The 72,089-nt window shown below is 40.1% G+C and overlaps 1 protein-coding gene across 5 annotated transcripts; it reads right to left on the reverse strand.

Moving 5' to 3' along the window:
• Positions 1 to 3,312: 3,312 nt before the first annotated feature.
• On the reverse strand, positions 3,313 to 54,519 carry fancl (FA complementation group L). Of its 5 annotated transcripts, XM_051647659.1 has the most exons (14): positions 54,210 to 54,519; positions 54,023 to 54,081; positions 53,842 to 53,902; positions 53,478 to 53,534; positions 53,206 to 53,303; positions 39,621 to 39,717; positions 19,442 to 19,510; positions 14,274 to 14,424; positions 14,010 to 14,093; positions 8,501 to 8,546; positions 8,019 to 8,100; positions 6,946 to 7,062; positions 4,332 to 4,403; positions 3,313 to 3,974 (listed from the first exon to the last, which is right to left on the reverse strand). In XM_051647659.1, exons 1-14 carry the CDS (start codon positions 54,297 to 54,299, stop codon positions 3,939 to 3,941), a joined length of 1,119 nt encoding a protein of 372 aa, XP_051503619.1. In that variant the 5' UTR covers positions 54,300 to 54,519; the 3' UTR covers positions 3,313 to 3,938. The 5 variants fall into 5 exon arrangements, with proteins under 5 accessions (XP_051503619.1, XP_051503620.1, XP_051503621.1 ...); XM_051647660.1 differs by lacking the exon at positions 53,478 to 53,534; XM_051647661.1 differs by lacking the exon at positions 19,442 to 19,510.
• Between the last annotated feature and the right edge of the window lie 17,570 nt (positions 54,520 to 72,089).

The following is a 72,089-nucleotide window of genomic DNA, read 5'->3' on the forward strand; positions in this document are numbered from 1 at the left end:
ATATATATATATATATATATATACACACACACACACACACATTCCAAGGGAACAAAAACACATCTCCCTAACAAATGGACAGTGGCAGGAGCACAATGTAGAAGGACCTCTCCTTTCATACAGCTGCACTGTTTTTCAATATATATATATATATATATATTGAAAAACAGTGCAGCTGAACGCAAAAATGCATTTGATGTGAACTGCCCCTTAGGAAGTTCTTTACAACGAGGCTCTCAGAAAAGTGCCCTACTCAACATGATTATGCAGTCAGGTTTTCTATACGTTGTCAAGTTTTGCGATGCTGTTTTGATTCCTTTATCCACAGATATCTCTCTTTTTGGTTCATCATTATGTGAGATTGCGAGGTTCCTGCTTAGTGTGAAAGGCCTGGCCTACAATCAAAAGCCAGACTGCTGGGCCCTAAGGAAGGTTCTGTCAGAGGCCGGGCTGCAGGGCCCACTGGACCTCTTTAGGCCGAAAACATTGGAGATGGCCAGGTCAGCCACACAAAGGGTGAGTGAGAGATGCTTTGGCACAGCAGCACAGTAGTCTTAATGGAGACCATATGAGCTAGGGCTGGAGCAAGAGCAGCTTGTGGGCTGCGTTGGATTTATCTGTCTGGGAGATAGGAGATGCTCAGATTTTGGAATCCTCCTTTGACCCTTTCCCAGCTACACTGACTCCCACTTTTGCTCTGAGCCATTAGGCTGGCCTATTGGCTGCATTGGAGTTGGAGTGAAGTTGTGCAAACACAAAAAGAGGAAGATTTACACAGTGGTGACAGACTCAGAGTTACTGAAGGACTTCAGCTTGGGGCAACAGCTCAATTCAGTGTCAAAACTGCACAAAAGTGCTATTAATTAAAGCTCCTTTATTTATTGCAATCATATGCATGCTTGTATTTCAATGGCTCGATGTGCATTTTCAGCATTGAACAGACTGCTGAATTTCTACACTCTATCCCTGTCACACTGAGCTGCAGATGATTCAAGAGATGAGCCTGGCACTTTTCCTCTATAAGCGTAATGAGCTGATGTATCTTGACCGTGGTGTCGTAGGTTAACCTTTGCTGACCTTGCCAAAGAGCTTATTGGCTCTCAAGAGGGCTGAAGTGGAGAGGCATCAATTCCACTGGAATCACTTCACAGTTGATCACTGCTAACTTGAACTGCTGAACTATATGAAAGCCCAAGCAACCCAATTTAGGGCTGTTGAATACACACATTTTGCTAAGGCCAAAAGTTCGCCAGTTAGAATTGCTCTCATTTTTATGTGGAGCTGTCCAGCAGTTTGATTTGTGGTTAAATAGAGAGGGCGCTGTTTTGAGGATTTTGAGAAGGGTAGTAAATACAGTCAGTGTTTAGGGTATCATGTGCTATCTCACTGTGTCCTTATATTGAAGCCACTCTGACAATAACTAATACAGTGGACCTTCTGCAGAACATGTCTCAGTTCTGCATTTATAGACCGATCTTTGCATTTTCAAGCATTTTGAAAATGAAGCATGTACAAATGCTGATTTGACTAATGCAGGTCTATTTTCAGAAACTGTTTTTTCTAGTTTCAAATAAACAAATGTTGCCAAGAGTTTGACTAGGAATGAGCTGCCCTGGAATGCATTAGGCTATGCAGTCTTTCTCAAGAGACAAAGGAAAAAGTATGTTGGTGTAGCTTAGGCTAGATTATGCTGCAAGTTCGAAGTTCAGAAGAACCTAAAAATTGATCTTCTACAGTCCCACAATAGATTGTTTCTTCAGTGAGCACAATGATGTTCGTTTTGATCCTCCGGTAGTTTGGGTGACCATTACAGCATCAGTGTTTATTGAAGAATGTCTGGAGGATCCTTACAAAGCAATGTACAAAGCATACTGTCTTTTTCTTACTAACCTTGACCATACATTTTACACAGATGGAAAACATCAGTGTCAACACCAAGGGCATTAGGATTTGAATCCCCTCCTTTGTAGTCATATTTTTCCTCTGTGGTTCAGTTCATCTCCTTCTAGATGACCTAGCTGCTGTTCCTTTCGATAAAAGTTAAAACAACACCATCAATGTCCCCCTTGTGTCTTAGCTCTCCTGAAACCACATCAGGCAGTGTGATGCGAGCAGCTCCTTGAGTCACTCCAACACTCCTGGAGCTTATTTTGCCTACAGCTGACCTCTGTGGTGATCTGTGGCCAAATTTAATTTGGACGGCTGCCACCTTAGGGAGGGCAGTTAATGTCATAAATCAGGACAGGTCCTCTCCTCTCAGGATCCAGGTCAGGGAGAGAGCATTGTGCATTCACTAGAGAAAGAAAGCTCAGAGACAAAAGCAAGTGAATTCCTCTCTTTTAATTTAACATGCACTTCTTCACTCAATTTTCTCCAACAGGCCGCAAGCCAACACAAGCCTACTTGCAAAAAAAAAACAAAACATCCAGATCAAAGCCTGTGTGACAGCAAGGGAAGGCGTTGATGAAGAGTTTTTTGGGTCAACTTCAAATGAACGGGTATAATTCTAAAAACAATATACGAGTAACTGTTCAGGTTGTTCTAATTTTTTTTCTTATACACATACAAAACAGATGGTGCTATCACACTGTGGTTTAATACAGTGGTTGTCAACTGGTTTAGCTTCAGAACCCAGTTAAATTGGAAATCAAGTGGCGACGCAACCCAGTTCCAAACTTGTATTTATTTTTTCCTTGGGTATTTTTGAGGGCATGTCACAACCTGTGCATTTTGGCGTCGCCTAATTTGACTAGTTTCTTCCAAGTGAACAATGACAGTGAAGGAATTTGCACCAAAATGCCATAGAGTTTAATTGGATGCAAAGCCTTTGATGTCAACAACAAAAGATATCAGAAGTATTTGAGATGCTTATAAGCCAAATTATTTTACAATACTAACTATGCTTATGCATAACTAAGCACTGTTTTTTCACTGGTGACCGTTATCAGAACAGACCTGAAACTCATTTTTGTATCACGACCCACCAGAAAATCACTGGTTTAATACACTCACCTTTAAATTATGCTTTGGTGTCATCTTAACAGAGAACATACAAAGCTAATGTAGCTGCTAAAGGAAGTTCCAGACAAAGGCCTATGCTCCGAGAGAGATGTGTACTGCAGAGATGAGGAGGAGACCCAGCCTCCACAAGTTCATCCCAGAAGAAGAGCAGGGGCATGGCAGAGACAGGCACTCAAACAAGTAATGCCAGCAGCATAACACAAATAAAATGCCCACAATCAATAATTAACTTTTCCTAGTCAACAAAACTGATCAATATTTGTTAAAGCATCAGGAATTACAGAAAAGAAGATGGTTTGCAATGTTTATTTCTTAAGTGCTCTATTAATAATAACGCCTTCTCATTTACATTTGTAATATTGTGAAAACATAAAAATTGCTACAACTAAATAGGAAAGGAGGAATGTGGACTTTCATGAGGGTGAGGCCTGTATGACCATGAGGGGAGGACAGGATAACCATCACTGTGAGCATCGGCAAACATATACCACAACACTTAATGACAACCATGCAGTACCTAGCAGTGAAGACGACTACTGGAGGAACTACAGTACAAAACACAGTTGGAATCAAAACCGTTGGGAGGAATCTAACTATGGTGAAGAATGCTGGGGAAGTGCTGTTGGTGGATGGGAAGATGAATCGACTAAGTACAATCACAGAGAGGGGGGTGACTTCAGGGAATTAGAAATCCACAATCAGTCAAAATGGAATATCAGGACAAGCAAAGACAAACTAATCTTAATCCTCATCGTTATCATTATATTGATTGTCGTTGGTACTGTCCTTCGACTTGGACTGTCCCGATAACTCAAAAGTGTATTCAGTATTTGCAGATGCAAAAGAACCAAGTTTAATAATCATGACACTGGAGCTGTAATGCCACATGAGCATTGCTCTGAATGAAAAAATAGTAGTTATGGGTTTCGTGTGATCACTTTCACAGTGATGGGCTGAAAGAAATGAGAAATCAGCATTAATTATTTTTAGACAATTTTTGGCACTAATGAGCTTTGCTCTATTAAAAAAAACTTAAGTATTTTATTGTCCATATACAGTGGTGGCCAAAAATATTGGCACCCTTGGTAAATGTGGGCAAAGAAGGCTGTGAAAATATAAAATCTTTTGATATTTCATTAAAAAAAAAAAAATCTAACCTTTAATTGAAGTAAAACAATTGAAAGAGGGGAAATATCTCATTATTAAACCAAGGGTGCCTATATTTTTGGCCACAACTGTAAATAAAGTGATTTTCTTTTTGCTGTGGTGTTGTGAGCTGTACTGGAATCGGTCATGGAGTAGAATATTACCTTGCTGCAATAAGGACATTCTCCAAATACAATACTGAAGCTTTGTCGACTGGTGGGCAGACCTCTCAGCCACTGCAGTAACAAATAAATCAGAAAAGGATTTAAATGTGATACAAAGATTAAATAAATAGTTCACCCAAAAATGAAAATTCTGACATAATTTACACACTATAATGTTGTTAAAAACACTTGACTTTTTCTTCTTATTCGGAACACACACACACACACACTGGGTTTTGAGAACTCTCCATAGACATAATGGTTTTTATACTGTACAAACTTTATATTCAATCCCCTAACCCTACCCCTAAACCTAACACTCACAGAAAACTTTCTGCATTTTTACCTTAAAAAAAAAAAAAAAAAAAAAAAAACATCATTTAATATGATTTATAAGCTCATGGGGACCGACTGATTGTCCCCACAAAGTAAAAAATTTCAGGTTTTACGTATGGAATACACGCTCACACACACACACACACACACACACACACACACACACACACGTTGTAATAAACATTGCGGACCATCTATTCAATATAATAGCAGTGGATGGTGCCTTACTTTACAGCTTAAAAAAGGACCCAAATGTATTATAAAAGTAGTACATGCGTCTCCTGCGTTATATTTCATGTATTCTGAAGGCATACATTTTTTTACTTTAATAAAAAAAAGAGAAAGTAACTTTTCAGTTAAAACTGTGTTGTCTGTTCCTTGTTCATGTTTAGCGCTTAACACTAGTTCTCATGTAAACATACCACAGTGAACTATCCTCCCTCATAGTGCTAATGAACGCGCAATGTACGTCAAGGTTTTAACTGAAAAATGACTGATTTCTGGATTTCTCATCAAAACCTATTGTATGCCTTCAGAAGACTCTGTATATAATAATAATAATAATAATAATAATAATAATAATTCCTTACATTTATATAGAGCTTTTCTAGGCACTCAAAGCGCTTTATGTAGTTACAGGGGAATCTCCACAACCACCACCAGTGGTCAGCATCTACCTGGATGATGCGACGGCACCCATAGTGTGCCAGAACACCCACCACACACCAGCTATTGGTGGCTATATGATGCAGGAGACGGATGGACTACATTTATGATGCTCTGCTTTAACCCTTAAATGCATACATTGCGTCTTTAGTAACCCAGGACCTCATTCCAACCCCTGTACCTCATCAATTTTTTTGGAGTTGTGCCCACACCTAGTATTCTTCAATCTTTCTCTTATAAATAGTGAAAAAAAAAATTAAAATAAATAATAATAATATTAATAATAATAATAATTATAATGACTTATGTACCAAAGGTTTGGAGTCTGTTTTTTTTTTGCACTTCCATAAATCATAAAATTCCATTGCCTGCCCAGTAGCGGTGAGCAGTGAGCAGTGAGATGGCAAGTAGAGAGAGCAGGTCAGTCAAGAGCAGAGAGCCAATCATAACAGTGGGCGTTTACTGTCAAGTCTAAAATGAGAAGCAGCACCAATACCAAGGGTCAGGATAAGGGTGGAAAATGTTTTCATGTTTTACAAAAATTCACTAATATTATAAATGAACTTCAAGGAAAATTAAAATAATAAAAAAGGCAAGTGAGATAATATCCACTGCCATTGTATTGAATAGACAGCCTGTGACATACATTAAACCATTTCTTTGTTTTCCTCATAAGACAGAAAGTCATATGGGTTTGGAATGACATAACAGTATTCCATTATTTATTATTATTTTTAATATTTCATTATTTTCAGAATGTTTCAGAAAAACAAGTTGCCATTGTAAGGTATTTCAGAAAATGCATAGTGTAAAAAATCCGTCTTTGTATGGTTATCTATGATTGTTTTTTGTTAAAAATCATGTAAAGAGCTTTGTATCAGTCAAGGGTAGGCTTGGGCGATAAAACAATCTCGATATTTATAGAAAACAAAATCCTCAATATTGATGATAAACTTTTGAGTAATTTTCTAAATTTAGCCTGTGTTCTACATCCAGATGATCAGGTGCGTGATGCTAAAAACGGAAGCAGTTTGGCAAAGTTATACACACCTAGCTAACTGAATCCAGTCATAAAATCAGCCAGTTAGGAAGTATTAGCTGGTTAGCAGCTACCTAGCCCTGCTGTCATGTAAACCAGTAATGAGACTAGGTAGCCACTAGATACAGTAGCTATCCGGTTATAATATTGTTGTGTACCGAACAAGACAGCAACTCTGGCATCAACACCATTTCTGTTTTTTATGTACTATGTACCATTTATGTTTTTTATGATCCACAGAGCTGTCATGTCTGCTCATTTTTTGACACAGGCAAGAAAGTGTTTCAGTGGACGTAATGACTTTTAGGCTATAGTAATTACATCATGTATGGGTTTACGTAGCTGACACGCATAGGGCCAAAACCAGGAAGAACATTATATGATTGAGAAGGGTCCAACATCCACTGAAGATGATGAAATTGTGGCAAAAAGAGGTCACACACCTTATGTAGTGTTAAATCCTAAACTAAGTATACTTCTTGAAGGAATGCATTTCCTTCCCCAATGATGGCCATACCGCCCAGCCCTATTCAAGGGTCAGTGTTTCTGATTGCCAAGTCTTAAAGCTCTTACCTCATAAAGGCAGACCTGATGAAAAGGCTGGCCACAGCGTGGGTCATTGCAGACCTGATCTGGAATGGCTGACTCAAGCCGATAAGAGTAGCAGATGCCACACTCAACACTGAAATTCTTGAGTACATATAAAAAAAAAAAAAAAAAATTAAATTTAAAAAAAAGAGGGGTAGTTCACTCAAAAATGAACATTTTGTCATCATATACTGACCCTCAGTATGAATTAAAGTGAATGGTGACTGAGGCTAACATTCTGCTTAACATCTCCTTTTGTGGATGAAAGTCATACTGGTTTGTAACAACATGAGGGTGAGTAAAATATTTTTAAGTTAACTTTCCCTTTAACTTACAATAAAACGGGTGAATCATTATTTCATTTATTATTTCTTCTGATATAAAATTCTGCATTTGTAATTCACTCTCCTAGCTTTTTGAGGGTCTGTAGTGTGTGGTGGCTCATGTTTGTTTCAGGTGGACTTATGAACCCTATATGTGCTTGACCTCCACTTCATAGAATCCTCTGTCTTAGCAAGAAGCCTCAGCCAGGCTGGAGAATTGTTACACATCCCCCATTCTTACTTTTCTGCTCTCCTCTCCTCCACTGTATGTTTACATATTGCTGTTCAGATAATTAGAGGCTTATTTTCCCTGAGCAATCCATTAAAATGATTGAAGATAACATTTCAACATCTGGTCAAGTAAACTTTTCTCGCTTCAGAATGTTAATGATGGTCAAGCATTAATCTGCAGTACAGACTGTGAATAAACACTGTGCCCTTTCAACCTGAAAGAGAGAAAGCATTTTTTTTTTTTAAATGCAGACAGGAAAAAAAAAAAGATAAATGGTGGAGCCATGATTAAACAGCTCTTGATAGTGCTGAAGATTCTGCCACCTTTGTTATTGTAATGATCTTATCTGTAAACAACCCAATTAAAGGAAATTCATACCCACCTCTCCCGATGAAACAAATATAAATAGAAAAGCAGAAAAAAACACTTGCAAGCTTTAAATGTGATGGTGCTGTTGAACTAATTGTAAGTGGCAGCATATGAGATGAAAATTTGCAACGTACAGATTTTTCGTGGGTGGTAGGCGATGGAAATTCTATCTCCAACACATCCTTCAAATTCTGTAGGACACTGCAGTCAGGGTTCCTATGAGGAGGGGAGTAAATCAAACCTCCATACCTTAATTAAACGCATACAATGAAGCCGTGATGGTATAATGAATACAGTTCAACAATTACTGTCCAAAAAAATCCATCATATCACTGCATGAATCAACGTTCTGGGCCAATGACATCCCCACTGTGTGGTTTAAGGACTTCTGTTTGATTTTACACTATATTAAAGATATCCATTAAAAAAAAAAAAAGAATAATAAATACCTATGGCATGCATAGGAAAGAGCAAATTTGCAATAAATCAAATAAAAACAGTAGTTGCTAGGACAAAAATTCCTAGCAACTACTATTTTGAAGGTGGTCAATGAGAAGCCAATATCTTTATAATGTTTTATGATGGGAAAACAGAAATCTGAAATCAGTATCCTTACCATAAGTGCATATTGCCATTCAACTTGTTCCTTAGGGGAGTGACCACTGCAAAACACAAGCAACTGTAGAATTATTAAGACCTTTTTTACAGATGAATTTCCATTACTTTTCAAATACTATTCCATCCAGTTGTTTGTGATTTCTGGATACAGTAATAATAATAATACCAAAAAACAAAAAAACAAAAAAATCCAATTCCGATCCATTGGCTAATGAACCATTAAGGGAATAAATAGTTCACCCAAAAATTATAATTCTCTCATCATCTACTCACCCTTCTGCCATCTCAAACTCTTATGACTTTCTTTCTTATGCAGAGTACAGACAAAGAAACTTATTTTTCACTATAAATCTTGATATTTATTAGAGCCACCTCCACTATTGATACTTTTAAAGCTTGTTTAAAGATTAATTTCCTTTCTTTGGCCTTTCATTAAGATGGCTGGGTGTGATGTGTTTTAAGTGTACATTGTTTTATGTTGATTCCTGTATATATCTTAACTCTGACTGTTCAGCACTTTGGTCTAAATGTGTAGTTGGAAAGTACTTTATAAATAAATAAAAATGAATGAAAAATGAAAATTTGCAGTCTCCTTTGGGTAATCATGATTTGAAGCTGGAATGCACTACCTTGTGCTTGACACATACACAGACCACATATACATGCACACCACAGTTTTAGGCCCATATCCCATACATTTGTTTTCTTAAAAGTTCTAGCACTAGAGATAAATATGGGATAGGCTCCCTTTTTCTTAAAACTTATAAAGAATCAATTATATGTCCTTATATATATATATATATGTATATTAACTTGTCCATAAAACAGGGAGTTTTTCCCACTGAATGGAAATATTCAATAATTACACCAATTCATAAATCAGGGAGTTTTAAAGACATCAACAACTACAGACCAATACGTATTCTACCAGTTATGTCTAAAGCTGCTGAAAAATGGGTAGCAGAACAGTTAGTTACACATCTTAATAATAGTCCAGTTTCTCTTCCTCATATGCAGTATGGCTTTAGAAACAATTATCCACTGAAACTGCCAACTATTTCTTTTTGAAAAATATAAAGACAAAAATGGACCGATGGAGTGTTGTTGGTGCAGTATTTCTTGATTTAAAAAAAAGTCTACTGACACTGTAAATCATGATATTTTACTTGCTAGGCTATCTTATTTAAATTTTTCTTCTAGTACCATTGGGTGGTTTAAATCTTATCTAGAACTTTAGAACATAGAAAACAGTGTGTAAGAGTAGGAACTCAACATCTGAATACTTAGATTATGAGGTTGGAGTTCCACAAGGATCCATTTTGGGACCATTATTGTTTAGTTTGTATGTAAACGATCTCCCCGATGTCTGTCCTCCTGGTGTCTCTTGTCAAATGTATGCGGATGATGCTGCTATCGATGTACATTAAAAAAATATGCAAGAAGCTGCACAGAAATTAGCATCTGCAATGGTTCATGTTTCACAGTGGTTGGTTGAATTTTGTCTACATCTAAATGTAACAAACTCTCTGTATGTTCTTTACAAAAAGGGCAGATTGTGACACTGAACCAGAAGTATGTGTCCTTGGCAATAAGTTAAATGTTGTACAGGAATTTAAATATTTGGGAATCGTTATTGACTCAACTTTCTTTAAAAAAAAAAAAAAAAAAATGAAGTTGAAAAGTGAACATTTAATTTGGCAAATTTTAGATTCATTAGAAATAATCTGACCACAGAGGCAGCAGTTTTATTTATGAATGTTATGATTCTTCCTCATATTACATATTGTATGACTACCTGGAGTTAGACATGTAAATCTGTTCTAAAGCCAGTTGAAACCATGCACAAGCAGGCTGTTAAGGTACTAGACAAAAAAAAAATCAAATGGGTGTCGTATTTTAATGAAGTATAACTTCTTGAGTTGGGAAAATTTGATTACATTTGTAGGTCTATTGTTGACTTTTAACATTCTAAATGGCCTTGACCCACCCATATTTAAACAGTACATTTATAAAATTACAGGAAATGTAACTAGGGCTGGCATTAGGGGTGATTGTAAACTACCATTAAGAAAGAGTGCTTTTTGGTCAGTTATCTTTTGCTTTTAGAGCAACCCATGACTGTAATGGACTTCCAGCTGATTTGAAAGCTCTTACAATTCATGGTGTTATTTCTAAAAATTAAAAGTGTGGTTACTGTCAAACCAGAAACGCCAACATGGTATTTAGTGTTAGTATTGTCTTAGGGACTTTTTATAGCCTATTGTGTATTTGAGTTTCATGTTTTTTAAAACATTGTCATTTTTTAATTTTGTATAATGTGTAATTTTCTGTATTCAAAATTATGTATTTTTAGTGTCATTTTGTGCTTTGACATCAACCTGCCCAGGGACAGCAGATGAAAATTAGCCATTGGTTAAATCTGAAAAATTAACATAAGTGAGATGTTTTATTAATGTATGTTGTCCATGACAAATAAATAAATAAATAAATAAATAATAATAATAATAATAATAATAATTAGTGCCCGACCGATATATCGGTCGGCCGATATTAGCCTTTTGCCGATATATCGGTATCGACGTGTATTTTACCGATATGCGCCGATATGAAAACGTTTTTTCAGAACATATAATGCAGAAAACAATGCTTTAGAATTGGTGTCATAGCGTAGTTTGTCCAGCAGAGCGCACTCCGATTCCATTGTTTACAGCTGACTCTGAACTGATGGTGGCTCTGCAGACAGGGCAGAGTTCAGTGGTGTCATCACGGAAAGTTGTTAGCTAGTTTGTTAAATACAACTGGAAACTTAATAAACAATGACCCCATCATTTTCCCTTTTCAATATAACTAATAAAACATTAACCATGTCCCTGACAACCATGTCACTCATGTCTGTTTGCTATGTTAGCCAGCTATAGTTTGTCAGTGCAGTCAGTAATGCAGCAGATTGAAAGGTAAACATCAGAGCATCTTTTTGCAGCTCAGCAGACAACGGTGCAGTGGTGGATTGTGCTTGTTCAGTGTTGATTTCACGCTATGTTATTACCTAGTTGGTGAGACACAATGCTGGAAATTAAAATAAACAATGTCCGTCTTTTACTCTCCGTGACAACGAGCTTATAGCTAACTAGCTTATCACTTTGCTACTTTAATTGTTGCCAGCTGAGTGGAAGCTAATGAGTAAACATGTATTCACCAAACTGTTTTGTTTAGGATTCACAGTTTGGTACTCCCTTCAACCGAACAATTCCAGTCATTTATAAAATGGAATATTTAAAAGTCTGGTTTTCCACCATTGAAAGTTTCCCCTGAACTTGTATAGCAGAATACAGTGTAACACCGCTGTCGCTGTTTATCTTGGCTCGGCAGTATTAATATAGTCAGCATCTGACTGATACTAAACAGTAATACTGATGTTTATTTAGCTATTTATTTTATTTTTATTTATTCTTTATTTTAATGGTCAGCATTTGATTGATACTAAACAGTACTGATGTTTATTTAACTATTAATTGTATTTTATTTATACTTTATTTTAATGGTCAGCATTTGACTGATACTAAACATACAGTACTGATGTTTATTTAGCTATTTATTGTATTTTTATTTATTCTTTATTTAAATGGTCAGCAGTTGACTTATACTAAACATACAGTACTAATGTTTATTAAGCTATTTATTGTATTTTTATTTATTTTTTATTTTCTCAGTGTTCATTTCTGGAATTTGTTGACAATGTATAATAATAATGTCAAATATTCTTTGATAAAAATATTTGTTTAAGAAAGCAGCCTTCTGAGTACCTTTGCATAGTTATATAGGTGAAAAATCCACATTGAAAAGTCTGTTTTCATTCCAGCTCAAAAATTAAATATATCGGCCACCATGTTGGTAATTGGTAATTTTCCCTCTCTAACATCGATATGAAAAATCCCATATTGGTCGGGCTCTAATAATAATAATAAAAAAAATTTAAAAAAACAATTGTATCGCTTCAGAAGACATGGAGTCATATGATGTCGTATTATTTACCACTATGCTGCCATTCTGTCTTTTTTTTTAGCTTGAAAGTTTTGGACCCCATTGACTTGCAATTAATGGACAAACATACAGGTACATCAAATATCCTTAAAAAAGTCTTTGTTTGTGTTCCACAGAAGAAAGTCAAACGAGTCTGAGATGGAATAAGGGTGAGTAAATGAGAAAATGATAATTTTTGGGTGAACTATCCCTTCAAGACCAACTTGTGAACCGGTTAAACAGATTCATTGAAAAGAACCGAATCAAAAGAACAATTATTCTTTTGACCAATGTTTAGCCGGCAAAACATTTCAGAGAAGAGCTTAAGTTGAAATTTTTTTTATTCATTATTTAAATTTCCATGACTTTTAAAACTATTGATTTCGATGACTTTCCCAGGCCTAAAAAACACATTTTAAAATTTCCTGATTTTTCAAGGTTTTCCTGTGCCAACACAATATCGGTTAAGCCAAAATATATATAAATAGAGCGTATATATATATATATATATATATATATATATATATATATATATATATATATATATATATATATATTTGTAGTAGCAATACACACTGGACTTCATAATCTTTGCAAACCAATGGGGGACAAAAAATGCCATCAACATAAACCATACCAATCAATCTGCATGGCAAAAACAAGCCTGAGGGAGAGTTCTATATGAAGGCAAGAACAGTGCTCACCCCCCCTAATGTATCCAAGCAGTTTCAATTAACTCTATCTCATCTCTCATTCAGTGTTCCTAACCTGATCGCAGAGACCTGACAGACAATGCACCGCTGCGTCATTTCTTACCCCTAATCTCTATTCTCTCTAAGAAATGCCACAGCAGAGCGGCGAAAGAGCCGGGCATTTCCTACTGTGACAAACAGTCTGACAGAAAGGGAAATATTCAAATAATTCAAATAAATCGTGCTCATCATGGCTGTTCCACCCGAGAGATCAATCTGGCATGAACGTGATAGCCGCACTCTCTGTTTGTCATTTGTAAATGCAAAAAGCAATATTTCTGTCTCACCCCACGCTTGGAGGGTCCGTGACTGCCACAGTCTTGACTATTGAAGTGTGGATTTAATATCAATGAATAACATTGCTAGGCAACCGACAATGTGTTCTGTGTACCACTGTCAGCCAAGCATGACCTTGGATTTAAAGAAACAATCACGGCGGCTTAAATAGTGCAAACTGACCTCCATTCCGGCACCATCTCGCTCTAAATCTAAAAGCACATTGTGTCGCAAACATATTGTGGGCTGTCAACTCAGCCGGTCCTGCTGTAGCAGTCCTGTCTAAATGCAGTAAAGCATTTACAACATGCACGTTTATGTACGGAGGTAATTGAAAAACAAGAGCATGTGAGGGAGGTGTGAGTTTCTTACATCTAAGCTGCCTCTCAGATATAGAAAGCAGTATTATAAGCTGTATGAAGATATACAGAGAGATTTGCAGATATGAAAAATGCCTACCATGTTCAGCCCCAAGCAAGCAACACTCCGGCAGCATTTTCGGGTGTCTGGGATCAATTTGTACCTTTATTGAGACATTGTTTCCTGGGGAAGAACAGTGACATGCCAGCTAAGTTGCCTTAATATCATGGAAAATTATTGCAGATAGGCGTAGTTTGATAGGATGGCAGGAAAATGGGGTGATTGCAAATAATGAGATTTAAATGTCGTAATATGAATGTAATGCAACAGGAGTTAACAAGAAGAATGGCTCAATCCAGTTACCGATAGCTATCCTCCTCATGGAGTCTGCTTTAGTGGCTTTTTCTGGTTCCAACACCCACGTCTGCTCATCTATCTCATCCAAAACCATCCAGAACTCGGACAAAGCCTCCACATTTAACAGGAACTGACTGTGGACATGAGCCAAGGTGCTCTGGATGTAGAAGAAAGAACAATTAATCAGTCATAGTAAATCATACAATAAATCGGTAATTTCCTGCTTTTGTGCTTTTGTATGTGAGTTTGATCATTTGTAAATATGAAGAAAGGTTTCAAACACTGAAAAATGTACCAAAACATTCAATAGTTTAGCACTAAATGAAAATATGCAATACTCACTTCCCCATGTTGTATATACAATATTCACAACATTGTGAGCATTCAGACCAAGACTCCTATTTTCAAAGCTTTGTTGCAGCACTGATTGACATGGTTACAGAGTGAAAAATTCCACATTTTCTACAATCAACGAGCACTAGAATGGATCGGGAAACTTTTAGCTTTTTTTTCAGGACCATCCAAGTGTTTGAAAAAGGAAGTCAAAAATTTTAGATTTAAATACAGGAAAATACGTAGAAATGGTAAAACTATAGAAGCTCTTTGATAGAAAAAAACATTTGTTGACTCTCAAAAGGCATCTACACTCACTGATCACTTTATTAGGAACACATGTACACCTACTTATTCATACATTTATCTAATCAGCCAATCGTGTGGCAGCAGTGCAATGCATAAAATCATGAAGATAAGGAGCTTTAGTTAATGTTCACATCAACCATCAGAATGGGGAAAAATGTGATCTCAGTGAATTTGACCGTGGCATGATTGTTGGTGCCAGACGGGCTAGTATTTCTGTAACTTCTGATCTCCTGGGATTTTCCCACACAACAGTCTCTAGAGTTTACTTAGAAAGGTGAAAAAACAAACAAACAAAAAAAAAACATCCAGTGTGCGGCAGAAACGCCATGTTGATGAGAGAGGTCAACGGAGAATGGCTAGACTGGTTTGAGCTGACAGAAAGGCTATGGTAACTCAGATAACCACTCTCTAAAATTGTAGTGAGCAGAATAGCATCTCAAAATGCACAACATTTCGAACTTTGAGGCAGATGGGCAACAACAGCAGAAGACCACGTCGGTAACTTTATTAGGACCATAGTGTTCCTGATAAAGTGCTAAGTGAGTGTAGATGCTAGAGATAGCATTCTTTTTAAATTGTGCAGCTCATGAAATGCCAGAACAGCAGAGTTATTATTTTATTTTTATTATTGACATTGGCTGGGCTCTTTAATAACTACTGAACATTTCTGCATATGGAAGATGTTGATACTGTCCACATGTCTGGTTTCATATCACTGGTTTATACAAACTCTTCGGCCCTCTGCCATCATAACTTGGGAAGGAAAAAAGAAAAAAAGAAAAAAAAAATTCCCACTGAAGTTATGCCAAATCTTCATCAACTACCGGTCAACAAACCACTGATTAAAGCACCAACCATGAGTAAATCAAATATAAAAAGTGACTGAACAGGAAAAGACCAAAACTCACACATCAGCAACCAAGAGAAATCCAGCAAAAGCGTTTGATCACAGAGAACCACAGACAAGCCATCCACGGTTCAGCATAACAGCTTCCTCTAATTCTAACATACACAAACACAGTAGGCCTCTGTTTCCTTTTGAGCTGTCCAGTGGTGAGGCATGGCTAATGGTTTGAGTATGGCCACTCATAAATCACAGCCGATGATTGACAGCTGATGGGGATTGGCCCCGTTTCACTCCATGCTGTCAGAGTAAAGGAGCGCAGGTCGCCCATGCCGCTCTGACCTCAGACCCACTCTCCTCGCTTTCTACCCAGCTGTCAATTCAAGGTCTTTAATCTCAGCACAGAATCAGAATGCTTTAGTCTGGACACCAGATCCTCTACGATTAAGCCCCAGCCAGCGGTTTATTTTAAGTGTAGCTCAAGAAGACTGTGGCGTATTTAGTGTCAAAGAGAAGGAAAACGCACCAAAAATAAATAAATAAATAACCTGAAATTTTCATCTGTGATAGTATGTCACAAAAACCCAAACTTCTGAATGTCTAAAACGATGCTACTGAAAGCGATGAAGTCCCCAAGTACTGCTAAAGTTTAACTTTCTGAAAGCAATTCACAGCATGGACTAGATGATAATGGAACAGATATTTTCATTATTTCAAATTTAAGGGTGTACTCAGTAATATTCTTGATTATGTTGTGCTAACACCTAGTGGTGTAGATGCAGCATCACAAAAAATCTAAAATACTGATGTTATCTTAAAAATGCACCATTAATTTAGACCATTTGCACTGCCTGAAGTCAACGGAAGCCCCAACCTTTTGTAGAAAACGTAAACATTCTCGGAAGGTTAGTGAAACTTGGCAAATGCCCATCCTGATACAAAAATAACCCAATTAACATGTTCGACCCTGAAATAATTGAGAATATTACACCAAAAAACTGTACAGTAGGTCTATATAAACACACACAGTGCATATTTATTGGTCTGTGTACTTTTTGGTGATCTGAAGTAAACATAGATTGATTTTAGATCCTAAACTGTTAAATCATACATGTTACTCCATTGTAACACCTCAACCACATCTCAGATGATTTAGAGGGACACGACTGCCTGTATTTAGAAGATGATCTTCTTGTGTTTTTATTTTTTCACATAATTTGTGTGTGCTGATGTTGATTATGTGCCTGATTCTCTGATACATTTCCATACATGTTAAATTGGAGAGCGCAGAGGCAGAGCTGAATGGAGCAGCCAAAGCTGGTAATTGAACACAACAAAACAAACCAAATGACTTCTGTTTTTTAGACCGTAGCAGCACGAAGGCAAAGCATATGTAGACAGCAATTATAGAGAGAGAGAGAGAGAGAGAGAGAGAGAGAGAGAGAGAAAGAGAAATTAAAAAAAGACAGAATAGAGCCACAAAAACAATGCAGTAATCTGAATGAGGAAAAACTGTGTTAGGCAAGGATTTGAGAACTAGCAGACCATATTAATGCGAATGAGCTTTTTCTAACGTCACACAGGATGAGATATTCCGACATAGGAGGGAGAGCATGAACCAAATATGATGGATCATTGTGCCAATACAGCGCACACAATTTAGCATTGCACAGGTGCAAAGACACAGCAATTATTTATCAATTAATGCCGGTTGTGTGATTATAGTTATGCTTTTATTTAAATATATGGTGCTGGCAAGATGTCCTCATAATTGAATTTCTGTTGGAAATGTCCCAGAAATGTGGAATGGCACAATGGATTCATCCTCAGTGAGGTGACAGCATGCTTACTGTTCTGTTAATTCTACCAATTAGGTCCCTCCTCATAATGTTCAATGGTGAATTTTCAGTCATTTAGTCAGTGAACAAGTGTCAAGTAAATAAATCATTAATTGCACACAGAAAATTATGTATTCCTAAATGTTCACTGTCTATAATTGTGAAGGACCCAGCATGCAGAGCAGCAAAACTGGGCTTAACAGATTTACTACCATGGTATTTTGGATATAGTATCTTGGTAATACCATGTAATTCTTTTAAATTCCATGGAGTACAATATACCATGAATGTGGTAATCATTCAGTACCACTGTACAGTGAAAGGGCAGTTATCATTAAATATTTTTGGAAAGTTGACATGTGGTGTGAATTGCTATACTCCACCTAAAATCATAAAAAAAGCAGCATTCTTTAATCATTATTATGCATGCAGCTTTTTGACCTCATATTGAGCCTACATAGATATTTTTAAACATTTATTTGTCACACAGTAGAACAGCGAAGGTGATTTAAAAGAGGAAAAACTGGTGACCAGTTACACAGCATTAGATGTACACTTTCATTTACATAACATATTTAGTCACTTAGTCATGTAGCAGATGCTTTTATCCAGAGCAACTTACAAATGAGGAACAAGCAATTAAATGTTACCCCATATCCTTGATGTTGATTAAAAAAAGATTATAGACACGTTACGTGTCAACCGCACATATATTAAAGCACCATGGTATTACCATCTGAAACTACAGTACCATGGTGCCACTAAAGTACTTTTTTGTAAAGGTACTGAAGGTACAATTTTGGGAGAGGTTGTGTAGTTAAAATCTAAATGTTATTAAATAGTTTTCATGATTTTTACAAGTTTTGGTATGCTGTAATTTTATTTAAAAATAGGTTGAGTGATTAAAGTCAGGCATGAGCATTGTATCTCTCTGCACTCCAGGAATCTGGCCGGGTGGCTGGATGAGAGTAAATCCCGCTGAGACACACCTGCACTGCTGTGTCCGCCACCAAACAAAGAGCACACCACGCCAAATCTGCTGATCCATATTATGCATTACTCACAAACTCACTGACTCTACACAAACACACACACACGACTTCATCCCCCGCACTGAACAGCGCAGGTAATCATAACTCATTCAAATGTATGTGAGAAGCAGGCAGACAGGCCTTTCTCTTCCCTGAACAGAGGAAATGCATCAAGACATCAGCAGCCCAGCAGGGCTTTAACCAACAGAAGGCTGCTGTGTGCTGAGCTGGTCTTCTCTGTCAGAGAGCCATGTTTCACTGCCATCCCTCACCCAACACAACGCAGAACCCTCCCTTAACTCGCACCACTGCTGCGCAATATGCCGAGTCGCTTTCATCCACCTCAAAGTAATTGGAGCAAACGTATGACTGAAGAGGAGCCTGTTTTTCAGAGGAGGTGAAAACGGAGGACGATGATAAAAAGAAAACGTCAGTGAAAAATGGGTCTCGCTTTTAATTGTTATATGTAAGAGGAAACTCGTCGAGGCTCATTAGAGGGCGCTTACATATGTAGCTTTCCAGATCGCCATCCTGTCGGTTTATTTGGCACAGTTTGATCCTTTGTGAGCGCAGATATTGTTTTTATGGAAGAAACATCAAAGCGACAATTCACCACAGCACCTTTCATCAACAAAATGCACCTTCAAAAGCCAAAAAACATTGGTAATTAAAATAATTGTACTTCAGTTGTTCTTTTAAAATCAAGAGGCCATTTCAGTGGATAAAGTGATACAGTGGACAGTGATAAAACAGCCAGATCATCTTTTAAATAACTTAAAACAGCTTTTTACAAGATTTATAGTGAGGAGGACGGTGTACCTGTGAGGTCCATGTAATGACCAATGGAACAGGAAGATCTGCAGAAAAGTCTGGGGCCTCAGAGGGATACTGACAAGACAGTAAAATAAAAGAGAATCAAGTCAGTTTTGGTTTATTGTCATTCCAGCCATTAACAAGTATACAGTGGAATGAAATGTTGTTGAAATGTTCACCAAGTCTGTAGTTACAGTCGGACAAGCAACACATTTTGTAAACAAAATACAATTTTTATGTAAACAAATTCTGTATACATACACACTGTAAACAATATACACAGTAAATATTAGGGGTGTAACGGTTCGGTTTGTATCACGGTTAAAGGGTCATGGTTTCGGTATGGTTCAGTATTTGCTTTGTTCCAGAAAAAGAAATATTACTGCCAAATCCAAAAAATAATCTATTTGGTAAAAACTTCAACAGGTTTGCCCTTAAATAACAATCATTGTTTTACAACAGTAACCATAGTTTAACCATGGCATTTGTAGTAAAATCATAGTAAACACAATATAAACATAGTTACTGACATGGTTATAATATATAGTAAAATGATGGTTACTATATAGAAACTACAGTATTACTGTTATAAAACCATGATTAATTGTATCAAAACAATGATTTCTGCTCAGTAAACCATGGTGACAGCAGTCATGGTTACTACAATATTACTATAGTAAAACCATGGTTAATTTTGTCAGGGTCCTTAACTAAATAAACAAACATTTTCTCTAATTACTAAATCAACATTTTAACTTAATACCTGCACTAATACGCTACAAACATCAACATAAAGCGCACTTCAAACTCATCTCAACATATATTCAATATTCGGAAGCTGTGCATCATTATAGAAGGAATAACCTTGCTATTAAAATGCATATGAGAAGGGATGTTGTGATAATGCTGCTTGAGTATTTGAATAATAAGTGGAAAACCCACATGAACACCCCAAATGCTTTAGTTATTGTTTCATGTCTGTCCGAATTAGCACTTTAATGCCTGCTTAAAAATGGATGGGAGAGTGTGCAGTTTTGGCTCACCTTTGGCTCTTTCCCTGGGTAATGTCGGCGTAATCGATTAATCTTGTATCAATGTATTACTATAACAGCATCTTAATGCTATTAATCAAAGAGCATTATTTAGAGTTGGGTTACTATAAATAATATAGTCCAAGCTCGGACTTGAGCTTGGACTCAGACTCGGGTCCGAGTCACGAGTCCAATTTTAATGGAGTCCAAAATATGGATGCATTTTTACTCTGACTCGAGCCTTTGGGACTCAGGATTTTTTTCCGAGTTCAGCCGAGTCCATGACATTTGTCATGCAATGAAAAAATAAATAAATAACAAAACAGAAATTAATGAACACATCTCTGTCTGCATGCAGTTGTATTAGCCCCTGAAGTCGTAGACGTAGCCAGAGTTGTTTCACTGTGTTTAAGCAAACACAAGCACACACACGTACACAGGCACACTCATCAGTCAACTAATACGCTTGAACGTTACTACAGAGACTACTGTATAACATCGACTACCGAGGTGGCTGGCACGACGAAAACATAAAGACGGGTATGTATCCAATGTAATAGAAACTAAACAAGGCAGTTTCACAGGACACGGGACCTGACAACTGGTAAAACTGCGTGTGCCGTTTGTGTTTAAAATCAAGAACTTCATTGAGTCAAGTCACACCCACAACATGTCTCTCACAGTTTACTCAAAACAGCAAATAGAAATAAAAATACATACAAATAGTATTAATATTGGATATTAAGTCTTTTTAGATGTAATGTACCTACACATGTAGGCTTCTGTAGTCTCTTGTCGTCCACGCAGTGTTGTCAGCTTGAACTAGTCCATAATAGCTTGATGAATGAACTGTGTAACTTTTTAAATAGTCGGGGGGGAAGAGCATTATTGCTAGAGCAGACAGCAACTCTAAACAGATAAACAGCACCTATTTATTATTGATTGACTATTGATGAGCTGCTTAAAATACATTCTTTTACAGCATTTGTCCAAAATTCACAACATTCAACCATGCACAATAAAATCTTAGGATATTTTGGGCAGTGAAATGTTTTGTTTATAATTTAATTATAGGCTATAAAATAAATGTATTATTCAATGACAGAGTTTGTGTATGAAATGTATAATATATATTACAAAATTAATTTAATTGGTTATGACGTTTTTATTTTTAAATAAATTATTTAATTTTTATTGTAAACAACCAGGAAACTTATGCACGTCTTTTTTTAGCCTACATATCTGACACTTTTGAAGGACAATTCTGTTAAATTTATGACTCAAAATTCTTATTCTCCATGTTTTTGCAGTTAAAGAAGAGCTCAATTAAAAAAATTTTGGTTGGTATTTTAAGATTTCAGACTGATTGCAGACCAACACGGTTACCGCTCAAGTAAATATCCGCCAGAGGGTGGAAAAGCAGTTGAGGACCGGACGACAGCGCGTCCGGGAGCCGGCGAGCAAGTTCTTCTCTCTCTCTCCACTCTCTCTATGTGTGTCACCGCTTGCCTTTTCCCTCTCCCATCGCCTTTTCTCGTCTCTCCCCCAGGTTCACATGAGGCAGGGTGGACCACCGGCTGACAGAAGGCCGGAAGGGCAGCGTCTCCCCCACCAGAGATGGGGGGAGTTAGACAGACCGGTGGCGCCCCGGCCTGAATCGGGCGGGGGAGGAGTGTGACGATGAGGAGGGCGTGGCCAGGACGTGATGGAGCACGGCCAGCGCTGAATCAGTTGATCAGCGGGAGAGCGAGATAAGGGGTGGCCAGAGATGCCGGTTCAAGAGAGAGAGACGCACATGGCCGCGTTGCATGTGTGTCTGTGTCCTTATGTTTTATGTTGTTTCAAGTTCATTTATATTATTAAAGTTTATGTTTACTGTTCAGCCAGTTCCCGCCTCCTCCTTGCCCGTCCTTAGACTGTTACAGTATGTACTGTATTTTCCCAAATCAGTCAACAGATAGAGAAAATAGATTCAGATAGAGATCTCAGATCTCAAGATAGGGATAATTTTAAATACAACTAAATTAAATTGACAAATTGAAAATGAAGTAGAAATAAAAACTAAATTAAAATTCAAAACATAATAACCTTGTTTGTAATGACTAATGTAGCTTTCACTTTCTTTAGTCTATGTTTGAGTGGAGGGGAAAAGCAACAAATAATTGAAATGTCAACAGAACGCAATAAGAAGTGTGTTGAAGGACAGTTTTGTCTTCATACACCTAAAGCCTTTGCTTTCATTCTAAAACCACTCTGAAGTTTGTTCAGCATTGTGACGGCCTGGCCGCACAATAAGATGTAATGTAGCTGCATAACACTCACACTCAGTCGAAGACGCATATACACACAGTACACGTTACATGCTGCTCTCAATCTTCCCTATATCTCTCTCTTCATATCCCAGTAATTTAGTTGGTTAGATAGTTTAAATGCATAGTTAACATTTTCATTTAATATGGGTTTATATTAACGATACAAGACAAACTCATTTCTATTTCAATTCTTTATTTACATTTTAGTACATCGTTAACTGGTTTGGAGTGCACACAAACTAGTTGTGTTGTATTATTATTTTGCATTGTTTCTTATATTTATTTCTGTTGATTTTAAGTTACCGGTGATGTGGAGAGATGAATGGTGTTGATCCGCGGTCATGGCCATCGGAAGCGGTGCTCTGGAAAGCGACAAAGAACGGGGTCCAGGCGGAAACCACCCAAGCAAACCACCCAAGCAAACCAAATGATGAAACATCATGGGGAGAGGGAAACAGATTTTTGACAATCTTTTGTTAAATATATTTATATATAATTTATAGTTATGAAATGTCAGTGAATTATTTCTTTTGTTATTTTTTTTTTCTTTGTTTGTCTGGATGTAATCCAGATGTATAAATGTTATATGTTAAATGTCATGTTAATGTTTATCCCCTATTGTGTTTAAGTGGGCCCACCGTCTTCCTTATAAGCTTGGTTGTTGTCTCATTAAGGAGGTCAGTTTTACTCTGTTCAGTTCTCTTCAGCTGAGCAATAGTTTGAGTTTTGTTCTGTTCAGCTGACCACAGTATTTCAGTCTAGTTTATTCATTTTGTATATTTTCTGATTATTTGTTTGAAAGATTGTGGGTTAAAATAAAGACCCATTTTTTTGGTTGAAAAGCTTGTGTTTTTGCGTCTGCCTGTTTGGTCCATCATATGGTGGCAGCGGTGGGATCTAGCCAGTAGAGAACACAAGTTTGTTTGTTTTTTCGTTTAGCCCACGTGGCTGTTTTTTTTAGATGCCATGAGTCGGCCGCAGAAGAAACGCGTGCCTAAAGCCATCCCCTCACAGCAGGATGAGGATCGAGGTGAGGAGTAGCAAGCTGGAGAAGAGATGATGGAAGGAGAAAAGGAAAGGGCAAGTATGGAGCCATCAGTGGCTGAATTGACAAGCCTGTTTCGAGCCCATATGGCAAAGATGGAGGGCCAGGAGGCTCTGAGGAAGCAAGAGTCTGCAGAGCAGGAGCGATGTTTCAGAACCCTCCAGCATCAATTCAGCTTACTGCAGATGGAGGTTCAGGCCCGCACTTCTTCTACCCCTGATATGCCTAATGTGGACTAAGACCCCCTGCCAATGCCAGGGGTGCATCCTGTAGACTGTGTAGACAGACTTTCTCCCTTTTCTGGTACATCTCGTTTGAGGAGTTCCAATCATGTTGAGGACTATCCAGGCCCACCAGTGACTAGAGAGCCCAGATTAGTAAAATTATCTGACTTGTATGATATAAAACACTTCTTAGTCACTTTAAGCAAATTGCCATCGCCTGTCGGTGATCCAAATCTGATTGGGCATACCATTTGATTCCCCTACTGACTGGCAAAGCAAGAGCTGCTAATGTTCATAAGGACTTGGATGACTCTATTGAATATGACAAAGTTAAAGCAGCTATCTTAATGAAACATGATATCAACTGTGAGACCTATCGACAGCGGTTTCGCTCCTTGGAAGAGGACCCATCAAAGAGTCCAAAAGAACTCTATAATCGACTTAAAGAACTCTATGGGAAGTGGGTCAAACCCAATAGGAAAACTGTTGAGGAGGTGAGTGAGATCATAATTTTACAACAGTATCTCAGAATGCTGTCTCCTGAGCTCCAGGTCTGGGTTCAAGAACGTGATCCTGGGACCGCAGCAGAAGCAACATCACTGGTAGATGTCTTTGTGGCAGCACGGAGAAAGAATCAGCCATGGGTGTGGAAAGCCAGTGGTGACTTGCCCCGATTTCAACAAAAGGAAGTGGTTGGGTCAGGTAAGCCTCCCATGGGGGAACCCCCTGCAGCCAAGTTGAAAATGGCTTATAAAACCCCTCCCATTTGCTATCTATGTGCACAAGAGGGACATACTAAGCCAGTCTGCCCAAAGAATACAGCCAAGCTTACGCACTTGTGTTATGTACCCAGAGGTGATGTGACTCCTGTAGAGAAATCCAGCTCCCTTCGAACAGTAAAGGTAGAGGTAAATGGAGAAACCCTGACTGTCTTAATAGACACTGGTTGTGACCAGACCCTGGTGAACGGAAAATTTGTGCTACCCTCTTTAGTCAGTTCATCTAATAAAGTATTTGTCTGCTGTGTTCATGGGAACGAGAGACTAATGCCCACATCTGACCTATACATTAAAATAGGGGGCCAAATGTATCTGATGGAGGTAATGGTGGCCAATGACCTGCCATTCCCTGTCGTCCTGGGCCATGATTTGACAGTACTCCTAGATTTGTTGCAACCTGGACAACAGTGCAATGTCGTGGTCACTCGATCCATGAAAAAACAGTCAGAGGTGCTTGTACAGACACTGAGCACCTTCCCATTCTTTGATGCAGACACAGAGACAGGGGTTCCGCAGAGGAAAATTTCTCGAAGAGAAAAAAGAAAGGCAAAGGTGAAATATAATGCCTCTCAGTTGCCTAAAGAAAATGTATGTAACTTGCTTGTGGATTTCCAGCTGCCCACTAACATCATTCAGTTGCAGCAAGAGGATCCCAGTGTCACAGAGTGCCTGACGCAAGCCAGATTAGAAGAGGTGGGAGAAGAGCCTTCAAAGGACAAGACCGAAAGTTATTTATTGATACAAGGTATACTATATCGCCAGATCCGATCAGAGAAACAGCTGATGGTTCCACAAAGTGTTCGAGTTGTTGTTCTTAATTTGAGCCACTCAATTCCCTGAGCTGGCCACCTGGGGAGAAACAGAACCACTGAAAGATTTAAAAGACACTTTTACTGGCACAGTTTGAAGAGAGATGTAGCTCAATTCTGTAAAAGTTGCCCTGTTTGTCAAAAAGTCTCTGGTAGGTGTCCTTCAAGAGCACCACTCGAGGCCCTTCCTGTCATTGGTACTTCATTCGAGAGACTCGGTATGGATATTGTCGGCCCTGTTGAGACGAGTCAATCAGGCAGCCGGTTTCTGCTGGTGATCACCAACTACGCTACAAGGTACCCAGGGGTATTTCCTTTAAAGTCAATCAAAGCAAGATATGTGGCAGTCTGTTTGGTCCAATTTCTTTCCAAGAGTTGGATTTCCTGCAGAAATTCTAACTGACCAGGGCACTAATTTTATGTCTACACTTCTGAAACAAGTCTTTCAATTATTAGGCATCAAGAGTCTGCGTACAACCCCTTACCATCCCCAAACTGACGGGCTTATGAAACTGTTTAATCAGACTTTAAAACAGATGCTCCATAAGTCTACCAGTGAGACTGGTAGAGATTGGGATCAGTGGCTTCCGTACATCCTTTTTGCTTACAGGGAAGTCCCTCAGGCTTCCACAGGTTTCTCCCTTTTCGTATTGTTATATGGCCATGAGGTGAGGGGCCCTCTAACCTAGCTTAAAGAAATATAGGAGGGAAGCCAGAAAAGAAAGGAACCTACTAACATCGTTTCTTTTGTCATACAAATGAAGGAACGGTTGGAGAAGATGACAGCATACATATGGCGGAAGCCCAGAAGCACCAAAAAGCCTGGTATGACCAGTCGGCCCGGGAAAGGAGTTTTGACATCGGCCAAAAGGTACTGGTGATGTTACCAACCCAAGAAAGTAAGCTCTTGACCCAGTGGCAGAGTCCGTTTGAAGTTAAGAAATGGTTGGGCACCACCTTATATGAAGTTGTCATGCCAGGGAAAGATCGGTCAGGTCAATTATTGCATGTAAATCTGTTAAAGGAGTGGATCTCTCAAACTGAGCCGAAAGCACATACTATGATGATCTGTCATGTTGGAGAGGAGGAACAGGATGATCAATACTTGCCCCAACCAGTGTCTGGAGGTATCAGTTTAGAACACTTGCCTGAAGATCAGCAGTTACAGGTGAGCGCTCTATGCACCCCAAAAGTGTTTTCTGAATACCCTGGATTCACCGATTTGATTGAGCATGATGTAGTGTTGAAAGCTGATACTGCTGTAAGACGCTTGACTTATAGAATGCCTGAACGACTCCAAGTATCCTTGAAAGAGGAAGTAGACTTGATGCTCAGACTGGGAATTACTGAGCCCTCCCACAGTGTGGTGTCATCCGGTGGTACTTGTGCCAAAGAAAGATGGGAGTATAAGGTTCTGTATGGATTTCCGATACTTGAACTCTGTAACAAAATTTGACTCATACCCTACTCCCCAGATCAATGATTTGATTGACCGTCTGGGCCAAGCAAAATATTTAACAATTTTAGATCTTTCTAAAGGATACTGGCAAATACAATTGACTGCATTCAGGACACCATGGGGGCTTTTCCATTTTAAGGTGTTACCCTTTGGGTTTCATGGGGCCCCTGCTACTTTCCAAAGACTAATGGATCAGGTGCTGCATGGCCTGACCTTTTCTGCTGCCTATCTAGATGACATAGTTGTCTACAGTAACACCTGGGAGGAACACTTGCAACATCTTCAGGAAGTCCTACTACATCTACAGAATGCAGGTCTGACCATCAACTCTAACAAGTGTGCTGTGGCCAGGAGAGAGACGGAGTACCTGGGTTTCATTATTGGTCACGGAATAATTCAGCCTCAGGTGGAAAAAGTTCAAGCTCTGGAAGAATGTCCTGTACCATAGTCACATAAGGAACTTCAATCTTTCTTGGGTATGGTTGGGTTCTATAACCGTTTCATTCCCAATTTCTCCAGCAAGACTGCCCCTTTAACAGACATGGTGGGGGCACGCTGTCCAAACCAGCTACAGTGGACTGAGGAGGGGATGAAAGCCTTTCGAGGCCTACAGACAGCTCTGACAAACAATGCTGTTCTTTAAAACCCTGCCTTCAACCAAATGTTTGTGGTACAGACAGATGCATCTGAGAGGGGCATAGGAGCGGTGTTGCTGCAGGGACTGCCTGATCACCGACGTCCAGTAGCCTGTGTAGGATTATCCACGAACAAAGCCATAAAATGAACACAACACCACATTCCACAGATCAGAGAGATCCCCCACCGAGCCATTAGAGAGCCATAAAAACAAATTTATGGCACCTAAATTGCTGAAGGAGACCGTCTCTCCCATGCCTGCTTAATCTCAAACTAGGGTTTGTAATGACATAGCTGACCAATAAAGAAAACCCTTCTTTGTTCCACAAACTTAAACCCTCTGTAAGACCAAATGGCCAAGTAACACCTTGTGACCTTAATGCATAAATCCACGGCCATATCAGGGAACGGAGACTTGTGAAGACAGTCCCAAGGCCCGAAATCAACATAGACCTAACACAGTGACATTTGTTCCTCCCCCGGGACACCTCCTCTCCCCATCTGCACATTCCAAAGATATTCTCTCTTAGCTCAGCAGAGACAGCATGGATTCCACTCTCATGGTTTTAATAGACAACGGTCTCAAAATTGCTGCCAATAAGCTGTATTAATCACCAGTAGTTGCCTTAGATATATCTTATGAATCATGTATGTTTTATATAACCTGTGATTACTTTTATAACTGACAAATTAATGATTTTAGACTGATGTACCTTTTAAAATATGTATAGTGATTTGTAATCACTTATAACTGACAAATCGATGATTATAATCTTTAATTTGAATGATTCATCTCATTCTACAAAGAATGGTAACTATTCAAGGCTTAACGTGATAATATACTCTGACAATCAGGTTTCTCATAACATGTAATGTATTATCCATGTTGTAAAACCAATGAATTAACCAGTATGATTTGTAACCAGGGATTTTCATGTTTTGTTACTTACACATATAATATTCATGAAAGCATGTCACATTTAGTATGTAAATGTTTGCTTGTTTACGTAGAGAATGTTGATGACAACAAATGTCATGTCCCTTGCACTGTTTTCAAGATATAAAAGTTCATGATTAAACATTCACTATTTTGAGCGGGAAGAATGTAAGGATTCTCCACACAAAGGATTGTAAATCAACTTTGAAAAGGACAGACCAACTGACCATGTGACTTTGGAAACCACTTCTGATTGGCTCAAGAAACATTTGGGTTTCAATTTCAGTTCAAATGTTTCTAAAACAGGAAAAACTCTCTCTTAGAACTTCTCTCTTCTTCTGCTCTCTCTTTGAATCCTCTCTTGGTCCTGTCTCTTGCTCCTCATTGTAGCTCTTCATCTCCACAGCCTCCGTGCCATGTAGAGCCCAAGGAAAACTCGGGACTCGTCCCAACGAAGCCTCTCACTCTCTGCTCTACGGTTCACACACCCAACGGGAGTGGCGAGTCTTGATGGACTCAAGATGGCGCCAAATATGGCTGCTGCGTTGCGAGCTCCAACACAACATTGCAGTTTGTTTGTTTGTTTTGTTTACAGTTCTTATGTTTTTTTGTCTTGGATGTTGTCTGCCTTATTGTATACGATAGAGAAAGACTTTTGGACATTGGTTCTGCAATTGAACACCGAAAAACCGGACTTCCAATTCCTCGATGCTGACCCGCTGTTTACAAACACGCCAGTGGAGCCCTTTGTCTGGGCTGCCCGGCCGTGGAAACGCAGAAGGAAAAGGGGAAATAGAGCCAGCATTCTCATCAGAGTAAGACATCGTGCAAATCGACCCCTGCTACCCAGTATTCTACTGGCAAATGTTCAGTCTCTGGACAACAAGTTCTGAGAGCGCGGATCTCTTTCCAATGAGAGACGAGGGACTGCAACATTATCTGAATACAGAAACCTGGATGTCTGCTGATATTCCAGATTCAGCCATCGAACCCGAGGGGTTCTCCATGCGCCGAGCGGACAGAGCAAAACACCTCTCAGGTAAAAGCAGAGGTGGTGGTGTATGTTTTATGATCAACAAATCCTGGTTTGATCAGAGGAACGTACATTCTATCAAGTCTTTCTGCTCTCCTGATCTGGAATTTCTCATGCTTCTGTGTCGACCATTCTGGCTACTGAGGGAATTCACAACAGTCATTATCACTGCTGTGTACATCCCGCCACAAGCCAACACAGACTGGGCACTCAAGGAACTGTATGGGAGTATAAGTGAGCAGGAAACCACGCACCCCGAGGCCGCATTCATTGTGACCGGGGACTTTAACCAAGCCAATCTCAAATCAATTGCACCAAAATACCACCAACATATGTTTCAACACACGAGGGGACCGGGTTTTGGACCATTGCTACTCTCCCTTCCGGGATGGCTACAAATCCCTCCCCCACCCACCATTTGGCAAATCAGACCACTCTTCCGTTCTCCTTCTGCCTGCTTACAGGCAGAAACTGAAACAGGAAGCACCCACCCTCAGAATGATCCAGTGCTGGTCGGACCAATCAGATTCTACACTACAAGACTGTTTTGATCATGTGGACTGGGAGATGTTCCGGTCCGCCTCTGATGACGACATCGAGGTTTACGCTGATAGCGTAACACGTTTCATCGGAAAGTGCGTAGAAGACGTTGTTCCGACCAAAACAATACGGATCTACCCCAACCAGAAACCATGGATTAATAGCGATGTTCGTGCGGCACTTACTGCGCAGACCTCCGCTTTTAATTCCGGGAACGCGGAGGAGCACAAACAAGCCAGTTATGCTCTCCGCAAAACTATCAGAGCAGCCAAACGGCAGTACAGGGACAAGATTGAAGCACAGTTCAACACCACCGACTCTAGAAGCATGTGGCAGGAAATTAATATCATCACGGACTACAAAGGGAATAAAAACTCTGCCATGAACACCGCCGCCTCTCTCCCGGATAAGCTAAATACTTTTTATGCTCATTTCGAAGGAAATAACACCGCCCTCGCAGAGAGAGCTCTAGCAGCCGAAGCTACAGAAGTTAGTTCACTCTCCGTCTCTGTAGCGGATGTAACCCGATCCTTCCGACGGGTGAATATCCGTAAAGCCACGGGTCCAGACGGCATTCCGGGCCGCATCATCAGAGCGTGCACGAACCAACTGGCTGCTGTTTTTATGGACATTTTCAACCTTTCCCTCTCCTTGTCTATGGTCCCTACATGCTTCAAAATGTCCACCATTGTGCCTGTACCAAATCAATCCAAAATCACTTGCTTAAATGACTGGCGTCCTGTTGCTCTGACTCCCATCATCAGCAAATGCTTTGAGAGGCTAATCAGAGATTACATCTACTCTGTGCTGCCTGCCTCACTGGACCCACTGCAGTTTGCTTACCGCAACAACCGCTCCACTGATGATGCATTGCATCTACACTACGCACTGCTCTCTCCCACCTGGAAAAAAGGAACACATGTGAGAATGCTGTTTGTAGACTACAGCTCAGCATTCAACACCATCCAAGCCCTCCAAGCTTTACGTGAAACTCTGGGCTCTGGGCTTAAACAGCTTGCTGTGAAGCTGGATCCTGGACTTCCTGTCAATCAGACACCAGGTGGTTAGAATGGGCAGCAACATCTCCTCATCACTGACCCTCAACACTGGAGCCCCGCAGGGCTGTGTTCTCAGCCCACTACTGTATTCCTTGTACACACATGACTGTGTGGCAACACACAGCTCCAATGCCATCATTAAGTTTGCTGATGATACGACGGTGGTAGGTCTGATCACTGACAATGATGAAACAGCCTACAGAGAGGAGGTGCACACTCTGACACGCTGGTGTCAGGAGCACAACCACTCCCTCAACGTCAGCAAGACCAAGGAGCTTGTGGTGGTCTTCAGGAGAAAAGACAGAGAACACAGCCCCATCACCATCAATGGAGCACCGGTGGCGAGAGTCAGCAGCTTCAAGTTCCTCAGTATCCACATCACAGAGGAACCCACATGGTCTGTCCACACTGAGGCCATTGTGCAGAAGGCTCATCAGTGCCGCTTCTTCCTGAGACGGCTGAGGAAGTTTGGAATGAACCACCACAACCTTACACGGTTCTACACCAGCACTATAGAGAGCATCCTGACTGGCTGCATCACTGCCTGGTACAGCAATAGCACCGCCCACAACTGCAAAGCCCTGCAAAGGGTGGTGCGAACTGCCAGACACATCATTGAAGGTGAGCTTCCCTCCCTCCAGGACATATATACAAGGCGGTGTGTGAAAAAAGCTCAGAGGATCATCAGAGACTCCAGCCACCCAAGCCATGGGCTGCTCTCACTGCTACCATCAGGCAGGTGGTATCACAGCATCAGGACCCGCTTTTGAACTCTTGATCTCACATGATCAATATACATCAGCACTGCACTTAATTAATCTTATTATCTCACACCGGACTGTCATAAATTATATTCTCGCTTAACAACACACTGGCAACTGACTATCAACCGACAGCCTGAACGTCAATACAGTACAATACAACCTACTGTATATATTATATATATTTTATATACTATTTTTATTGTATGTGTATTCTATATTATGTGTATTGTATCCTGTTCATTGTATATTATTATTGTGTTGTGTAATTATGTGTATATTAGATATGTAAATTGTGTAAATCTGATGTTTATTGTAAATTGGTATATGTCTCATCACTGTCATGACTGCTATGTTGCTCGGAAATGCACCCAAGACTTTCACCCACTGTTGCAATTGTGCATATGGTTGTGTGACAATAAAAGTGATTTGATTTGTGTCCTCCTTGTCGAAGGTCTCGCTTCAAAGCCCACCAGCATCATCCATCCAGACAATAACTATCCACGATCATAACAGAGTCCAAGACATCGACGGAACGAACTTTCTTCAAATGCCAAAGAACCAAGCAATACAAGGAAACGCAACGACACGCAAGTACATCTCCGGACTTTTGCTCAAAGTGCTGGTGTATTAGTTGAATACTTTGGGTAATCCAATTGCAAATCGATTTAGACTCAAAGAAGGATAAATGGTTCTTAAGGCATTGTCAACAGACTCCATTAAGTTCATTTTATCTGTATTGATCATTTATTTCACATTCTGTCACTTTACTCACCAACCTGTTTCATGTTGTACGTGTTAGATTAGTTTATGTTTAGAATAGCAATAAGGTTTGTCTGTATTCAAAGATAATTTGACTGTGGTATAATTTGATAAATAATCTCATCCCTGTTTTTAAAAGATTTAGCTTCAAAGCTATACCTAAAATATGTGTAATATTATTTTCAATAAGCCATGAGAATAATATTACTCCAATAAGTGAATTAATCATAATTCCCTTATTAAAGCTAATTCCGTACAATAGAAATTGTGAGCGGACACAACGAGACGTTGTATTATGATTTTAATGGTGGAGAATTTTATTCAGACAAATAATCTAGTTATTTGACATTTATCTTTCTTATAATGGTTGTTGAACACGACTAAATCCATTATAAATTTCCGTACATAATAATGTAGAATAAGGACAGTTTAAATTAATTCCTAGCTCACACATACTGTTTCCTACATATAATGGTGGAGGTACTCGGGCACTTTAACCCATCCCATGTACATTTATACTACCAAATTTCCTACACCTTCATTAGTCACAAGTTGTTTCCAAGAGAAGTACGCTACTCTACAGTGGAAAAGGAATGCTTGGCAGTGAAATGGGCACTGGAATCCTTGAGATACTATCTGCTGGGGAGAGAGTTTACATTGGAAAAGGATCATAAAGCTCTGCAGTGGTTAGAAAGGGTGAAAGATTCCAATGGGAGGATCACAAGGTGGTACCTGGCCATGAAACCCTTTCGTTTTACTGTCCAGCATGTTCCTGGCAAAGTCAATGTGACCGCAGACTACTTTTCCCGCTGTACCAGTGAGATGCCTGGGGGGGGCTACATTACGCACAATAAGACGTAATGTAGCAGCATAATACTCACACTCAGTCGAAGACGCATAAATATATGCACACACACACACACACACACACACACACACACAGTACACATTACATGCTGCTCTCAATCTTCCCTATATCTCTCTCTTCATATCCCAGTAATTTAGTTGGTTAGATACTTTAAATGCATAGTTAACTTTTTCATTTAATATGGTTTTATAATAATGATACAAGACAAACTGGTTCCTATTTCAATTCTTTATTTACATTTTAGTATATTGCTAACTGGTTTGGTGTGCACACATTCTAATTGTGTTGTATTATTATTTTGCATTGTTTCTTATATTTATTTCTGTTGAGTTTAAGTTACCGGTGATGTGGAGAGATGAATGGTGTTGATCCGTAGTCATGGCCATCGGAAGCAGCGCTCTGGAAAGTGACAAAGAACGGGGTCCGGGCAGAAACCACGAATTTCACTCCTGATGGTTCCGCCCGAGCAAACCAAATGATGAAACGTCATGGGGAGAGGGAAACAGATTTTGACAATCTTTTGTTAAATATATTTATATATAATTTATAGTTATGAAATGTTAGTGAATTATTTCTTTTGTTATTTTTTTTTTTTCTTTGTTTGTCTGGATGTAATCCAGATGTATAAATGTTATATGTTAAATGTCATGTTCATGTTTATCCCCTACTGTGTTTAAGTGGGCCCACCATCTCTCCTTATATGCTTTGTTTTTGTCTCAGTAAGGAGGTCAGTTTTACTCTGTTCAGTTCTCTTCAGCTGAGCAATAGTTTGAGTTTTGTTCTGTTCAGCTGACCTCAGTATTTCAGTCTACTTTAATTATGTTATTTGACTGAGTTTATTCATTTAGTATATTTTCTGATTATTTGTTTGAAAGATTGTGGGTTAAAATAAAGACCCATTTTTTTTGTTGTTGAAAAGCTTGTGTTCTCATGTCTGCCTGCTTGGTCCTTCACAAGCAGGATACTAATCATAAAATATATATATGAATGGCAACAGAGGTGTTTTTGCTACATTTATATTGACAAACTGTTTTTCTTAGTTGTGAAGTTTAAAATAAGCTTAAAATATTGATGTTGAGTTTACAGTTACAATTTTAATTCAGATTCATTTGAACTCGACTCGGACTCGGACTGCTATGGACTCGGTCTTGAGTCTGACTCGGCCCATTTTGGACTCAGGTTCAACTCGGACTCGGACTTGACTCGGACTCCACTAAGGTGTACTCTAACCCAGACACTAGCATTATTGACGCTCGCGTTAGATTACAGCCGCTCGAGGAAACAGGAAGAACTTGCATGCACATTTTAAATAAACCCTCACGTGCATTATTGACATATATTGTCAATACAACGCCGAGCATTGTCTGCAAACACTGCCTGTTTTGTAAAAGTCTTTTGACCATCGCTGTTGTAATTAACTGCAAAAAGAACATGTTCCCAGAAAGGAGAAATGCAGGGGGCTTCTCTATCAGTGGCTCATTTTCTCCACTTGCCATTTTCAGCTACACACAACGCTTGCAGAACAGTGATGTCATCAAGTTGACCTACGTGAAACACAGATGGAGTGTATCCAACTATAGATCCATTCAGGTGCATTAGCGGAGGTTGTAACTGTGCCTGTCTGTTTGACGCTTTGTTTTCTTGACCAAAACTTGTGCTCCAGATGCATCATTAAACTTGAGGTGAACTGACTGCGGTGCCAATGAACTGTTACACCCCTAGTAAATATAATTACAAAGAATAAATAGGAACACACATACTGCAAATTTCTAATAGGAAGACTGTGTAGGTACAAGTGGCAAATCATTCAAGAGAAAGTGATTCAGTACTGTTCTGCCATATATGAATAGCATAGGCATACATGAATAAAGCCATACAGCTATCTCTGTGTAAAAAGTAAAGCTGGTTAAAATGTAGCCATTTTGCAGACAATTTTATGCATAGGGACTTAGGGGCTTTTCAGACCTTGTTTATCACCATCTGCGCTGTTTTCATTTGTTTTCCTATGCAAACATGCGCTAGATGGACATCTTTGACCATTGTGCCAAGCCTCTCTGTTTTTTCAGCACCTTGCACAAGAGTGTTATATTTTTCAGACATTCCAAGTTTAAGGGATAGTTCACCCAAAAATTTAAGTTCTCTCATCATTTGCTCACCCTCATGCCATCCCAGATGTGTTTCTTTCTTCTGCTGAATACAAACAAAGATTTTTAGAAGAATATCTCAACTCTGTAGGTCCATACAAAGTGACCATAACTTTCAAGCTCCAAAAATCCCATATAGGCAGCATAAAATTAATCCATAAAACGCCAGTGTTTAATTCTATATTTTCAGAAGTGATATGATAAGTGTGGGTGAGAAACAGATCAATATTTAAGTCCTTTTTTACTATAAATCTCCACTTTCACTTTCTGAAAGTAAAAGAGGATATTTATAGTAAAAAATGATTGAAATATTGATATTGAAATATTGAAGTGATTGCATCACTTCAGAAGACATATATTAAACCACTGGAGTCGTATGGATTACTTTTACTATGACTCTCTGTGATTTTTGGAGCTTTAAAGTGAATTTTATGGACCTACAGAGCTTAGATATTCTTCTAAAAAGCTTTGTTTGTGTTCTGCAGAAGAAAGAAAGTCATACACGTCTGGGATGGTATGAGGGTGAGAATATTATGAGAGTCATGAAATCAAGAACTTAAACTCACTGATATTTCTAGGTTTTCCAAGACCTGCAACCTTTTGGTTACCTGACCAGATAATACATTTTACAACACCACAAAACCCCTCCGACTGGCAGCACTTCCAATCTCCACGCTGGAACACTAGAACTTACCTCACCCCAAGGCCTTACTTGGCGACTACAATTTCAAGCTCCTTAGGATTCAAATTACCGTACATATTCTTCCACGCTACAACCAGTAATACATATTCGGATACGACCCCACAACCCACATTTACACCAGTAGCTGAGATGCCTTGACTGGCTCCTGTTGAGTGAGCCGCCGCTGGGTGACAGAGGGCCTTGCGAGAGGTGCCCGGCACTAAGAGGATAAACAGATGTGAGGTGGGCAGATCACAGCTATTTTTAGTTCCCAGCAGGACGGTGGGCAGGTGGGCACAGGGGGTTTCTCACGCCCTACTGAATCTCATCAGGACCCCGTGCAGTGTCCGCAAGGAGCCATTGGCATCTATACCATCTCACCACTTCCAATGCCAGGCAAAGCTCGCTCACACAGCCCAACTGACTAAACCATTCACAGGCCACAATTTCATGCTTCTACTGTGGCCCCTGTAATCACCTTATGGAGATCAATCATGGTCTTATCTTTGCCACTACATCCCTGCACACTCTCTCGCCTCTCCTTCAGGCTGTGCCACAATCTCACTGCTCCATCTCTCAACAAAATCTCACAGTCACAGCACATTAGTGCCACCTGCTTAAAGTTAGATACTAAAACCATAGTTCTGCTCTTTTTTTGCAGTCACAGAGAAGGAGAATCTAGAAACATCAGTGACCCACAAAAATCTTATATATGTATATGCACTATATATATATATATATATATATATATATATATATATATATATATATATATATACACACACTATACATGTATATACAGTGCATCTGGAAAGTATTCACAGCACTTCACTTTTTCCATATTTTGTACAGCCTTATTCCAAAATGGATTAAATTCATTATTTCCTAAAAATTCTACAAACAATACCCCATAATGACAATGTGAAAGAAGTTTGTTTGAAATCTTTGCAAATTTATTAAAAATAAAAAACGAAAAAGTCACATGTACATAAGTATTCACAGCCTTTGCTCAATACTTTGTTGAAGCACCTTTGGCACCAATTACAGCCTCAAGTCTTTTTGAGTATGATGCTACAAGCTTGGCACACCTATTTTTGGGCAGTTTCTCCCATTCTTCTTTGCAGGACCTCTCAAACTCCATCAGGTTGGATGGGGAGCGTCGGTGCACAGCCATTTTCAGATCTCTCCAGAGATGTTCAATCGGGTTCAAGTCTGGGCTCTGACTGGGCCACTCAAGGACATTCACAGAGTTGTCCCGGAGCCACTCCTTTGTTATCTTGGCTGTGTGCTTAGGGTCGTTGTCCTGCTGGAAGATGAACCTTCGCCCCAGTCTGAGGTCCAGAGCTCCTCGATCCTGAGGTCATTGCTGCATTCATCTTTCCCTCGATCCTGACTAGTCTCCCAGTTCCTGCCGCTGAAAAACATCCCCACAGCATGATGCTGCCACCACCATGCTTCACTGTAGGGATGGTATTTGCCAGGTGATGAGCGGTGCCTGGTTTCCTCCAGACATGATGCTTGCCATTCAGGCCAAAGAGTTCAATCTTTGTTTCTCATGGTCTGAGAGTCCTTCAGGTGCCTTTTGGCAAACTCCAGGCAGACTGTCATGTGCCTTTTACTGAGGAGTGGCTTCCGTCTGGCCACTCTACCATACAGGCCTGATTGGTGGAGTACTGCAGAGATGGTTGTTCTTCTGGAAGGTTCTCCTCTCTCCACAGAGAAATGCTGGAGCTCTGTCAGAGTGACCATCGGGTTCTTGGTCACCTCCCTGACTAAGGCCCTTCTTCCCTGATCGCTCAGTTTGGCCAGGTGGCCAGCTCTAGGAAGAGTCCTGGTGGTTCCAAACTTCTTCCATTTATGGATGATGGAGGCCACTGTGCTCATTGGGACCTTCAATGCTGCAGAACTTTTTCTGTACCCTTTCCCAGATCTGTGCCTCGATACAATCCTGTCTCGGAGGTCTACAGATAATTCCTTGGACTTCATGGCTTGGTTTGTGCTCTGACCTGCACTGTTGACTGTGGGACCTTATATAAACAGGTGTTTGCCTTTCCAAATCATGTCCAATCAACTGAATTTACCACAGGTGGACTCCAATCAAGTTGTAGAAACATCTCAAGGATGATCAGTGGAAACAGGATGCACCTGAGCTCAATTTTGAGTGTCATGGCAAAGGCTGTGAATACTTATGTACATGTGATTTTTTTCGTTTTTTATTTTTAATAAATTTGCAAAGATTTCAAACAAACTTCTTTCACGTTGTCATTATGGGGTATTGTTTGTAGAATTTTGAGGAAAATAATGAATTTAATCAATTTTGGAATAAGGCTGTAACATAACAAAATGTGGAAAAAGTGAAGCGCTGTGAATACTTTCCGGATGCACTGTGTGTGTGTATATATATATATATATATATATATATATATATATATATATATATATATGCACACACACACACACACACACACACTACCGGTCAAAAGTTTTGAAACACTTATTCTTTATTATAATTTTTTTTCTTCACATTTTAGAATAATAGTAAAGTCATCGCAATTATGGAATAAAATAAATGGAACTATGGGAATTATGTTGTGACTAAACAAAATCCAAAATAAATCAAAACTGTGTTATATTTTAGCATCTTCAAAGTAGTCACCCTTTGCCTAGAATTTGCAGACATGTACTCTTGACATTTTCTCAACTTCTTGAGGTATCACCCCGGGATGCTTTTTAAACAGTATTGAAGGAGTTCCCATCTATGTTGGGCACTTATTGGCTGCTTTTCTTTATTATTTGGTCCAAGTCATCCATTTCAAAACCAGTCATCCATTTTTTTTTTTTATTACATTTTTGTTTTATAAAGAAATAAATTAATATGATGGCACAATTATATTTTTGTCTACAAAACTAATTTCAAACATTTAAGCATACGCCTTCAGATCAAATGATTTTGAAGATAATGAGAAACATTTCAGTCAAGTGTTTCAAAACTTTTGACTGGTAGTGTTTGGGTGTGTGTGTGTGTGTGTGTGTGTGTGTGTATATATGTATGTATGTGTATGTATATATAAGAAAATAAAAAAAGGGCTTGACCCTTGGCTTCACCTTGGACTTGAGCTTGATTTTAATTGCGTGTTGACGACCAGCAGAGTCCTCTGCTTTCAGCTTCAGTGTGCTGAACTCAGCATCAACGAAGAGCAGCCTGCCAAACAGATCAATAGCACCACACATACAGGCCACACACACATACACAACACGCATCAGACAGGTCATCAGTTACCAGTACAGAAATCATTTTAGTTAAAACAAATAATTCCATTATAGAGATGGTCATTTTGACAGCTCAAGTATTTGACAGAATAGTTGGGGTGGGATGGTGGGCGATGGAGTGAGTTCTAGATGTGCTTTTTTATATGGTTTATTTTATGGAAAAAAAAAAATGCATCAGATGGTCTTCTTTGGCCGTTTGACAAATCCTGTCAATTTGTGCCATGTGCATCACACATTTAAGATGGTTTGTCAAGTTAAAAACACTTTTTTTTTTAAACAAATTTTCAAAATGCATCTTATGACCCGTGTTCCATTCCATTTAAATTATTTTATTCTGTTTTCATGACTGATAATTGCAGTCACTTCTGAGTACTTAAAAGGGGTTGTTCATCCAAAAATGAAAATTCTCTCATCATTTACTCACCCTCATGCCATCCCAGAAGTTTATGACTTTCTTTCTTCAGCAGAACACAAACAAAGATTTTTTGAAGAATATCTCAGCTCTGTAGGTCCACACAATGCAAGTAAATGTTGACCAGATCTTTGAATCTTTAAAAATTACATAAAGGCAGAATAAAAGAAATCCATAATACTCCAGTGGTTAAATCCATGTCTTCTGAAGTGATGTGATAGGTGTGGGATCAACAGACCAATACTTACAGTTGAACTCATTAGTGTACATACACTAGGGCTCGAATTGTATTTTCAATTACGATTTTGGCTTCCAACGATTATGAAAACAAGATAAACAAGATAAAACGATTATTGTGCTGCATTCCATTTTGCAATGAAAAACCCCAGCATTATATCTTTAAAGCATCCTTTATTAAAGTTCAAATAATAAGGAAGCGGGTTATGAAAATAAACTCTGAAACTGGCATGTCTCTGTGCGGTCAGCGCCACATCTATGAGTTGCGTGAAGTGACTGGGGAAGAGATTAATTCTTCTCCCGGCTGATGCACACTGATGACGGGGACACTCGTCACTCGTGTGCATTTGCTGCAGCTAGATTATAATGTGATGGCTCACGATGTAGTGAATCATAATATATGTGTCATGTTCACTGTGTGTATCTTATCATGAAGAAAATCGGCGATACGCAGCTCTATTAAGAAGAGAAAGTTTGTTTTTTGTGAGTTAAAGATGGATTGAAGTGAACATAAAGGTGAGAGTGTAGTCTTAGCCCTTTATACACTGGAACGAAATACATTTTTGATTAGTCTTTTTTGGCTTGTTTACCAAAAAAATATCTAAAACTAATTTAAAACAACATACGTTTACTTTAGGAGCTACACTGCAGAAGAAAAAAATTGTTATCAGAGAAAACTGAATACAATTTTGATGGCTTCTAATAAGCCATCAAAATTTGATCCCCCAATGATATATTCACCAACTGGTTTGTTAACTTGTTTTCAACCAGTCACCTCTGCCCATCTAGCTGATCTTGTTTCTAAGGCTAAATGTTCCAGCTGTGAGACAGACGTTATTCCAGCTCGTCTTGTTAAGGAAGTGTTTGAAACCGTGAGCCCAGCTGTAACAGCTATTATTAACGGCTCTCTAGTAAATGGAGTTTTACCTGCCAGATTTAAACATGCTGTTGTTCACCCAACTGACAGTGGTTGTCTTTTGAGGTGCTCTGTGACTGTTTTGAGGATATTAAATGTTGGATGGCAAGACATTATTTGCAATTAAACAAAAGTAAAAGTGAAATTTTGATTTTGATTTTTGATTTTTGATTTTGTGTCGATGTAGTGACACTAGGGGTCACTCTTGGGAGCCCTAAACACCTCTGATCTTTGAAAAAAGGCCAATAGGAATTGGCGAGTGGAATTTGCATGCCACTCCCCCGGACATACGGGTATAAAAGGAGCTGGTAGGCAACCACTCATTCAGATTTTCTCTTCGGAGCCGAGCGGTTCTATTCACTGAAGCTGAATTCATCCGGGAGTTCATTCACCTCATCTGCTGGATTTTACGGTGCATTTCAGTGGCTTCTCCCCCTCTGCACCCGTGGAATGCAGAGAATGCCCCTGGGTGCTTCGGCAGAATAACAAAAAGAGTATATTCTAAAAAGAGTATATTTTCATTCTAAAAGAACGGCACACAAGGAACGTCTTTTTAAAGATGCCTTTCCGTTTGTGTGTTATTCCTGGTTGCGGTCGTTATCTCTCCGCTTCTGATGGCCACGATTGCTGTCTTACGTGTCTGGGCGCTGCCCACACAGAAACATTGTACGTGGATGGGTCTTGTCCTCATTGCGAGAACATGACCATGGCAACGTTGCAGTCGCGGCTTGCATTCATAAGAAAATAAGCCACCCCAGCAGCTCCCCGCCACGGTCCTTCTACCTGTGGGTGTGAGGCTGTGCCGTTAGCACTGGGGGCGATTTGAGAGCACCTCTGCCGGGTAAACCCCCACGGACCTCCCATTCCCCAGCATGCTCGCTTGCCCCGGTCGGGCTCTCGGATGAGACCGCCGGCTCATCTCACGGCGAGTTCGACCTCTTATTCGGAGCCTGGGAAGACGATGAGTTATTGAGCGCAGCATCGGAGAGCGGGCTCGTCCACTCTGATGAGGACGCCTTGGCTGGGCACCCTCCTTCGGGTGTGGTCACCCAGTCTCAAGCCGACGCAGAGATTACGGACATGCTTTCCCGGGAAGCCGCGAGTGTCGGGCTAGAGCGGAACCCTCCACTCTCCCCTGAACCCACGCGGCTTGATGATTGGTTACTGGGCCCAGAGCGCCGCTCACGGCCGCGCCCCGCCCCCTTTCTTCCCGGAAGTGCATGAGGAACTGACAAGATCATTGGGGGCACCTTTTACTGCCCGATCCCGATCTTTCAGCTCCCCCGCTCTCACTACCCTTGATGGTGGGGCGACCAAGGGCTATTCGGTGATCCCCCAGGTGGATAAGGTGCTCGCGATGCACTTGTGCCCACAGAGCGCCGCCACCTGGCGAGGGCGCCCGAAGCTCCCATCCAGGGCCTGTAGGTTTACGTCGTCCCTGATGGCTAATGCCTACGGTGCCGCTGGACAAGCCGCCTCCGCCCTGCACGCCATGGCTCTCCAGCAAGTTAATCAAGCTAAGGCATTAAAAGAGCTGCACGAGGGTAGTTCTGACCCAGGATTGATGCAGGAACTGCGCTCGGCGACCGACCTCACACTCCGGGTGACGAAGGTCACGGCGCGGTCTCTCGGGCAGGCGATGTCCACCCTGGTGGTCCAGGAGCGCCACCTTTGACTCAACCTGGTCGAGATGAGAGAGGCCGACAAGGCATGGTTCCTTGACGCCCCCATCTCCCCGGTTGGCCTATTCGGTGACATTGTCGAGGACTTTGCCCAGCAGTTCTCGGCGGTGAAGCAACAAACGAAGGCCATTCAACACATCCTGCCCCGGCGCGGCTCAAGTCCTCCTACAGCAACAACACCGGGTCCGCCACTGCCCGCCCCCGTGGCCCGGCACCGGCGTGGAGCACACCGCAGGAAGCAGACGCCACCCGTCTCACGGCCGGACGCCAAGAACCCTAGGAAGACTTCGAAGCGCCCCTGAGACGGGCGACCCAGGGACGAGGAGATCCGCTTCTACGGAGCTGGTAGACAGACCACTCCATCCCCCGGTGGAGGGACAGGAGGAGAACCTTTTGTTTCATTTTTCGCCACATGCCCAAGCAGCTGCGGTACAAAAGAGTGGTTTCAACAAAAGAGTGGTTTCCTTGTTCTCTGGGTCACAAGTCAGGTGTGCACGGCCGTCATCATGACCGCCATCCACCATCCCATTTTCGTAGGTTTTGCGCTCCAGCGGCGGACCCCCCGCCCCTGCAAGCCCAGCTGTGGCACAAACACGCCAACACCGGGTTGGCTCCGACGGACTGCGGGGACGATGTTCCTCCTCGACCAATGTTATGGTGGGTTTCAGGAGCCAGGTAAGTGCTTCGATGTCCCTGGACTCAGCACAGCCACGGGGCTCGAGCCCCCGCGATGTGGCGCCTCAGGCTCCGCCCCGACGCGAGGCCCCACCCGCCGGTATGTCCAATGTGATTATCCCCTTGGTCCCCCTCGCCCGGAGTTTGGACGCGTGACTTGCGCTTTCCAACACGTCGTGATGGCTAACCGGGACTGTCCAACTCAGCTACGCGATTCAGTTCACCAGGCCCCCGCCCAAGTTCAGCAGCATCTGCTTCACCTCGGTGAAGGGCGAGAGCGCCGCTACCTTGCGTGCGGAGATGCTGACACTTCTGCGCAAGGGCGCGATAGAGCCTTTCCCTCCAGCCGAGATGAAGAAAGGGTTTTACAGCCCTTCATTGTACCGAAGAAAGGTGGTGGGTTGCAGCCAATCTTGGACCTGCGAGTTCTGAACCGGGCCTTGCACAGACTCCCGTTCAAGTTGCTGACGCAAAAACGCATTTTAGCGAGCCTCCGGCATCAAGATTGGTTCACGGCGGTAGACCTGAAGGACGTGTACTTCCACGTCTCTGTTTAACCTCGACACAGACCGTTCCTGCGGTTTGCTTTCGAGGGGCGGGCATACCAGTACAAGGTCCTCCCCTTCAGCCTGTCCTTGTACCCTCGCGTCTTTACGAAAGTTGCAGAGGCAGCCCTTGCCCTGCTAAGGGAAGTGGGCGTCCGCATACTCTGCTACCTCGACGACTGTCTGATCCTAGCTCACTATTGAGAGTTACTGTGCGCACACAGGGACCTGGTGCTCAGGCACCTCAGCCGTATAGGGCTTCGGGTCAACTGGGAAAAGAGCAAGCTCTCCCCGGTTCAGAGCATCTCTTTTCTCGGCTTGGAGTTGGACTCAGTCTCGATGACGGCGCACCTCACGAACGAGCGCGCACAGTCGGTGCTGAACTGTTGAAGGCGTTCAGACAGAAGACAGCGGTTCAACCGAAACTTTTTCAGAGGCTCCTGGGGCATATGGCATCCTCTACGGTTGCCACACTGCTGGGGTTGATGCATATGAGACTGCTTCAGCACTGGCTTCAGACTCGAGTCCCGAGATGGGCATGGCGCCACGGGACACATCACGTGGTCATCACGCCAATCTGTTGCCGCCTCTTCAACCCTTGGAACGACCTAGCATTTCAATGGGCAGGGGTTCCCCTAGAACAGGTCTCCAGGTGCGTCGTGGTTATGACAGACACCTCCAAGACGGGCTGGGGCGCTGTATGCGGCTCCTGGACTGGCCCACGGCTGCGTTGGCACATCAACTGCCTCGAGTTGTTGGCAGTACTGCTTGCCCTGCGGAGGTTCCGGCCACTGATCCAGGGCAAGCATGTGTTGGTCTGGACATAAAACACGGCAACGGTAGTGTACATCAACCATTAAGGTGGTCTACGCTCCCGTTGCATGTCACAACTCGCCCGCCATCTGCTCCTCTGGAGACAGCAGCGCCTCAAGTCGCTACAAGCCACTCACACCACGGGCGACTTCAACACCGCAGCGGATGCGCTGTCACAACAGGTTACGCTCAGGGGAGAGTGGAGACTCCACCCCCAGGTGGTCCAGCTGATCTGGAGTCAATTCGGTCGAGCACAGGTAGACCTGTTTGCTTCCCGGGAATCCTCCCACTGCCCGCTTTGGTATACCCTAACCGAGGCACCCCTCGGTATAGACGTGCTGGCACACAGCTGGCCCCCTGGACTACGCAAATAAGCATTTCCACCATTGAGCCAACTTGCACAGACCCTGTGCAAGGTCAGGGAGGAGGAGTAGGTCATCCTAGTACTGCCCTACTGGCCCACCCAGATGTGGTTCTCGGACCTCACGCTCCTCGCAACAGCCCACCTCTGGCGAATTCCCCTGAGGAAGGACTTTCTTTCTCAGGGACAGGGCACCATCTGGCACCTGCAACCAGACCTCTGGAATCTCCACATCTGGCCCTTGGACAGGACGCAGAAGACCTAAGTGGCCTACCACCCTCGATGGTAGACATGATCACTCAGGCTAGGGCTCCCTGTACGAGGCGCCTGTATGCTTTGAAGTGGCGTCTGTTCGCTAAGTGGTGTTCTTCCCGACGCAAAGACCCCCAGAGATGCACAGTCGGATCGGTGCTTTCCTTCCTGCAGGAGAGGCTGGAGGGGCGGCTGTCCCCCTCCACTTTGAAGGTGTATGTAGCCGCTATAGCGGCACACCACGACACAGTGGACGGTCCTTAGGGAAGCATGACCTGATCATCAGGTTCCTGAGAGGCCCCAGGAGGCTGAATCCCACCAGACCACGCCTCGTTCCCACATGGGACCTCTCTGTAGTTCTTCAGGGTCTACAGAGAGACCCCTTTGAGCCTTTGCAGTCTGCTGAGCTTAAGGCACGCTCCTTGAAGACTGCCCTCCTGACTGCGCTCACTTCCATCAAGAGGGTAGGAGACCTGCAAGCATTCTGTCAGTGAAACGTGCCTGGACGGTTTGGTCCGGGCTACTCTCACGTGATCCTGAGACCCCGACTGGGCTATGTGCCCAAGGTTCCCACAACCCCTTTTAGGGACCAGGTGGTGAACCTGCAAGCAGAGCTTTAGAGTCTCTGAGCAGCTCTTTGTCTGCTTTGGTGAACAGCGGAAAGGAAGCGCTGTCTCCAAGCAGAGGATCGCCCACTGGCTCATTGACGCCATAATTATGGCATATCATGCACAGGATGTGCTGCCCCCGGTAGGGCTACGAGCCCATTCTACCAGGGGTGTAGCAGCCTCCTGGGCCTTGGCCAGGGACGTCTCTCTAACAGACATTTGCAGAGCAGCGGGCTGGGAAACACCCAACACCTTTGCGAGGTTCTACAACCTCCGAGTGAAACTGGTTTCGTCTCGTGTAGTGGCACGCATAAGCAGGTAAGTCCGAGACAGACGGTCAGTGTATCGCTTGCACATAGCGCCTTTCACTTTCGTTAACTCCCAGTAGTCTTCACAAACTGTGTTCCCTGGTTGACTTCCTCCGAGCCCTGTGGCAGTTGAGTTTTCGAAGAGACTCGCTGCTGGCCCAGTACACGTGCTAACTAAAGCCCTGTACTGGGGTAGGTGCTTCGCATGTGGCGGTTTCACCGTAGGTAACCCCATGCGACGTATATCACCCGTCCTATCATGGGACTTCTCCACATGGCATACTTCTGATATAGCTCGGCAAGACCATGTGACGTTTTTCCGCTTAAATACCCCCCCTCTCTCTGGGCGAGATGTGGTCTCCGCAGTGTCCTCCCCTTGGGAGGGACACCCCCCCAACTAGACCTGGTTGGCCCAGTCAGATAATTTTAGGGAGTGAAAAAAAAGGGGGATAAGTGGCCACGACTGGGCTAGCCCATCTCTATCTCTTGGGTAGTCGACTTGTCCCAAAGGGCCGTTCAACACTCATGACACTGTTGGGGGAGGTTACGTGTTGGCCTGGTGCGCTGGCTACAAGGCACATAGTGGTCTGCCCGTCATACACCGCCAGTTCACGTAACACAGTTCAGCCAGTTGTGGTGTTTTGTATAGGGACTCCTAGTGTCACTACATCGACACAACGTCGAGTGAGTGACAGATAGGGAACGTCCTGGTTACTTGCGTAACCTCCGTTCCCTGATGGAGGGAATGAGACGTTGTGTCCCTCCTGCCACAACACTGAACTATCCGCTGAAATGGCCGGGACCTTGTCTCGGCTCCTCAGCATAAAACCTGAATGAGTGGTTGCATACCAGCTCCTTTTATACCCGTACGTCCGGGGGAGTGGTATGCAAATACCACTCGCCAATTTTCATTGATAAAAGGCCAAAGACCAGAGGTGTCTCGGGCTCCCAAGAGTGACCCCTAGTGTCACTACATTGACACAACATCTCGTTCCCTCCATCAGGGAACGGAGGTTACGCAAGTAACCAGGATGTTTTAATGACTTCAACCTAAGTGTATGTAAACTTCTGACTTCAACTTTAAGTCCTATTTTTTTTATCTATAAATCTCCACCTTTTACCAGCCCTGACCAGTACGTGGCAATATGCTCCAAGACTGTGAACTGCCAAAAAACAAAAGAAGAATGTGAAAGTGAAACAGGAGATTTATGGTACCAACAAAAAAGACTTAAATATTGATCTGTTTCTCACCCACACCTATCAAATCTGAAAATATGGATTTAACCACTGGAGTCTTATGGATTACTTTTATGCTACCTTCAAAAAAACTGTTCCTGTGCCTGACGGTTCTGGTGCTCAGAGCTCTGAAGCGTCGGCCAGAAGACAACAGTTCAAAAAGGTAGTGGGCAGGGTGAGTGGTGTCCAGAGCGATTTTTCCAGTCTTTTTCCTCACTCTGGAAGTGTATAGTTCTTGAAGGGGGGGCAGGGGGCAACCAATAATCCTCTCAGCAGTCCGAACTGTCCTTTGTAGTCTTCTGATGTCTGATTTCGTAGCTGAACCAAACCAGACAGTTATTGAAGTGCAGAGGACAGACTCAATGACTGCTGAGTAGAACTGTATCAGCAGCGCCTGTGGCAGGTTGAATTTCCTCAGCTGGCGAAGGAAGTACAACCTCTGCTGGGCCTGTTTCACAGTGGAGTCAATGTGGGTCTCACACTTCAGGTCTTGTTAGATGGTAGTGCCCAGGAACCTGAATGACTCCACTGCTGCCACAGTGCTGTTTAGAATGGTGAGGGGGGTCAGTGTTGGGGTGTTCCTCCTAAAGTCCACAATCATCTCCACCTTTTTGAGCGTGTTCAGCTCAAAGTTGTTTTGACTGCACCAGACAGCCAGCTGTTTAACCTCCCTTCTGTATGCAGACTCATCATCATCTCGGATGAGGCCGATGACAGTGGTGTCATCTCCAAACTTCAGGAGCTTGTCAGAGGGGTCCTTGGCGATGCAGTCATTGGTGTAGAGGGAGAAGAGTAGTGGGGAGAGCACACATCCCTGGGGGGCACCAGTGCTGATTGTACAGGTGCTAGATGTGAATTTCCCATCTCACAAGCTGCTGCCTGTCCGTCAGAAAGCTGGTAATCCACTGACAGATAGACATGGGAACAGAGAGTTGGTGTAATTCTGGAGTATAGCTGGGATGGTGGTGTTGAAAGCCGAACTGAAGTCCACAAAAAGGATCCTTGCATATGTCCCTGGTCTGTCCAGATGTTGCAGGATATGATGCAATCCCATGTTGACTGCATCATCCACAGACCTGTTTGCTCGATAAGCAAATTGAAGGGGATCTAGAAAGGGTCCAGTGATGTTCTTCAGGTGGGCCACCACCAGTCTCTCAAATGATTTCATGACCACAGACGTCAGAGCGACAGGTCTGTAGCCATTAAGTCCTGTGATTTTTGGTTTCTTTGGGATGGGAATGATAGTGGAACGTTTGAAGCATCATGGGACTTCACACTGCTCCAGTGATCTATTGAAGATCTGTGTGAAGATGGGGGCCAGCTGGTTAGCACAGGATCTAAGACATGCACTGTGCTTTCCTTATCTTTTGTTGTCGAAAGACATGGCTCACATCATCTTCACAGATCTTAAGTGCAGGTTGAGTAGCAGGAGGGGGGAGGAGGGGGGTTGCAGGAGGTGTTGGTGTTTGTGTGAAGTGAAGGTCAGAGTGGGTGTGGGGTGTGAGATTGGGCCTTTCAAATCTACAATAGAACACATTCAGGTCATCAGCCAGTTGTTGGTCCACCACAGGGTTGGGGGCAGGAGTCTTGTAATTCGTAAGTTTCATGCCACTCCACACTGATGCAGGGTCGTTAGCTGAAAACTTGTTTTTCAGCTTCTCAGAGTATCTTCTCTTAGCCACTCCGATTCCCTTATTCAGTGTGTTCCTGGCCTGATTGTACAAGACTTTATCCCCAACTCTGTAAGCATCCTCTTTGGCCTGACGAAGCTGCCTGAGTTCCGCTGTAAACCATGGTTTGTCATTGTTAAATAAGTCCTAGTAGGAGTGCACATATCCTCACAGAAACTGATATATGATGTAACAGTATCTGTGAGCTCATCCAGATTGGTGTCTGCAGTCTCAAAAACACTCCAATCAGTGCAGTCTAAGCAGGCTTGTAGTTCCAGCTCTGCTTCGTTGGTCAATCTCTTTACAGTCCTTAATACAGGTTTAGCAGATTTTAATTTCTGTCTGTAGGTTGGAAGAAGATGAACCAGACAGTGATCAGATAGTCCCAAAGCTGCTCTAGGAACAGAGCGATATGCATCCTTTATTGTTGTGTAGCAATGATCCAGTATATTTCTGTCTCTGGTTGGGCATGTAATGTGCTGTTTGTATTTGGGCAGTTCACATGTGAGGTTTGCTTTGTAATAAATCCCCAAGAATAATAATAACTGAGTCCGGGTATTGTTGTTCTGTGTCTGCGATTTGATCAGCCAGCTGTTGTAGCACAGCATTCAAACACGCGTTTGGCGCGATATACACACTCACCAAAATAAAGAGGAAAACTCCCGCGGCGAATAGAAAGGCTTACAGTTAATAAAGAGCGCTTCCAAATTAGGACAGCACATCTTCTTTAATGTTGTTACATCTGTACACCAACTTTCACTGATGTAAAAGCATGTTCCACCGCCTCTCGTTTTCCCCGTTAACTCTGTGATGCGATCCGCTCTGAACAGCTGGAAGCCCGGCAGATGTAACGCGCTGTCCGGAGTGGCTTCACTCAGCCAGGTTTCTGTGAAGCACAAGGCAGCAGAGGTTGAAAAGTCCTTGTGCGGGTGAGGAGATGTAGTTCGTCAGTTTTGTTAGGGAGAGAGCGGAGATTCGCTAGATGAAAGCTCAGCAGCATTGTTCGAAAGCCCCACCAACGGAGTTTGACCAGCGCGCCTGCTCGTCTCCCTCGCCTGTGTCTCATAGCGCATTTAAACAACACAGCCGCACCTCCGACTAAAATGTCAAACAAAACGTCTGAATATTCAAAATCCGGGAAAAGATTGACTGGTGTATGCTGTCGAATGTTCAGCAGTTCGTCTCTGGTAAAACTGACTGAAAAAAGATTACTAAACACAGGACAAACAAACAAAAATAACAAAACAATAGAAGTGCTCCACACCTAGGCGGCCATCCGTGGTGCCATCATGATGAGAGTTAAAATAAAATAAAGACGGGCAAATGTGAATTTAAAATAAAGTTTTAAGTTTCAGATGCCATTGTAGGAATTTAGTATTCACAGGCAGCCATGATTACTTTAAACAATGAGTGAAAGTGTCAAATAACAGGACAGTTACTGAGATTAAGCGAGTAGTATTTGGCAGCCCCCATGTGCGGACCATCTCCATGTAGAATAAAACAGCTTTTATAAGGTTACTGATATGACTGGAGTATTTATTTTAATGTGAATGTCATTATTTCCTGCATATATTGGAAAATTACAATTCATGTCTTTAGGCCTTTATGCCTTTAAAGATGCACCTCAGACATACACAAAGCTTTTTCCCTCCAAACTGAAAGTCTTAAATTGACTAGGCTAAACCACAACAGATTTATGTGTGCTAATGTTTCAGCACTTCGCATTACACACTTGTATTTCAACAGCTTATTTACGAGTCGTGTAATACAGCATAGCGCGGTGAGACAGTGCACGCACACTTTGCTCTGAGTGTTTGCAACTTATACTTCTGTGTGCACAAGTCCTCACTTTTATTTTGGCCTCTTCATTAGAAGGTAGAGGGAAATTCTTGGGGAGAGATTGGAGTAGAGACAGACCGAGATATAAGCCAGGCCGATTAATTGGCTAATATTTAGTGATGTTGAGATTGCCACCATCGACGACAACTGTGCCCACTTGGCCAATTAATAGAAGTGGTCATTCCACCTGATGTTCCAAAATCTACAACACAATCTATAACATCCAGTGGATAGTGCAGTTTTTAAAGTAAATATGTCAAATAAGTGGATTCATTTAAATGGATAGTTCACCCAAAAATGAAAATTCTATAAAAATCTTTGCTAATCTTTTTCTCTCATAACCAATAAATCAATGAGATGAATCTTGTGCATCACATTAAATTACATGAGCTTTTGGTACAAAATCACACCAATCAATTAATCAATCATCTCTTTTCTGGAGCTGGAATCCCATTCAGTCACTCTGCGTTCAACTGGGATCTCCTGCAACAGTATCAGGCCTGGCTGGCATTCACCTCAGTTGATTGAAACAGCTTGACGGTGGATGTCTTGCTGGGAGGATTGATGAGAGCATTACATTTGCAACTAGAAAATCAGCTCGCCTCATAAATGGTGGAGGAACATTTGGCATGTGTGCATACAAACAGGCCATAGATGAAAGTACAAATCTGTACAAAATATGTTTGTTGAAAGAGGAAGGGGGGAAGCTGTATTACTGCCAGGCTGCTTCTGTGAAGACTTCTCATCACAGCTTTCCAGATATGCAAAAACCCAGCTCTTGAAAATAGTACAGTTATTCCATTCTCATAGGTGCCACCAGGGATCATGGGTTTTAAAATATAACTGCTAGCTACAGTGAGATGGCGAGACGACTAGCCAATAGGAAAGCTGCTCAGGTGTCATTATCTTGGCGGGGTGTTAAAAGACCACAGCAAGAGGCCCCACGCTTCTCTCTCATACATGTGCAAGGTGTGACAACCTCTCACCACAGCTCCCATGTACCAATTGTCTAAAAAACTCTGAACAATTTCAGATGACGATGTCAGACCAAATGCAATATCTCACAGTAAAATAGGAGCAAAATGGGATCAAAGTCAAAATATTCTACTTTAATTTTCTTATGACCTAATGGTTTTCTCTTATACTCTAAATAGCACACTTCCCCACCACTACTAAGCCAGACACTGATGTTTTGTAATTTCCTAAATATCTGACTCTTTTGAACTATTCTGAGGATAAGAGGAGGAAACGGACCTGACCCCATCTATACAGTAATTAACAGTAAATGTGGCTTCTTCGAGGCAACTAAAACTCATTAAAATGACCAGGTTCTGCGGCACTTCCCCCTTCCTAAACCAATCAGGGTCCACAGCTATGCCAGACTTGAGGCTATTAACACAGACACAAATTAAGGATCTTAATTAATCTCAAGTGCATTTACAGATAGCGCTGGTGTATAATACTTCTGACCGCAATTCAGGTCTGAAACATGCACCTTATTTCCAGCCGAACTTCTACATTTCCCCATTAAACTTGAGTGGGTCTCCAATTAGACCAATTTGCATTTGCTAATATCATAATTATATCTTTGGACATTAATAGAAAGTGGAAAATGAGAACAACACTGAAATCACAGCTTGATACAAGGCTGACAGACACCACATTAGCCCCCTCTATTACAAGTCAAGAAAAGACAGACACACTGAATGTTTTCGTGAAACCGTAGCATGTTGATGACAGACATACATGCCATTCATGTCCTACACTTTGCACTGTTAAAATGCAAATTATGTGCATGGAATTTAAGTGAACGCTATACAACACGAAACAAGAGAATCAAGACGGACACAACTAGAAACATCATACTTATCCCATCCTAAGATTTCCATCTCTGTTATCAGCTGGGAGTAATAGTGAGGTGGTGAAAAGGACTGACATCCTGGTCGGTTCTTCATCGCCATTTCCTGATAAAAGACATGCTTATAATGAGACGCACTGTATTTAAGACTTATGTTCTTATTATGTAATTTGACGCTAATAATTACATGATGTACAACATTTAAACATAACATCATGAATGTTAATATTCAACCATAGGCAAAAAAATACATAAAATTAAATACTTTAGCAATATTTACCAATACAGTCCTGAGTTCCAAGATAAAACACATCAAATTAGTTGAATGCTGTAATCTCTGTTAAAATAAAATAAATACAACTACTGATTAAACCGTTACTGAATATTAAAACATGTACAGTAGCCTACCTGTTCATATGACTGATGATGGTGACAATCAGAGTTAATTATTAATAATTTTAAATTCATATGAAAATAATGAACTAGTCAGGGTACAACAGGCAGGGTAAAACATAAATCTAATCTTTATACCCTTGAGACATATGATTCCCTTTTTCTACTCTACAAACATTACATATTGATTAATATATATTTCTAGTATGATGAGAAATAGCTGCAAACTATTTCCCAGTAAATAACTGTACCTGTTTCACAATATGTTGATAACCATGAAGTAACCGTTTCATTTGCCAACAACAGTGCAATCTGCAAAACAACCAAAGAAAAGCAAAAGAATATGAGTACACATTTAAAACACATTAGACCATACTGGAAATCACAAGGTCAAAGTTGATAATAATAAAATAAATGATATCACAAACATACTTTGCCTGTTTCATCTGATAATCAGGGGGTAAAGCTATTCTTATCCTTAAGTCTTTTTCCTGTCAATAAGAATGATACTTTTAATGATGAGAAGTGGGATATTTGGAAAAGACATATTACACACACTGACAACTTAAACTTACAAAGTTAACATGACTGTGTCTAATGAGATATAAACTTTCCTTACCAACACTGTGACGAACCCGTCGTAGACTGTCTTCTCCTTATTAAGCGCAATTATCATAGGGCTCTCTTTCATCAGCAAACAGTTCGTCATGATGAACAATAATATGTCCAAAAATCAAACTGTGCAGAGCTGTTTGTAAAGATGAAAACAAAAGCAGCTAGAACCAACCTTGATAGCTAGCTAATTGGGGGGGGGGGGGGGATTATTCGATTAAATGTTTCGATAGTCATATAAGTCATATAATGCTCAAACAAAAGCTTTATGGTCAGAAAATAATTGATCGCTGCTGTCAACAAGCTAAGCGAAAGTAACTTCCCGCGAAAGAATCGAGTGTCGCTTACGTCACACAAGTTTGAATCACCGAACTTTATTTGAACTCAATTGCTATCGATTTCGTTTGCACATATAAGGCCTGTGAAAACGTTAACATTTTTAATTGGACTCATCGAATCAAAACGCTGTTGAATTGAATAGTAACAGTCCAAACGTACGAAATCAATTTATATCTTTCAAAATAAGGCTACCATCTCATTTCTGAGCTTTAGAACTATTAAAGGGTGTTTAAATTTTCTTGCTTTGACTGAAGAGGAAGTATTTAACCAAAACTACAAGAAATAAAGTTCCAAACTTTCAGGAAGGCTAAAACTGACTGTCTTTTAATGCATTTTTATTATTGTTGCACCATTTTGGCAGTGTTGAAAACACTTAAAACGATTGAGCAAATAATAAAAATATCATTAAACAGCTATTATTTTTATATCCCTTTTTATTTGCTTGTGTGTGTGTATGTGTATGTATAACAGTATGTATACTATTAAGTTATCTGTTTCTTTAAAAAAAAAAAAATCTGTGAAATTTTTTGCTTTAAAATAATATATATATATATATATATATATATATATAAACACACACACACACACACACACACACACACACACACACACACACTACCGGTCAAAAGTTTTGAAACACTTGACTGAAATGTTTCTCATGATCTTAAAAATCTTTTGATATAAAGGCGTATGCTTAAATGTTAAATTAGTTTTGTAGACAAAAATATAATTGTGCCGCCATATTAATTTATTGAATTATAAAACTAAAATTTAATTAAATAAATAAATAAAAAACTGTTTGAAATTGATGACTTGGACCAAATAATAAAGAAAAGCAGCCAATAAGTACCCAGCATAGATGGGAACTCCTTCAATACTGTTTAAAAAGCATCCCAGGGTGATACCTCAAGACGTTGTTTGAGAAAATGTCAAGAGTACATGTCTGCAAATTCTAGGCAATGGATGACTACTTTGAAGATGCTAAAAGGTAACACAGTTTTGATTTATTTTGGATTTTTAGTCACAACATAATTCCCATAGTTCCATTTATGTTATTCCATAGTTTTGATGAATTTACTATTATTCTAAAATGTGAAAAAAAAAAAAGAAAAAAGAAAATAAAAATGATAATAAAGAATGTGTGTTTCAAAACTTTTGACCGGTAGTGTGTGTGTGTGTGTGTGTGTGTATGTGTGTGTATATATATATATATATATATATATATATATATATATGTATATATATGTATATATATGTGTGTGTGTGTGTGTGTGTGTGTGTGTGTGCTATGGATGCAGATGTCTTTGAAATGTGTTTACAATTCCACTCATTAAACCTAACTGGCTATAATATGCACAAAGAGCTCTTTGTCCAAAAATGATCAAATATTCAGTTGTGCAGTAAAGCTGCCTTTAAGCAAATCATTACAGCTGTGAGCACTGTATTGGAGCGTGTGATTGTATATTGTTTGTGTAAAGTGTCTAGCGTGCATGCTACACATTGAGCATGGAGAGATTGATGTTTTGTCATCCACCTGCTTCTAAGCTGTAAAAGCAAGCACAGCAAAGGCAAACCTACCTAGCTTCAAAATACAAACAAAGAAATCTTAGTGGGCTGTTTACATTTCTGTGGAAGGATATCTGGGCTTGTGTTGACGGGGTGCTAGAATGGTTGGGAGATCAGTCTCCGCACAATGGGTGAGTGTTAAATGCTTTTTTTTTTTTTTTGCTTTTTTTTTTTTTTTTTTTTGTGACAGTGGGGGCCAGTTTAAAGCGATTTTGGCTCTGGCTGTGGTTTGAAGAGGGTGAGCCTGGCAGCCCCACATAGGGAGAGCGAGAAAGAGAGAGATTCCTTTCTTCCCTTCACATGCAGATTGTTACTGCTATGCACTGCACAGTGTTAACGGCAGTTCTGAATAAAGGATTTTAACAATTATGCTTTTCAGAATTGCAGGAGAAATGCGGATTATTTCTTTTCTCCCTGCTATTGCCTTATTCCGATGGCATCTGCCTTTCTTTTATACCTTTTGAGCAGAGTGATCTATTGTGCATTGTTTATCTCCAGCCATGGTCACTTCTGTGGAATGCAATTGGCTGGAACTACATTGTGTGGGTCTTGCTCCCTGCAACCCCCCCCCCCCCCAGTGAGACAAGAGCAGGGGTGGCCGATTTATCGTGCCTCTCTCTCTCTCCTTGCCATGCATTCATCTGAATGAGAATAAGGAGCTATTGTTCTTTTCCAATCTCGGAAGACAAGCTTTAATGCCAGTTTCCGAATCGTTTTGAGCATATATCGTTATTGCTAATGTAGATCGGTGGCAACCTTTAATACAGTATATGTGGCTTTATCTAAGCTTCCTTCAGTTTTCATTTGTTTTAAAGCATATTAGAACATAAGAGCAAATTTGATTGTGTTATATTAATTTTTTATCATTGCATTTTTTTTAATCAGTTTTATTATTCATCAATTTTAGAGGATATTTTAGATATAATACCTAATAATTATATTATATTATATTATATTATTAAAGAAAAGATGAAATGAAAAGAAAAGAAAAGAAAAGAAAGATGTAGGTGTTTACCGTCTTTTTGATCCCTTAATACTGGGAGAGAGAGTGAAACACTATTATGTGGACTTTGGCATGTGTATTAGTTGCAGCTTTACCAGAGCTCCCATAGCTGCCCATTATTTGAATGACTGGTGTAATGAGACGGATCAATCTCTGGTACAGAGCTGACCAGGGAAGCAGTGCATGTCAGCTATTTGGCCAGCGTCCTGGACCATCATTACACTTTCTTTATGGAACCATTCAGACTGTGCACGAGGCACAATATGTCAGTGGAAATAAAAGCATCCCAGCACGCTCTCTTGTTCCTGCTCATTTACCGTGTGCACAGTGATGCAACTGACCGTTAGCATTTGCATGCCTGTAATGGGACACCGTCCCGTGTCTCACCACCAACCAAATGCTTCAAAGTTTTATACAAAAAAGTCCAACGAGGATCTGATCCTCAATTAATAAAAATTAAATGTGCAAACTACTTAGTTAATATTTATCATCCAAAAACATGTTCTAACTAATTTACTAGATGTAACTTACGGGAGCATACATTTAATTTTGACCCATGAGGTCAATATGATCGTACCTCATAGAAAACAGTTGTGCTCATAAGTTTACATACCCCTTGCAGAATCTGCAAGAAGCTTAGCATTTTAGATAAACAATATCCTTTTGTTGTTTAATACTGCCCTGAAGAAGGTGCATAATATATATAAGACTAAATAAATTACTCAAATAACCCTGTTTAAAAGTTGACACCCTTTTTGAGCATTATTAAATCAGTAAGTGTCAGTATTTTGTGATAGTTGTGTATGAGTCCCTCAATTGTATTGAGATGCAAAGCTGGATCATTTAGCCAATGTAGGAGAGAACTCAAAAGTTCAGCAAAGAACTTACAGTACCCGAGGCTTTCCCCCATAAATAAAATCAGTGGACAGCTTCAAAAACAAACCAAGAATTCATGCACAACCATCACAAAAGGCTGAAAACCATCAGTTATGCTCAAGGAGGACACACTATTTAGAACTAAGGGTGTGTAAGTTTTTAAACAGTACAATTTGGGTAAATTAAATAATTATTTTGTCTTGTGGAATATAAGTAAATATCTATGTCAAATAGCTTCATCTTGACAATGCTAAATAGGAAAAAAAAAAAAAAAAAGGAAAAAAAAGATGTTTCTACGATCCCTTTTTTTAATGATAAAAATCTTTCAGATTCTAAGGGGTATTTGCGTTTAAGAGCAGACCTGTATTTGTGCCACTTTGTTATTGACTGTAGTAGGAAATAACTGAATGTACCTTATCCAATTATGCTTAGCTGTTAGCACAGTGGCACCCATCCACTGCAGTGTATGTGAATGTACATTACGGCTAATTTGCTGTATCACGCTCTGGACCAAACCCTTTTCTTGTGGAGGTGAGGCAGGCAGTGTGAAGACTTAGCCTGGATTACAGGACTTTAGAGATAGCGCTGAATCCAGCCTCCTGTCTGACATGAATTGATCGGATTAGAAAGGGTGGATTCCATCCTTGAGGGGAAATGAAGCACATTGTATATAATTGACTTTTTCCCCCTCTGTGCCTTGTGGGTTGGCAGCGCTAGCAAAAGTGAATACTTTTGTGGGTAAATTTCAGAAAGGACTTGGGTTTGACCAGGTTGGTGGAGTCTGTAGCAAGCCGATCGATATTGATGTGTGTTGAGTTTCGGCGGCATCCCAGGTACCGGTGCAGAGGAAGTGTCTCTGTGCTGTGATGCTCGACCTACACTTCCATTGAGGTACAATCAGCTCTGCCACGGGTCTTGTTTCAGAGGGTTTTGGGGTTGTTTACCTCCTTTGTGTACCCCCCCCCCAACACACACACACTGCACTCTTAAACCTGTCTGTTTGCTGCTATACTGTGGAATAGACACACAAACTCCAGCTCATTAGAGTGGCATGGATAAGGATATCTCTTTTGGTTTAATTTCTTTTGGTAAATGTTTGTGTCAAAATTGGAACTCTTACTTACAGCCTCGAATTAGGCACATCCGGTAACCTTTGAAGTGTGCGTGGAGAACACTCACAGTCATCTAAGAAAGGCTCAGTAAATGTTAGGTCACTTCAGAAAAAAAAAAAAAAATAAAGGAATATTTTTGTTCTTAGAGTAGTCTCTGCTCTATACATGAATGGTGGCTTTTAGCGGTTGTAATTGTTAGATATGACTACTCTTTTGAGATTATTAAATACATTTCAATTACATTCTCCAGCAGATGTTTTTTGCGAGTATGTGTCTATTGGAAGTAAAGATCATTTGTTTTTTTGCACAATGCAGCCACCAAGTGTAGGCTACTTTCATAATTATATCCCGAAGAGCTTGTGATTTTTTTTATTTTTATTAATAATTAATGAAGTTTAAAGGGATACTTCACCCAAAAATGAAGTGCTGACTCGCCCTTGTTGTTCCAGACCCGAATGACTTTCTACTGTGAAACACAAAAGGAGATGTTAGACAGTATTTTAGTCTCAGTCACCATTAACTTTCATAGCATCTTTTTTTTTTTTTCGTACAATAAAAGTCAAGGGAGTGACAGATGACTGAGGCTGATGTTCTGCCGGACATCTCATTTGTGCTCCAAAGAAGAAAGTCAGTCATACAGGTTTGGAAAAACATGAAGGTGAGGTGAACTATCCCTTTTTATACATTTTAAAGCAACATTTCACTCTTAGATTAGGTCTATTGTTACAGTAATGTACAGACATAGGTAAACAGCATAATATTTGGTGTAGCTGACATGAATGCCATGTGGTAAATATATGTGTGGGATTTACTTAAAATATATATGCAGCATTTCTACATCACACTTTTTAAGTAAATTCAACGATTTGTCATTTTATGTTAGCATAACTAGAAAACCTTTCTTAGATATGTATCAGTTCATTCAGTTTTATTTACTTCAAAAAGTATGTCAGACAAATACAATTTAACAACTAATAGCACATTGTTTCAAAAGAACTTCAATATTATTGTTTCTTACTAATTTAATTGGTTCAAATGAAAATAAGGGCAGTTATTAAACAATTGATTTCCCAAAGAAGTGCAGATAAAGCTGCACTTTACCTACTCACATTCACATATACAAAGATAAATTACATGGATTGAACAGGATCCAACTTCACCAAAGGGAACACTTATCAGCCTAATGGTGACTTTACACAAAACAACTAATTACAGTAAAACAACATCAATGATACTAAAAAGAGCTAAATATCTATGAATTCTCAAAAACAACTAATTCAATGCCCCAATAAGTTCCTTTTGACCAAACAAAAGTGCTTAAATTATTTAAGTGCAAGGACTTATGGGTATTCCTCACAACCTCAGTTCTGTACTTGTTTATTTGAGTTTGTAGTACTTAAAATATTTATTTTATGGATTTTTTAAGCCAAAGATGTTCATGGAACTCGCAATTATTATTTTACTTTATGTATCACTTTTATAATTATATATTATAATATTATATAATATATATTATAATTAATATTTTGAGTTGTACACATTTATGCAAATGAAGTAAAGCTAAACATTTTATAAATATGTAAGTTTATGAGTAGAAGCAATTTTTTTCTAACATTATAGTTGTTGAGCCAACAAATAGTTTTTTTTCAGTGTAAAGTATGTATATTAAAGTGCATTGTAATTTTACACACACACATACACACGCACACACACACACACACACACACACACACACACATACACTATATATATATATATATATATATATATATATATATATATATATATATATATATATATATATATATAAAATATGTATATTTATCCATATTTTATATAAAATATCGATTTAATGAGCCCATTTCATCTTCAATATTGTGTCATTAGACCAGAGTCTCTGCAAAACTGCAATCCTCCACATAACCATGTATAGAAAACAGAGCACCTCTACCATTTTGGCAAAGTATTAGGTTGAGCTTAATGGATCAATTTTTTGATTATTAAAGCCAAGTCTCTGTGCCAAGGCATAATACGTTCAGCATTGATCTCTCTCCAATCTTTTATTGCCGTTTCTACAGTGACTCTCCCATTTAAAAGATATGTTCACATGAATAAAGATTTTACAAAGTGACACAGGGATAAATAAGACCTTGGAGTGCACAGATCACATTCTTAAAGGAAGGTACTAGAGAGAAATCAAGGAAGTACTCAAAGTGCCTCGAGGGATGCCACAAATTTTGAAACTACAACCTTAAACACACTAAAAAATACATTAAAATACAAAAAGTGATACTTGGAAAACTGAAGGAAAAAATGCTATAAACACTGGCCAATTTTACATTTGATTTACTTATGTACTGCTAAAGTTTCAGCAATAGTAGAAGTCACAGTGTGCGCCAACATATAATGGCTGTTTTGTTCCTTAATTTAGATCAATGTGAAGCACCTCATCCCTTTGATATTTGACAAACAGTTCAGCTTCACAAAATGTGTAACATATTTTTAAACTGGAGCAGTTCTCCTGGCTTGTCTTTGACAGTAGAGTTTGATTTAGAAAATAGTGTAGAAAAAAAAGCCCTGATGTGTTTAAAGTGCCAAGAGCATATGGAGTTTTTATTGACCATATGAGTTCAAATGAACCCAAAAGCTAAGCATGTAATGATTGTTGCACACTGGGCTCACAAGCTGTGCTACGAGCTAAGCAATCGATATCCCATCAATAGCTTTTTATTAAAATTGTGTGCAAGCAAATCAAAATCTATATTGTTTTCACTAAAGAAAAGAGTGTGAAATATTCCATTTATATGTTAGTCAGAGGAACAGAGTGAAATATCGGTTTCTTTGCATGATAGAATTAGCACTCGTTGCCTATACATATTGTTATTAGAATATCTTGGCAAAAATTTATTTTCCTAAGCGATGCATTTGTGATTAACTTATTTTCATTCATTTCAGCTGAGCTGAATTAACTATCATATTACCCCTGTATAAAGATGAGATTAATAACACAAGTACTCATTATACTTATGAGATGAATGATGTGCTGCATTGGCCGTATTGATTCAGCTCAGGGGAGAGAGTGCGTGCGTGGATACGCAAGGCAGGGTTGCTTATCGCTGCACTCCGATCGTTTATTTACCGCCATATATTGGGCAGTACAGGCAGTTTAAACGAGTCTATTTTAACAGCTTGAAATATGAGCCGACGAAATCCTCGATAGTGCATCTGTCACCACCAAAGTCTGTTTTTTTCCACACCTCCTTTCCACTCAGCATTGTTTTGAGTTTAAATCAGATCAGTAATCCTCCCCTATGTGATAGACCATTAGACATACAATGGAATTTGAAGAGCATCTTTATTTAGATCAACCATTCTGCGTTTACTGAATAAACTACCCACCTCTTCACTTCCCCAAGCTCGGAGATGAACGAGGGAGGAAAAAATAAAAAGGGAAAGCAAAAATTATAGGTGTGGAGGCTGAAAAGGATATTCAGTGAAAGTTCCCATTGCTGGGGTTTGTTTCTTATCTTTTGCAGACGAGTGGGAAATCAAAGACTGGAATGCTGGGAGAACGCTGGGGAAACTGATGGAGGGGTGAGGTCTGGAATGGAGGAGACGGATATGTCCTGTGCCCGATGGAGTGACCTGCACATCTGAGGAGGGGAGGGAGAGGTAGAGAGAAGGCGGAGAGTATGAAATGAGAAGGTAACAAATAGAAGACAGAAGGGAATGTGTTAGAAATATGTTCGAGTTTTTTTTTTTGTTTTTTTTTTGAGAAACATTCATTATAAGACCTTTGCAAGGTACTTTGTTCTAGTAAGGCACTTACAGGGCTTTATGTGTCATATACTGTAGACATCCGGGTCACTTACTGTTTTAGCCTTGACACTTTAGGCTTTAAACTTGTGTAGTTGCTCTTGAGTTTTCACCAGGTTTCATTGATAGTGAAATTCATCTTCTAAAATCCAGTTAGTTATATTTGTTCCATAATTTTCAGGGCCACCACAAGGTCAAATGTATTCATAAAATCTCTAGCATCTGTATATACTATATGTGCCTTAATTAATTATAATAATAAAAAAATAATAATAATAAAAAAAAAAACATCTGCATACTCTCGCACATGAAACATTTTCAATTATTTCAGAAAAGAATCTGCAGTGTCACATGCCAGCCAAAAGAGGGCAACATGATTTCAGAATTCCTCCACTTACTAGGACAACATAGTAGCTAGAGAGTTAAATGTGTAAGTAATAATAATTTACATTTGCGTTTGGAATGGCTTCCCTACTCTGTCAGTCTGCAGTTCAAAGCAGTTCAACACTCTTGGCAACAAAGGAGGGTGTTGTCACATCTGTGAGATATTCCAGTCTGAAATGAAGTTCCTCACCATCAGAGTGTCATCATGAAAGGACCTCGCCACCATGATGACTGAATGAAAACAAAAGAGAAATTACATTAACCTATCATTGCTGAAACAACGTGCTGTCAAGAGATAGCCAGAGATCATAAGGTTCATTATATTTAGGCTATTCCAGTGTTTCAGAGTGATGTTATTTAATTAGATTTTTTTCTATTTAGTCAGTGTAAGAAAAATGTAGATTTAGAAATTCTCTGAAACATTGGTGATATTACATTCCTGATTTCATATTATCACTCACAAGCTTTTCAAAATTACGGTACATGCATCAGTAAAAGGAAAGGATCATATTCACTGCAAAATGTTTAGGGCAAGGCTGTTCTTTTTCTTAACGCTTCTAAACCTGAAATTTCCTCTGATTATTTTGATAGAATATCAGTGATCCGTAGATATGTTGCAAAATCTTGTATTATTTGTGTTGGTGTGCGTCTAGTCATACACATAAATACCTATGTATTACAACCATATAAATTCATACATATATATGCATATGTGCATGCTTGTTTGTGAGAGAGAAAGAGGATGCATTGTGGCATGTTTGTATGGGGGTGCGTGTAAGCGTGAAAGCAGATTTGTTTTTATATGTGTTTACCCCAAGCCATCCATATCTCACTTACAGACACACCTTTCTTTTTACAAAATTGACAGCCTAGTTCGGGACAGGCTTTGTTAGTTGGCAGAGGCCACTGCAGGAAAGTGTAGAAGGGTCAGATGCACTTCAGTCTCTGACCAGCAGAGGGGGAGGACTTTGTAGTTTTGCCATGCAAGAGAGTTTTGTGTGTGTGTGTGTGTGTGTGTGTGTGTGTGTGTGTGTGTGTGTGTGTGTGTGAAACTGTTGTTTGGTTTTTTGCATATAAGCACATTATTAGTAGTATTATTTTTTATTTTTTATTTAGTTTATAAATATGTTTGTTATTACAAAAAAATATTTCAGAAAACAGATTACATGATTGATATCTTAATGTTGATGCTAATTTGGATGACTTTTTTTTATTCAAATATGTTGATCTTTATTGTTAGTTTAAATTAGAATAATCATAATTATTATTATTATTAATAATAATTTATATTACTGTTTATTAATTTTTTTAATTTGTTCTTTACATTTTACTGAATTACTTTCCAGGTGTTTGTGTGTGTGTGTGTTGCTTTTATATTTTAATAATTATGTTATCCATTCAGTGTCTCTGCTTTAGATCTTTTATCACTCCTGTCAGTATTATTTCCATAACAGTAATGCACTTGTAGAACAATTCAATTAGGCTGTACATGCTGTACAATTAGGTTTTCCTGTTATGGAATTTAACGGTAAATTACTTGCATATTTCTCAGTCATTTGCAAGTATGCAAGGCCCATTTAATTTCTCTCTGAATAGGACCTGAGAGAAATCGTACAGCTATCCGTCTTTTCTTTATTTGCTTTTTTATTTTTGCCTGATATCGGTGGCTTGACATTAAAGAAATAAAGGCCAGACAAAACTCTTAAAGATGAAGGTGACCTATTTGAGCCTCGTTTTAACTTACTGTGCCGGTGCAGTTCTCAAGATCATTCTGATTACGAAATTACCATTTTATCAATATCATCTCTGCCCTTTGCGGGTGCAGTCGTGCTTGTGAGATGGAGATCTCTTTGCAGAATGTCATATTAAACAGGTGTGTACAAACACTCTGTCTGCTTAAGAAGCCAAGTAAACATGCATTATTTTGTGCAGCTCTGTGATAACTAATTAAAAAACAGAACTTCTGTCTATTCTCTGCCTTTTTTGTTGTACTGTAACTGAGTTAAAGTGTGAATGTTTGGTGCGGAGCTTTGCTGATGCCTGCATTTTGTGTTTTAAAAGCAACAACAAAGAAGCGCTTGTTTGTTTCTTTGCATTAAGCTAATTGATCACTGCATGCTTTTGACTGATATTAATTTTGTTGTAAATTAATTAAAGTAGACTACTCATATGGCCATAAACATATGTACATTTTTATTATTGCAGTGCAACTTTAATTGTGCTTACTTGAAAGTACATAATCTATCTTTATTTATAGTTGTATAACACTTCTTCATTCAAGTTAAAGGCTAGGCATTTATTAGCACATTCACATGAAACAATATGTGAGCTTTGTTTTCAGAAAGTCTTTCAGAAAACATTACTCCTTGTTTCTAATCGCAGACTGATATTTTAGTCTTCTAAACCACATCAAAACAATTCTTGCCACCAGCCATTTTTGCTGGGTGTTAGACTGTGGCATAGATGTGCGTTGTGTTTCCAGTCTGCCCGTGTATACTCTCTTCTCAAAGCCGTAACTGACATGACACCTTCTCCTCTATGGATCCATGGATGGGTTTAATCGGTGCTGGCAGAACACTCTCTGCTTAATTTTAGCCATAATGGTGGTGAGGGGTGAAATGATACTTTAAAGAGGATAGAGAGAGAGAGAGAGAGAGAGAGACAGAGACAGTGACGGAAAAAAAATAGAGAACTTGAAGGTGATTAGTTGTTCTGGAGGAACTTGGCTGTGGAGGCAGAAACACTAATCCTTGCTTTGGTTGGAGCCATTTTGCGCAATAGGTCCCCGATTCCGCCTCCTCTCAATTTTAAGACCCATGTCAAACTCAAGCTCCTCTCCTGCGCCTCACTGCCCTCATTTCCTATGCCTTCTGGCGAAGCCTGCTATTTATAAGAAATCATTTTTCTCCTCGCTTTTATTTAATTCTTTCCTACTTGTTTGATTTTCTGCCCTGCTTAGGAAGGTGGCCAGATGAGTGGCAGCGATCCAGAGGGTTCTACCACTCACTCACGTTCTCACACCCAGTACCTTTGCACTGGAGTGGCCCAGCTGCCTTTCTGGTTACCTGAGCATGAACAACCCCAACATCATCACACATACACATGCATAGGCTCTAGTAATCTATAGTAATCTATATACCACAACGCCTCACTGTTCATATTCCGTTGTTAAAGGCGCCTACACTGTCTTTTTGGTACCATAGGCTTAAAACTAGTGCACTGTCTGGTTGCAAGCTAACAAGCTCTCTGATCCACATCATATTATGTGTTTTTATTGATAGCTGTATCCTAATCAAAGCAGGGCTTTAGGCTCTCTTTTTTTTTTTTTTTTTTGGTCTGCATTTTCTTTGATTGCAGACATTTTTTATGTGTTAAAAATCTTTTTTATTTCAAACTTAAACAGTCCATGTTGATTTTAATCCCCATATGTTTATATGTAGTGGACTTTTTGCTGTGATAGCTGGTGTTATTTATGAATCACAGCATGTCTACAAAATAATCTGTTTGAAATTCTTCAGGTATGGATTCATCTGCTTGGCAATTTTAACTTTAAAAGAGTTTGTGACACACATAACATATAAAACCTGAAAGCTGCTAGAAAAGAAAGAATGGGCTTCAGATTGTGAACTTGTTTAGGAAGGTGAACCTGCCATTACAATAGTCTTCTAATTCATCTGTCTCTGCAACACTCAAACTTTCAAATGCAGTGTTTACTTGCTGATTAGTAAAATTGGAAGATGTTGGAACACAAGAAGCACAGAAAATATTGAATAACCTGCCGTTTAAATAATTTGTAAAGCAGGAGTTTTATTTTGCGTTTATGCTTTTTTTTCTCCCTCCTCACCTCAACAGTCAGTAAAATTAATTTCCCTGACCTTTGAGTACCCAGAGCAGCAGGGCTCAAATTCCAAATTTTACTAATGTGGCTACTCTTTTATATTACTATGAAATGCATAAAACAGGATAATGAGGGCTCAGAGAATCTGCTTATTGATTTTTTATTTCAAGGCTAGAAATAATAATTAATACAGAACAAACTAGGACCTGGTCCTTGGGTCAGTGGCATTCAGAAATAAATTTGTGTTTAAAGTGCTATTTTAGTTGCCCTGTTAGAATGAACATGTGCTGGTTGGCTGATAGGTTTACATGTTAAGGTGGTAAAGCTCATACCTGTTTTGCAGTATTCATCCATAAAAGTAATTTAGAACTGTAATGAAACAATATGAACTTCTATGAAGTTCTTATTTTCTTCCAAGTTTAATAACAGCTTTATTTGAGACTCTCTACAGAATGAGACTTAAAATGAGAACATTTTTCAAATGCCAAAGTTTTATTTTTAGGGTTTACATTTACAGTACGAAAAAAATAATAATTGTATGCGTGGGTTTTCATAAGAATATGCATCAATTAAATCTGATTTAAAGAGAGTCAATTTATTGCTCTGAAGATTTGTTTCATTTAACTCTGTAATTGCTTGCAATTCACTTGCTCAGTATAAAATTTATTGCATTTAACATGGTACCATGGTATTAACATTTGAACAAAAAATGTAACATATACTTCCATGTTTTTTTAGACATGTACTGTACCGTGATAGTACCATGGTATTCTTGAAAGTACCTTGGACTACCATATAAATACCATAGTGCATTGATATATAAGTACCATGGTTTATTACGGTTTGATACCATCACAGTACCATAGTACCACTAATATTTTTTTTTGTGTTTCAAAGTAACAAATATGACAAGACACCATCTATGAAACATTAACTGTACCATTGTAAGAAAAAAAGAAAAGAAAAGCTTTTCTCTATTGGACCATTAATAATATAATGAATTGAGTAATGATTTTGACACCTCTGTAGAATCAGGGCATGAAGTCTCTATTTCAGAGTGCTGCTCTCCTGTCCTTGCCAGCCACATCCAATCAATTGTCGGACGACAGGCAAGAGTGGCAGGGAAGAATTAATGAAGGAAAACTTTTTCAGGCCCCATGTCACTTGATGCCAGGAAACTTTGTCTAAACCCCTAATGCGCACGGGAGATGACCGAGGGAGAGAACCGTGCCCGCTGAAAGATATTGATAGATTTTAATAAATGTGCTGGTGGTGACACCTAAAATGTTGCTTCCACAATGTAGTATGACAGTGTATTTGTACTAATAACCCCTAAGAGTGGAGATGAAATAGTGGGTGCTCCACTGTAGCCATGATTAATGTAGCTGAAGTAATTAAATTCCATTAAGCCCTGAGATCACTTGCCAGTGGAAGCGGGTGGCAGGCCACGGTGAGACAGCCATCTAGGACTCAGAAATGAATGCTTTTTAAAGCAGCGCTCCCAATCCCAGCCAAGGATACTGTAGCGTAGGACATCTGCTTCACGTTGATGGCTGAAGGTATTGATGCATTAGATCATTAAGGGTGAAGTGGGGGACAGTGGGGCGGTTAGTGGATGTTGCCAGTGAAAGGCTGTGTTTTTGGTGTTGACAGGAGAGATGCACCAGAAGAAGTGCATCCGCTGTGTCTGTGTTGGCAGCACGCTGTAATCTCTGGGTGTAGAAAGCAGCAGAAGCCTGGCTGCAGGCTGTAGTGTTGCAGGGCTCTGTGGGAGTAGCTTTGCTCTGGGTGCAGTTCTGGGCTGTTGTTTTTCTATGCAGTTTTTCTGTCCTCGCAATTGTTAGGTAGAGCACCGCCCCCACATCCCTTGCTGTTTTGTAGCAGATTCCTGAAGACTGGCATCATTGCAGGCAGAGAGAGGCCTGTGCCCTTTGCAAATGGCTACAGTAATGGCCCACTTGGGAGGCAACGGGTCGCCATGGATGCAGATATGTCCAGGTGCCACAACATAAGCATTTCATTAAATATTGAAGCAACTGCTTTCAGTTACAGAGGCAAAGGGGGGCGGGGGGGGGGGGGGGGGGGGGTTTGGCTACATTCCAAAAGTGACTAAATGTATGTGAGATGAGAACTCTCTCTCTCTCTCTCTCTCTCTCTCTCTCTCTCTCTCTCTCTCTCTCTCACTCTCTCTCTCTCTCTCTCTCTCTCTCTCTCATCTTTTCTCTCTTTTTCTGTCTTCTCTCTCTAATCACTTTCTGGTTTTACTTGACCTTTCTTCTGCTAATTAGTTGCCTTCTTGAAATGCATTATGGGTAATCTATCTTGGGCGATCCAGCTTCCCCCTTCTCGCTCCGGTAATCACTCTAAATGTATGAATGATTTATTCAGCGGAGCCATTTCTCACAATCTTAAAATACACAAACCATAAAATACAACCCAATTATTACCTCATGCCTGCAGACTGGACCTGGCCCGCTCCTGTGTTGTAGTGTAATTGTGGTGACAATGAAGGAGAGAGAGTTATCTGCGATGTGCACAAGCAAAAATAGGCAGGAACTTGCAGCTGACTCAGGAATGCAATTGCACAGATGAGCAGAGTAATGTAAGGTGTTGAGATGTGCACACGCGCACCCATGCTGTGTTAAATGCTACATGTACAGCCGGTTAGAGCTGCAGCCAAGCATGTCCTTGTTACACACACATATAAAAAATGCTAATGGTTATTCAGCACACGCTTATTAATATGACTGCCGCTTCTCTCTACTTCCTTGCAAAGACAAAACACAGTAACTACGCATTTTGTCAAAATGTAGTCAATATCAAAATCTCTTACACCGTGTCCCATCCCAATCAACAAATGGGTCTAAAATCCTTTTCATAACAGCATATTAAAGCCGGCTTCTCACTAGGCAGTTCACAACAACTTGATTTTGGCCACAACTTGAGATTGTCACACACCTACTGAATGTTGTGCTTGTTCTCTTCAAATGGAGGTCTGTCACACACACACACACACACACACACACACACACACACACACACACACCAATTCAGAATGGTGGAGGGATCAGGGATTACAGACATAGTGGCTTGCCCAGACTTTCTCTTCTCTTCCCTGTCATGTGGAGATCAGCGAAATAACAACAGGAGTAATGCGTGCACATACACAGTGGTAACAGACATAATTTGAACACGATTCATAAAATAACTTTGCCCTGTGTATGTGTGATTATGTATTTATCCCCTCAGTATGGGGTTTGCCGTAGAAAGCATTTGCCTATATGCAGATTCAGTGAGAAAATGAGTTGTGTTCAATGAACAGACTGTTCTGATTTTTTTGTCATTTATCATCATTTTAGTGTATGAATATTGCAGCTGTCTGGTTAGGACAAGGTGTTACGCCCCATTTACAACTTGCATTAACACGCATTTTCGGTGATCAGATAGCTATCGGATAGCACTTGTCCACATTAAATGCCAGGTGTAAATGCACCCAAGAGGCATTGTGATCGGATTGTGATCGGCTCACTGAAACCACATTCGGAGGTAGTTATGAGATGAATTCTGAACACATTCAAAGAAAGTGTAAATGCAAAAGGGTGTTATTTGCATACAAATACATAATTAATTAATTTTGTGAAAATTAAGCTTTGGCGACCCACAAATGATTTTAAATTTAAGAAAAAAATGTCAAATTGATGGAAAGCATTTGAATTATCCTTCAATGTTTTCAAAACTTGCTAATAGATGGAAATATCCAATAGAAATCAGATATCATATCTTAATAGACATAATAGATGTCATATCCAATTTTTAGTTACCACAGCCTCTGATGTAAAACGTTAGTAGCGTTTTCAATTTTGCGTGTGTAACTTTGATCGAATCTCTATTCGATCACAGTGGAGACGCATTTGACTGCAAGACATAAATGCAATCCATCTAAAGAATAGATACTATCCGGATATGAAACGCATGTTGTAAATGGGGCCTGTGATGGACAGGTTTGAATCAACTATGCATGGATTCAGAGAAAACAGAGAGTGAAAATTTAAATAAATACACATTCCACAATAAAACCAAGTAACTTTGAATCAATTTTTCTCAGTTATATTTCTTCAACTTTGGGCAATTTCATGTCCCAGGAGTTGATTTGTATTCAAACGAACAGATTTTTACTTTTTTCTCTTTGTTACAGTGTATGAAAACTAATTTGGAAACTTTTTTTTTACCAGGCATTCATCAGTTTTTTTGGTACTTTTCAAATGCCTTTTATAGATATATTAATGTTTTACCCTTGCCCCAGACCCAGACTTTCAATAAGTATATTGAATAAAAACAAAAAACATGATGACTGTCCCATTGTTGTGGCATCATTTCCACCACACCTAACAGTAATGCCCCTAATAAAATATTTTCAAGAGTTAATGTACTTGTTTACCAAATAATAAATAAATAAATAAAAAATTAGAGAAGAGCATGCTTGAGATGTGATGGGAAGGATGGGAAAGGAGAAAGCTGGGGCCGGCTTGACAAACATGTAGACATTTAATAACACTTGTCAGTGTATAACAAAACAATAATACGCACTTCTTTTCAGCCAGCTACATATGAACATAAAAACACACACAGACATCTCTCTCCTGTCTGCCACTGTCTCCTCTCCTTAAATACTCCCGCTGCCCCTCACTGGAACTTGAGACCGGTGTGGCACACAGGTGGAACTCATTCAGCACTTATCTTCCAGCCCCGCTCTGCCCAGATGCCACTCGGCCCCGCCCTGCTCGCCACATACGAAAACAAAAAAAATCTAAGTAAATATAATTTGTGAACAATGTTTTTGAGCGTCATATCCAGTCAAACTGTGATTTTTGCCAAATTACGCAAAAGTGTGAAATATTATTTGTTTGAAATTGATATATTTGTTTCGAATACCAAAAAATGTTAGCTATAAAA

Source organism: Myxocyprinus asiaticus, chromosome 21 (assembly GCF_019703515.2).
Source record: "Myxocyprinus asiaticus isolate MX2 ecotype Aquarium Trade chromosome 21, UBuf_Myxa_2, whole genome shotgun sequence".
Classification (NCBI taxonomy): Eukaryota; Metazoa; Chordata; class Actinopteri; order Cypriniformes; family Catostomidae; genus Myxocyprinus; species Myxocyprinus asiaticus.

Bases quoted from the DNA above. Each gene is read 5' to 3' on its own strand.
- fancl (XM_051647659.1), bottom strand. From the start codon at position 54,299: ATGACGAACTGTTTGCTGATGAAAGAGAGCCCTATGATAATTGCGCTT. The intron at 54,082-54,209 runs GTAAGGAAAGTT...TCTTATTGACAG, and splicing joins ACGGGTTCGTCACAGTGTTG to GAAAAAGACTTAAGGATAAG. The intron at 7,063-8,018 runs GTACGTTGCAAA...TATGTACTCAAG, and splicing joins CTACCACCCACGAAAAATCT to AATTTCAGTGTTGAGTGTGG.